At 36.1% G+C, this 72089-nt stretch overlaps 7 protein-coding genes and 1 long non-coding RNA gene across 9 annotated transcripts; 3 read left to right on the top strand and 5 right to left on the bottom strand.

The window, feature by feature from the left end:
• The first annotated feature begins 672 nt into the window (after positions 1-672).
• On the top strand, positions 673-1416 carry LOC133789718 (uncharacterized). The gene has a single exon (XM_062227483.1). The coding sequence runs from the start codon at positions 673-675 to the stop codon at positions 1414-1416; it is 744 nt and encodes a 247-aa protein (XP_062083467.1).
• Positions 1417-22087: 20671 nt separating this feature from the next.
• On the top strand, positions 22088-22713 carry LOC133790381 (histone H3.2). The gene has a single exon (XM_062227992.1). The coding sequence runs from the start codon at positions 22174-22176 to the stop codon at positions 22582-22584; it is 411 nt and encodes a 136-aa protein (XP_062083976.1). The 5' UTR covers positions 22088-22173; the 3' UTR covers positions 22585-22713.
• Positions 22714-23212: 499 nt separating this feature from the next.
• LOC133790378 (uncharacterized) lies at positions 23213-28251 on the top strand. Its single transcript, XM_062227990.1, has 19 exons — positions 23213-23286; positions 23357-23453; positions 23537-23593; positions 23685-23737; positions 23824-23857; positions 23952-24042; positions 24263-24354; positions 24798-24872; positions 24953-25041; positions 25424-25553; positions 25741-25830; positions 26150-26215; positions 26342-26433; positions 26623-26688; positions 26789-26852; positions 27109-27197; positions 27461-27578; positions 27669-27759; positions 27848-28251. Exons 1-18 carry the CDS (start codon positions 23228-23230, stop codon positions 27711-27713), a joined length of 1407 nt encoding a protein of 468 aa, XP_062083974.1. The 5' UTR covers positions 23213-23227; the 3' UTR covers positions 27714-27759; positions 27848-28251.
• A 55-nt stretch (positions 28252-28306) lies between these two features.
• Positions 28307-30903, bottom strand: LOC133790377 (putative disease resistance protein At1g50180). Its single transcript, XM_062227989.1, has 2 exons — positions 29682-30903; positions 28307-29542 (listed from the first exon to the last, which is right to left on the bottom strand). The coding sequence occupies exons 1-2, from the start codon at positions 30745-30747 to the stop codon at positions 28428-28430; spliced, it is 2181 nt and encodes a 726-aa protein (XP_062083973.1). The 5' UTR covers positions 30748-30903; the 3' UTR covers positions 28307-28427.
• A 993-nt stretch (positions 30904-31896) lies between these two features.
• On the bottom strand, positions 31897-34581 carry LOC133789366 (probable disease resistance RPP8-like protein 2). The gene is made up of 2 exons (XM_062227218.1): positions 32799-34581; positions 31897-32268 (listed from the first exon to the last, which is right to left on the bottom strand). Exons 1-2 carry the CDS (start codon positions 34552-34554, stop codon positions 32261-32263), a joined length of 1764 nt encoding a protein of 587 aa, XP_062083202.1. The 5' UTR covers positions 34555-34581; the 3' UTR covers positions 31897-32260.
• A 1678-nt stretch (positions 34582-36259) lies between these two features.
• On the bottom strand, positions 36260-37748 carry LOC133789715 (putative disease resistance protein At1g50180). Its single transcript, XM_062227482.1, has 2 exons — positions 37472-37748; positions 36260-36981 (listed from the first exon to the last, which is right to left on the bottom strand). Exons 1-2 carry the CDS (start codon positions 37746-37748, stop codon positions 36260-36262), a joined length of 999 nt encoding a protein of 332 aa, XP_062083466.1.
• Positions 37749-41004: 3256 nt separating this feature from the next.
• On the bottom strand, positions 41005-42989 carry LOC133790376 (uncharacterized). Of its 2 annotated transcripts, none has more exons than XR_009874003.1 (3): positions 42763-42989; positions 41401-41556; positions 41005-41321 (listed from the first exon to the last, which is right to left on the bottom strand). It is a non-coding gene; the product is annotated as an uncharacterized LOC133790376 (long non-coding RNA). The 2 variants fall into 2 exon arrangements; XR_009874004.1 differs by having other exon boundaries at positions 41005-41318.
• A 16889-nt stretch (positions 42990-59878) lies between these two features.
• LOC133790375 (histone H3.2) lies at positions 59879-60610 on the bottom strand. The gene has a single exon (XM_062227988.1). The coding sequence runs from the start codon at positions 60503-60505 to the stop codon at positions 60095-60097; it is 411 nt and encodes a 136-aa protein (XP_062083972.1). The 5' UTR covers positions 60506-60610; the 3' UTR covers positions 59879-60094.
• Positions 60611-72089: the final 11479 nt, after the last annotated feature.

Genomic DNA, 72089 nt, shown 5'->3' with positions numbered 1-72089 from the left:
CAGCAGAGGCTGAAGACTCGTTTAGAAGATGCTGGACTGTTGAAGGAGTTTGAATGGCTGAAAGGAAATGAATTCAAAAGAGTTTGAATCCATGCTGAAGGAGGCGATATATCGCCCCCTGTAGGCGATATATCGCCTGGGCCAGTATGCCCGAGGCGACCGTGCATCGTTTCGTGTTTTCCGTATCTACGTGCTGCGACATATCGCCCCCTATAGCTGCGATATATCGGCACACGCTGAATATTTAAACACGAAATTACACATTTTTAGCTTAGTTTAAATGGAGTAAACAGCCTTGACTAAGCCCTCAACGTACTCAAAGCTGCTGACTGACCCTATAACATTCAAACTTTACTACTTATTATATTTAATCCTCAAAAATCTTTAATCCTTAATCACCATTCATAACATGTGCTTAAAATCCTATTGGTTGATGTCTAAACCTTATAATACAGTAAATATAATCATTAATATCAGTCACATAATCAAACCTTAGGTTATACTTAATATTCTTAAACTATAGGTTAAACTTAGAAAATCTATAAGTACTACTATGAGTGTCCAAATAATTCCCGGTCTGAACCAAAAATCCATAGTAACAAAGATAACACTAAAAATACTATAATACTACTAAACAATTAGTTAAGTAAAGTTCTTGGAATCTACAGCAAGATGGCAGAGATGGAGGCACTAATCCACCGTATCCCAGGAGTACCGGCCCCTATCAAGAAAAGTTTTCCCAACAACTTTTCCGATTCTCCCTTTGTGGATGTAATAGCGCTGGTGGAGATGCCCCGAAAGTTCAACTTCCCAACCATGAAGCAATACGATGGAACAACCGATCCCGACGACCACACCGCACAATACAAACAAAGAATGTTCACAACAGCAATTCCTCGTGATTTACGCGAGACTTGCATGTGTAAAGGGTTTGGGTCTAGCCTAGTTGGCCCAGCCCTACAGTGGTATATTAATTTACGTAACAATTCTATTTCATCATTTGTGCAACTAACCGATGTGTTTGTTGAACAATTTTCCAGCATTAGGAAACTTGAAAAGCTTTCATACGACCTCTACTGTATCAAACAAAAACGGGACGAATTGCTTCGAGACTACGTGGGAAGGTTCAATAGAGAAAATGTGTTCATTCCTTATTGCAACGTAGACACTGCTATTACAGCCTTCCGCAAAGGACTTCAGATAAAGTCAGACCTTTATAAAGAACTCACAAAATACCCGTGTCGAACTATGGAGGATGTCTTAGCCAAAGCGTGGGCACAAATCAAATGGGAGGAGGATGAGGCTAATCAACCTGCCCAAGTATTCACGTCTGACCGCCGAGACCCAAGAAGTAAGAGAGTTGAAAGGAGACACTATGATTATAAGCCAGAGCCATACCCCGTAGGGCGGAGATGACCTAATAGATGGAAATATTTCAGTTCTCATGAGCATACAAATAGGCAAGCCATTCCAGACTACAACCTTAACATTGAACTTGTTGAGGTTGTATCCATAATGAAAAACATGGGGAACACCGTACGATGGCTAGAAAATATCAAAGTCCCACTGGGCAAGCGTGACACAACAAAGTGGTGTGAATTCCATTGAGACTACGGTCACACAACAACAGAATGCATTGCCCTAAAGTTTGAAGTACAAGGCTTGCTCAAAAGAGGCCATTTGAAATAATTCTTGACAGATAAAGGAAAAAGCAACCATAGCATCTGGAAACGAAAGAGAAATTGAGAGCAGGCCTCTCACACCACTAGAACCACCTGTTCACAAAAATACTATCAACGTGATCTCAGGAGGATCAAAAATAAGTGGAGTCACATATTCAGCAGCCAAAAGGCCCACCCGTGAGGCAGTCAATCCACAATTAACTAAACCAGCCAGTCACTTGACGAGGCAGACCGTTAGCTTCGTTGACAATGAAGCCTCAGATTTGATCAACCCTCACTGTAACGCCCTGGTTACCCCAGAACAGTTACGGTGAACCAGAAATTTGACCCGCTACCTGAGTCATTTGGTTAAAAACATGTTCTAAGTGTGATTAACGGGCTAAGGTGGAAAACCAATCAAAAGGAAATGATATATTTCATTAAGTATATAAACTGCTCATGAGCTAATCAAAACATTTACAAGTTGTTTATAGTACAAAATGGTCATTACTATTTCAAATTTACAACCCCACCGACCTAAGTGGCAAAAATAGGGTAAACCCCCTAGTTCCTTTGAGAACACCTTGGCCGTGGTGGTCAAGCGGCCGCATATGTACACATCACAACCTAAGCTCTTCACTCAAGGCTGGGTGAGCTTTTCTTTCCCTTTACCTGCACCACATAGCACCCATGAGCCAAGACCCAACAAGAAAACACAATATAGCATGATATAATATCTATAATGATCATAATAATCATTCAGGACTTTCAGTCCAAAACAGATAGGTGACAGTCGCAAAAGTCACTAAAGTGGGTACAGCTCCCTTTAGCCATGTGACGATAGGGTCACCAGGGCTTAACAGATAAGTGAACCTTTCACTAACTTAAACAGGATAGGTGCATGATGATTAGTCACCAACAAAACCTTCCTCATGACTCTAGAGTCATAACTATGGAACTCCGTTCCCTAGCCATGTGACAAGCAGTCACCTAGGCCTTTGGCCCTGGCTCTGAGTAACTAGTCTTAGACTAGCCAAGCGCTTATAAGTTCATTGACCTTAGGGTCGGTCCAATATTAATGCCTTAGAGCCATTCAATGCTGATATCGATTAGATCTAATCTTCATTCGGCCCTGCGTTTAGGACACTTATGTCGTTTCTGACTCTTCGGTTAGTATCCCTGACTAGTCAGTACCATATACAAGTAAACAATATTTGCTAGCATTCAATATGCAATCAATGTCCACATTTATCAACCAACATGCCTCAACAACAATCATGCATGTCACATACACAGGGTGCAGTTTTCTTACCTCAGATTCGAGCTAGAATGATTAAAAGAACGACCCTTGAGAACGATCAACCTTTAGTCCTTTAGCGGTCACCTAGTCATTACCAAATACGGGACAGCATCAATAAAAATGATCAACATAGGCTTCCAAACCAATATCTAGCCTCCGGGACATCAATCTAAACTAATCCGAGTAGTAGGAACGATCCCAAGGCCTAAAACCATGTTCCCGGGGTCAAAACACACAAACGGGCTCAAAACTGCCCAAGAGCCGCGGCCCTGACACCTTGGGCCGCGGCCCCCAGTCACTCCAGGAGCAAGGGCCGCGGCGCCAAGCAAAGGCAAAATCCTCCCACCTGCTTCATCGCGCTAGGGTCGCGGCCCCCAACCCAAAGCCATTCCCAAACACGATTTCCAACATCCCAAAGCCTCCAAAATCATGCCTAAACACTTCCAAATCATCAAATCAAAGTTCCCAAGCTTCCCAATGGTCCAAAACCATCAAATCCCAAGGCTCAAACGAACAAAAAACTCAACGATTCACAAAATCCAATTCAAAGCTTAGAAACTCTAAAAGCTCAAAACTTAAACTTAGATTACCTTCGATTGGGTTGTTTCTCGTCAAATCTTTCGGTCAAGAAGCTTCTAATCTTTCCTAGGATCGTTATGCCTCGATCCTCGCTTGATTCTGACTCCTAGAACTCGAGATTTCCTTGAAAATGCTTCGGACGGTAAAAATGAACTACGGGAAGAGAACGAGAGGTTTTCTAACGTACGTTCTATCTCACAAGCTACTTCAAGCTTAAGTAATCTCAAATAAAACCTAGTGCTCGGGGTCCCGAAAACACCCCCGAGGACATTATAGTCAAAACTTCTAGAATTCCATCTTGATCTCAATAACTCCCAATTTATCATCAAATAACATTCTCATTACTCAATATCCCAATAAAAGACCTTCGTTATGAAAAAACCGCTAATCCATAATATAAGACCGTCTCATGTCGAATAGCTCGAATATATATCCATAATAATGTGATCTCATTCACAAATCACAATATGCACCCAAATACACAAATATACCCTTAACGGGCCAAATTATCAAAACACCATAATATTCAAATGTGGACCCACATGGATGCATATAATATCATATTATAATATAATTCACACATACATGTATATTATCAATTAATGACATAATTAAGCAAGTATGGCCCTCTCGGCCTACTAATCCCGCCATTAAACCACATTGGAGAATTCGGGCATTACACTCACCATGATGCACTTGTTATTTCATTATATATTGCAAATTGGATGACAAAAAGAGTTCTCATTGACAATGGGAGCTCGGCTAACGTATTGTTTCTTGATGCCCTTAGGGAAATGGAACTGGACGAAAATACAATAATGAGGAAGCCTACAGTTCTCATCGGCTTCAGTGGGGAGCATAAATATACAGTTGGAGAAATCGTGCTACCCGTGTATGCAGAAGGCATGAACGAACAAACCAAATTCTTAGTGGTCGACAGCCCCTTGGCTTACAATGTCATCCTTGGTCGTTCGTGGATCCACGCCATGCATGCCGTTCCATCCACATTTCATCAAGTCATCAGGTTCTCGACAAAATGGGGTGTCAAAGAGATTTGGGGAGCTCAAAAGATCGCAAGAGACTGTTACCAGAACACACTAAAGGAGAAGTCAGCGACAATGTAGCAATTACTGTAACGCCCTACTACCTTAGAGCCATTACTAAGTGAGTTTAAAATGTGCATTTAACTTGCTAACCAAGAATTTAGCTTAAAAGTGTAACTAAACTGTATTAAAATCACATAATTGAAAATATAAACATTCATTGGAAATTATAAGTGTTTTACATTAGGGATCCCAAAAATACCATTTATAAATATTTACAACTCAAAATATGTTTTAGGTCGACTAAACGACAAAATAGGGTTCATGACAAAGCTTCTCCCAAAAATACCCCTGGTCGTGGCAGCCAGGTAGACCAGACATGTACGCGTCGCCTCATGCTCTCCGTACTCATGGTTGGCCGATCTTCCCCTTGCCTTTACTTGCACCACAGAGCACCCGTGGGCCGAAGCCCAGCAAGAAAACTCCACACAAATAGATAACATATGCATATCAATCACTCAGGGGTGGTGCCGCCCCTCATGAGAATTGGGAGTCATTCTCAAGAAAAGTCTATGAATGGAATGTGCACATGGACATTAACGGTGCAAAAGCGAGACATTGAGGTCTCAAGTGAACACAGCAAATGTGTGTGTGTTATCACCAGTTTGTTATCAAGGGATAGTGGTTCAATGCTTCGGCAACCAAAATTTCAACAAACTTTGTGATAATTATACTAAGGTAAAATTAAAGTCGAAAGACATTTTACTTTATGCACCAATGCAAATGTTTCTATAGAGAGTGATTATTTAATCAAGTGGGGGAATATTATATTTTAATATAATGTTTGATTGATTAAATAAGTGTTACAAAAAGTGATTATTTGATCTAGTGGGGGAATGTTATATTATTTCATATAATATAATATTAGATTAAATAATGTGACAAAATGTGATTTGTCACACCTTGTAACATATTATTGAGAGTCACAAAATTGGACACATGTGTGTGCCCAAATGTGACATATTTTGGAGTTACAAAATCAGTTACAAATTTGTAACTCCCAAATATTACCCAATAATGTGTATATTATATGTTACACATTTAAGATTGGATTTCACAAAGTTATGATGATATATGACTGTTGGAGACATGTTTTTAACTCCCAATAGGTGTTTGGAGGTTACAAAATCATGTGGGAAATGATTTGGGACGTTTTGGAAAAATCACATTTTTGGCTGAAAAAATGTTGTGGCCGCGGCCACTATCTTTCCCTGGCCGCGGCCTGGGGGACAGAGGCCAGTGGCCGCGGCCAGTGAGGCTAACAGCCTATGTGAATTTTCAGTTTTTTCCAAATTGAACGGTTCTACACATCTCAAATAACTCTCAAATCTCCATTTTAATTCCATAACCATCCAATTAAACATTGGTAACAGCCATGGGGGTTGGTGGAATTTGAAATTCAAATGGGTATCTCAAACTCTATAAATAGGAGCCTAATGCTCACTTGTATGACACACCATTTTTCCATCCACAAAGCACTTGGCTGGAAAATATACCTTGAGGCTTGATTATTCCAGAAAACATTTCCAAAATCTGTGAGAGATCCCTTAGTGCTTGAGTTAGGGGGAAATAAGCTTTTGGACAAAGCTTTTAAACCTTGTTCAAGTTGGTGATCCCCAACCCTATTCACTTAGGTTGTGTAAGTGAGAGTTTACTATTGTTTTGTTCTTGTATTTTTTTCTCTATTTGCTTTTCTTCTTATTTTCATTTTTCTATTTACTTGTAACTTTTGTTTAGAGTTGTAATCTTCTTTTCTTTTGTTTCAAACACATTTCCTTTACTTGTAATCTTTTGTTTAGAGTTGTATCTTTCACCATTCTCTTATTCTCTTTCTTCCTCTTCCTTTCTTTGTTTGTTTGTATTTTCAGTTTTAGAGTTGTAACACTCATTTTAATCAATCATTATTTATTTGTAATATATTGCATAGAGTTGTAACACTCTTTTTAATCAATCATTATTTATTTGTAATATATTGCACATTGTTGTATTATCTTACCTTTTCCATTGAGGCAATATATTTTTCCTAACAATAAACACTATGACAACTCAGAAACAACAACAAGAAGCTCAAATTCCCTATCAAACCCATAAATCAACTCGTGGTTTAAAACTTTATAAAACTTAAACCATAAACCAGAAACTTAAACCACAGCAGCACATACACACCAGAGATGCACGAAACCCTTACCTCAAGTAGAAATTCGTCCCTGAGTGTAACGCCCTGGATAGCCAAGACTGTTACACTGTGTGTTTATAAAGTGCCAGACTTGTTAACCAAGTCATTTAAATAAAATCGTGTTATTGAAGCTATTAAGGAACTAGGGTTAAAAGCGTTTTGGTCTCAAAAGCCACATTTTCATAAAAAAAAACATTGTTCATTTACACGGGATCCCAAAAATATCAGTTTAAAGGCCGTTTACAAAAGTTACAAGGTTCAAATACATTAACCAGCCATACTAAGGCAAAATGAGCAGTTAGGTAGATCCTTGTCCTGACTCACTCCTCGACCATGGTGATCGAACAGCTGGCTATGTACATTTCACCTCGGAGCTCTCCACCTCAGGCTTGGTCCAGCTTGCCCTTGCCTTTACCTGCACCACGTAGCACCCGTGAGCCAAGGCCCAGCAAGAAAACACAATAACAACAGAGCATGAACAATTAACAGACAAGTCAACATCTCACATTGCATCACATATACTCAGATATATCATAAGTCAGTATAATCAAGTATTCCACATACTAAGCATTTCAGTTCATAATATTCACAATTCACAAACGATAACCAGGGCTAGCGCCCTCAGGCCGCTCCCTCCGTTATCTCGTTGTTCTTGGCTTCCAGTGGCTAATTCGCGCCCTGTGCGCTAAAATCATGTACGGCACTCTTAGACCGCTTTTACATGTCCCATGGCGTAATACCAACGTTGACACGATATATCTTTCGGGAGCACTTAGTCCCATCACAATCATACAACCGGGTGCAGTTTTCTTACCTTTCAATTCACTAGTTCCCGATGCCTCGAAGCCGCGAGCACGGTCCTCTACCCCGAGCCTCTCCAAAGACCTAATCACAACACAAATGACACTTCCTTTGTCACTAATCAATCCAAAACTATTTCCCGGAACCAATCCCACACTCTCGGAACCCCCAAATCCCTAAAACAATGCACCGAAGGCATCCCCCGAACCCCCGGAGCAAAGGCTCAAAATTGCAAATTCCCATGTCCTGAAATTGGCCTAGCGCCGCGGCGCTGCCCTATAGGGCCGCGGCGCCCAGCAAGTCAGAGAGCTTGCTCTGCCCAGAAACAGCCTCGCGCCGCGGCGCCCAAGAACAGGGCCGCGGCGCTCCTTCACGAACCCAGGTTTCTGGGTTTTTCCTTACGTTTTTCCCGAACCCAAATCATTCCAAACCATCCCAAATTCATACCTAAGCCCCAAAACCAACTCAAAACCCCAACTAGACCACACAGCAACCTAGAAACGTCATCCCCTAGCTCAATTACACAATCATTCCCAAAATTCACTCTTGAGTTCCATGCCTTAGTAACTCAAACCAGAAAGTTGAAAGCTTAAACCTAAACCCAAACCACACTTCAAATTCCCTAATTCATAACAGAAATAAGCTTTACAATTACATAGAATCCTTATCTTGAATGGAGAGTCCAACCTCTAGCTTCAAACCACCTTCTCTTTTGATTATTCCAACTCTGAATTTATGCAAAACCAGCCACCAACTTGTTTCAATTCATGCTTATCCTCTAAAAACCAGACTTGAAACTTAAACAAATCATAGATAAGTCCTTACCTCTGAGTATTCTTGGCCTAGGCTTGATTGATAACTTCAAACCCCCTTGATTCTCCTTCCAAGAGCCAAAATCAGCATCCCTCTTCTATCTTTCTTTTGCTTTATTTCTAGGTCTCCAAAATTCAGCATAAACCAATTTCCCAAAGTGTTATACGTATTGTATTTTCCTTCAGCTGAAATTCACCTATTCACTGCCAAAAGACCACTCTATCCCTCCATAAATACTCCTTTCTAACTAAACCTCAAGGGCACACTTGTCTTTTACTTACTTTACAGTTCTACCACTTTTCCAACAAAACCTGTTACTCACTATGGTTACTAACAGTTACACAAGTTACCAAATCACTAGTTACCATTATCTAGCTTCCTAGGACCGTCTCGGCACGTGCACCACATTGATATCACCACACCCACGTGGTACAAATCACATAGCATAATTATCACATAACATAATACACATAGTCATATAACATGCTTTAAATCATAATCATGCATCTTAATCATTAAAATCACACATAATTCCCATTATGCCCTACAGGCACACTAATCAAGGCCCTTAAGCCCAATTAGTGAATTTGGGTCGTTACACTGAGCTTCCTCCAAATCCACTCCAGCTAATCCCCTTTGGTTCCCAAGCTGAATCTAGCCAAACTTCATCCCAAGAATCCACCAAGCAAAACACATATCAGCTCCCATCCTTAACATTTCTCAGCAGAATTCAATCAAGAAATTTATTAAAACTTACCTTTGAGCCTAGGTAAATCTCCCAATTCCTAGCCTTGAATCCCTTGATCTCTAGCCTTAAATCCTTCAAAATCAGTCACCTTAGAGAGGGAGAGGGAGAGCATCGAATGGGAGAGAAAGAGAGAATTGTTTCCCTTTTTTTTTTCCTCTTTTGTTTTTTTTCTTTGGTTAAGTGTTTCTAGAGTCCCAGCCCCAAAGTTGAGCATATCCATTTTCCCAAAATGACCTAATTACCCCTTAAGTTAGCCTAAGTCCTCATATTTCTCCAAGGGCGATTTAGTCTTTATCACATTATGCTAAGTCCTCGAGTACGCCTAAAAATCCCCATTAAATCCTGACGCGTCTAAACCATTACTAAATTACTAACCGCCACTCTATAATTCTCGATCACTTTATAATATTCCCAAAATACCCCTAAGCTCCTCCCGAGCCATGTATTTTGCCCTGTTGTGACTTTTAGCAAAATAGCTCCCTAGGACCGTCTTGGAACGTGCATCGCTAATATATCACCATTATATCACAAATATCACATACATCACATTTATGCCCTCAATGGGCTAAAATTACAAACATGCCCCTAATAACCAAACAGGCCTGCATGCATATTTAATTCACCTAAACATGCATCATTAATCACATATTCACACAAATTTACATATTATAACAATATATCACTTATTGCCCTCTAGGCATGCTAATCAAGGCCCTAAGCCTTATTAGCAAATTTGGGTCATTACAATTACTGCAAGAAGTTTTGCACCCTACACCAGACGAGCCTCAAATGGAAGATCTCGATGAAGTCCAGATCAGTCTAGACAACTCAGAACACAAAGTACAAATTGGCACAAAACTAACTCTAGAATTTAGGGCTCGACTCATCCAATTTCTAACAAAGCACCATGATTGCTTCGCATGGTCACATGAAGACATGACAGGAATCGACCCTAAAGTCACAGTTCATCGACTCCAAGTCGACCCAGACTTTCCTCCCATTCGACAAAAGAGGAGAAAGTTCGCTCCTGAGTGAAATAGAGTCATCAATGAAGAAATTCAAAAGTTGATTGACATAGGTTCAGTTAGAGAAGTAGACTACCCAGAGTGGTTGGCAAACGTGATTGTGGTAAAATAGAAAAATGGGAAATGGCGTATGTGCATCGACTTTACAGATCTTAACAAGCGTGCCCCAAAGACTCGTCCCTCTGCCACACATTGACATGATGGTTGACGCCACCGCAGGTTACGAACTCCTCAGCTTCATGGATGCTTTTTCAGGCTACAACCAAATAATCATGCATCCAAGCGACCAGGAGAAGACCGCCTTTATAATCGAACGTGGGACCTTCTGCTACAAAGTCATGCCATTCGTACTTACGAATGCTGGAGCAACATACCAAAGACTTGTCAATAAGATGTTCGCAGAGATGTTGAGACGTACAATGGAAGTCTACATTGATGATATGCTTGTCAAATCTCTTGTCGCTGATCAACATCTTAACCACCTAAGACGAGCATTCGAGGTACTTAGAAAATATAACATGAAATTAAACCCCACTAAATGTTCTTTTGGTGTGTCTTCAGGAAAATTCTTAGGGTATTTAGTGACCAAAAGAGGGATCAAGGCCAACCCGGACCAAATCAAATCAGTCCAGAATATTCAGTCCCCTACTTGCATCAAAGATGTTCAACGACTGACAGGAAGACTTGCAGCACTCAGCCACTTCTTCTCTTGGTCATCAGATAAATGTCATCTATTCTTTTCTACTATAAGAAAAGCCAAAGACTTTGTATGGAATGAGGAATGCGAAAGTGCGTTACAACAACTTAAAGACTACTAGAATCTGACCTTTAAGTCATTCCAAATCTCAGTTGCACTTTCATCATACAAAATACTTGCAGAGATATCTTTAGATACCAATTTCAAAATCCAAGAAATAACCATATTGTTATTTAGGCATTGTATAATATTGAATCAGAAGAAAAAGGTTTAGAAATGGACCCGTCTAGAAAGCCAAGTTTGTTCTTGATTGAAATCAACAACTTCATGGCCCTACTTTAGGCGGTATAATTGTCCTGACCTGTGAGGAGCTTAGAAACGAGCACATTTCCTGGGTTATCGACATGGTGAAGGTAGTACGGGTCGAAAGGATCTTCAATGGAGTACTTTGTCATGAATGAATTCTGGATGGCAGAAGGGTCATCATCTCTAGTTACACCAGTTCGAATCATAGTCGACGGAGATGAATCGTGGCCACCGGTCTTGGAAGAATCAGACATCGCAAGAAAAGAAAACGAAATAAGATGAAGCAAGAAAAATCAAAGGAAAAGTGGAAGAACAAGCTCGTAGACAATCACCGTAGCCGATAGGATGAACGTTGCTACGTCAGAGGAGGGGGAAGCTCAAAGAGCAGGATCGGACTAAGCCAGGGAACACCAAGGTTCCCGCTCTGATACCATAATACGAAGGATTGAAAGTAAGAGAAATGAAAAACAAAGTTCTAATATTTTAACTTTGTATTGTACAAAGGAACAAGCCAAGGTATATATAGAAAAGAGGAAGCAAGAAACAGAACTGACAAAACATAACGGACTGAACAACAACTAAAACAATAAGTAAAACAAAATAACATACACAACAGAATGAGAAACAAAGTCGATGCAAGCCTAAAGAAAATAAATCCTAAGTAAATAAGTTGTAATATTTTTGGTTGTTTTTCATGCTTTCTTGTGCAATTTTGTTAATAAACATTTTAATTAAATATTTGTTTTGTTTCTAACAGCTTATCTTTGTAGCAACTTTTGTGTATTTATCTTCAATAAAAATATGATATAGACGTATTATATATATTTATATACTTGGTAGTAGCACTTGTTCCGTACATGCATAATATTAAAAGAAATTTACATGATACGGGTGATTTTGCCAATTTTTTTTACAGAATAATAAAGTTTTTTCTTTCAATTTTACATTTTTAGGGAAATTGTTGTATTTTTACGATTTTGCTGTCTTTTTTCTTTTCTTATTATGTGTTGATTTTTAATTGTTTAGGTTTATGTATAGTTGTTAATTGTTGTGTTGATGTTTACTTGATGTTTGATTGTTCTAAGATATATTTTGATTTTTTTTTAACTTATTAATATGCAGTAGGTTGATGTTTAGTTGTTGTCCAATCATTGTTTTCTTGACACCATCTTGGCAAGATTTAGCTCAAAAGTTCCTGGCCAAGTTCTTTCCCCCATCCAAGGCTACGAAGTTGAGGGATGAAATTAATCATTTTTATTAGCTAGATGGGGAATCTCTTTATGATGTGTGGGAAATATTCAAGGAGCTGTAAAGGAAATGTCCCTACCATGGGATTGAGAAGTGGATGTTAGTCTATAATTTTTACAATGGGTTATGTGGTACTACGTGTACGATTATTGATGCTGCATTTGGTGGGGCATTTATGAGCGAGAATGATACTAAATCACATGAGTTGTTTGATGATATGGCGATGAATAATCACCAATGGTCTGATGAGAAAGCCACCAATAACAGAAAATGGGCTGGGGTTCATGAACTTCATGTTATCACTGCTTTGATTACTCAGGTGGCTTCATTAACTAAGCAATTGCAGCAAACCACTGTCTTAGCCAATGCTATTCAGATGCACTCAGAACCAGTAGTTGAAATTTGTGGGGGTTCGTATCCTTTTGATCAGTGCGCAATAGTTGACCCTCAAAATAATGTTCCTATGAACCAAGCTCAGGTTCAAGCAGTAGGGAACTTTCAGAGGCAGTATAATAATCCTTTCTCAAACTCTATTAAGCCTGGGTGGAGTAATCATCCTAGCTTCTCTTGGAGAAATAATCAGGGGCAACAACCACAGTTACAGGGTCAATATTTACAGAATATGCCTCAGAACATCCAACAACAACAATTTATGCTTCAAGCATCATCTTCTCAACAGTTCAAACTACCAGCGCCTCAAGAGAAGCCAAATGAATTGCAAGCTGCATTGTTGTCTTTTACAAATACCCAAACTCAGTTTATGACAGAGACTAGATCCTCTATTCGAAATCTAGAAATGCAAGTGGATCAATTGGAAAATTTGTTACAAAGCATATCTCAAGGATAATACTGAGGTGAATCCTAAGGAGCAGTGCAATGCGATCTCCTTGAGGGGCGGTAAGGAGTTGGAAGAGTCAGTTGTGAAGTCTGTTAGTCTTCCACCGAAAATGGATTCTGAGAAAGAGGGTAAGGTACTGAGAACCTTGAGAAGAATAAGTCACCAATGAGTTTTGAGCACCATATAAAAATTCCATTTCCACAGAGGCTCTGGAAAAACAATCTTGACAAGTAGTTTGCTAAATTTTTAGAAGTTTTTCGGAAGCTTCACATAAATATTCCATTTTCCGAGGCGCTTGAGCAGATGCCAACTTACCTTAAATTCTTGAAGGAATTTTTACCAAAGAAAAGGAAGTTGGAGGAATACGAGACAGTTGCGCTTACTGAGGAGTACAATGCAATATTGCAAAATAAATTACCCCCAAAGCTTAAAGATCCTGGTAGTTTCACTATTCCATGCTCTATAGGGGTTCCAGTGGTGACAAATGCTTTATGTGATTTAGGGGATAGTGTGAATCTAATGCCTTTATCGATCTTCCGCAAGTTGAAATTGGGAGAAGCTTGCCTTACTACCATGTCCTGACAAATGGTGGATCGTTTACTTAAACATCATCGGGGAGTGATTGAGGATGTATTGGTGATTCCAAATGAACATGGCATATTGCTCTCGTAGAGACGTTACATTATGGACATATTAGCTCGAACTCATATGATTGAGGCCAAACCAGTGCTTACTCCTCTTCCAACAAGCCAATCACTCAGCTTACATTCAAGCACTCACTTGACTAATCCTACAAAGTATTGAGCCATTGTTGGAAGTCTTTAGTATCTCCTAGTAACAAGACATGATCTTGCTTATTATGTTAATAAGCTCTCTCAATATATGCATAAACCAACAACCGACCATTGGACCTTTGTTAAGCGCTTATTGAGATATATTTGTGGCACCATCAATGAAGGCCTTCAAATATATTGCCAATCTCTCATGAGCTTACATGCATTTTCTGATGTAGATTGGGTGGGAAATAAAGATGATTTTCCTACAAGTGCTTATATCATCTATCTCCGGCGCAATCTAGTCTCATGGAGCTCCACAAAGCAAAATATTGTTGCAAGATCATCGACAGAGGTTGAGTATTGATTAGTGGTACATACATCAGCAGAACTCAACTGGTTGAGCTATCTTGTAACGCCCTGGTTACCCCATAACAGTTACGGTGATCAGTGAACCAGAAATTTGACTCGCTACCCGAGTCCTTTGGTTAAAAACGTGCATCTAAGTGTTATTAACAGGCTAAGATGGAAAACCAATAAAAAGGAAAGAATATATTTTATTAAATACATAAAACTGTTCATGGGCCCATCAAAACATTTACAAGTTATTTACAACTCAAAATGGTCACTACTATTTCAAATTTACAAACCCGCCGACCTAAGCAGCAAAAATAGGGTAAACCCCCTAGTTCCTCTGAGAACTCCTTGGTCGTGGTGGTCAAGCGGCCGCATATGTACACATCACCACCTAAGCTCTCCACTCAAGGCAGGGTGAGCTTTTCTTTCCCTTTACTTGCACCACATAGCACCCATGAGCCAAGGCCCAGCAAGAAGACACAATAATGCATATAGATATTAACAACTGATTATTATTATAATCACACAGAGCTTGTAGCTCTTAAACAGATGAGTGAATATCACTTAAGGTTCTGGTAAACCATAATGAGTGACTGACAAGCAAGTCACTAGCTTAAACAGATGAGTGATTGCTAGGTAAGTCACTAGCTTAAACAGATGAGAGACTGATGGGTAAGTCTCTAATTTAACAGATGAGTGACTGGTGGGTAAGTCACACAAGCGCTTTTAGTTTTCATCGAACTTGAGGTCGGTCCGACATTAATGCTATTATGAGTCATTTAATGCAGATGTCGATTAGATCTAATCTTTATTGGCTTGCGTTGAATACGCCAAGGCCGTCCTGACTCATAAGTCAACACTGTGTGACCAGTGCCCAGTACCACTGCCGAACTTGACTAATAAGTCCCAGCTTCACAGTTAATACTAACACATTTGCCAAATCTCACTAATTAGTCAGTATCATGCACAAGTGAGCAAGATTTTCTAAGCATTCAATAATCAATCCATGTCCACATTTACACAATCAACATGCCTCAAGAATAACCATGCATGTCACATATGGGGTGCAGTTTTCTTACCTCTGATTCGAGCGAGAATGAATAAAAGAACGACCCTTAAAAACGATATGACTTTTAGTTCTTTAGCGGTCACCTAGACATAACCAAATATGGGACACCATCAATAAAATGATTAACAAAGGTTCCCAAACCAAGATCTAGCCTCCGGGACATCAATCCCCACTAATTCGGGTAGTAGGAACGATCGCGAGGCCTAAAACCAAGTTCCCGGGGCCAAAACACTCAAACGGGCTCAAACCTATCCAAGGGCTGCGGCCTTAACACCTTGGGCCATGACCCCTAGCCACTCCAAGAGAAAGGGCTGCGGCACCCTACACCTAGGGTCGCGGCGCCCAGCAAGGCAAAACTTGCGCCACCTGCTTCTTCGAGCTAGGGCCGCGGTGCCCAAGAACAGGGCCGCGGCCCCCAACCCAGAACCATCCCCAAACTCGTTCTCCTTCATTCCAAACCCTCCAAAAACATACCTAAACACTTTCAAATCATCAAATCAAAGTTCCCAAGCTTCCCAATGATCCAAAACCATCAGATCCCGAGGCTCAAACGAACCAAAAACTCAACGATTCACAAAAGCCAATTCTAAGCTTAGAAACTCTAAAAAATCAAAACTTAAAACTTAGATTACCTTCGATTGGGTTGTTTCTCGTCAAATCCTTCGGTCAAGAAGCTTATAATCTTTCCTAGGATCGCTATGCCTCGATCCACGCTTGATTCCGACTCCTAGAACTCGAGATTTCTTCGAAAATGCTCCGAATGGTAAAATGAACTAACGGGAAAGAACGAGAGGTTTTCTAACGTATGGTTCTATCTGACAAGCTACTTCAAGCTTAAGTAACCTCAAATAAAACCTAGTGCTCAGGGTCCCAAAAACACCCCTGGGGACATTATAGTCAAAACTCCCAAAATTTCCTCCTGATCTCAATAACTCCCAATTTATCATCAAATAACATTCTCATAACTCAATATCCCAATAACATTCTCATGTCTCATGCCGAATAGCTCGAATATATCTCCATAATAATGGGATATCATTGACAAATCACAATATGCACCCAAATACACAAATATGCCCTCAACGGGCCAAATTATCAAAATACCTTAATAATCAAATGTGGACCCACATGCATGCATATAACATCATATTATAATATAATTCACATAAACACGCATATATTCATTTAATGTCATAAATAAACAGTTATGGCCCTCCCAGCTGTAATGACCCAACTACTCTAGACCTTGGACCATTAACGAAAACTATACAGACACTAATCTTTAACAAAACTTACAAGGGAAAAGATCATAACTTTATTAAAACTTGTAAAAACAAATGTTAGACTTACATAAACTCTCAAGTAGGATATGGGATCCCATTGTTTAAAAAAAAAACATAACTTAATTGTAATGAAAAGAGATTACATAAATAGGTGCGGAAAAATACACATAAACCATAAATAAAGACTTCATCCTCGAAACCGAAACTCTCGACTCCTTGAATCCATTCCGCCTCAATACACATTCCCCAAGCCTCCACGAATCTTTCCCGCCACTATAGCTATTTTCCTGCACATATAAACATAAAAGGAATGAGCCTAATGCCCAACAAGGAAAAATCTAACATATAGCCATATACATAAAAATTCATAATGCAACATAAAAACATACCATAACACTTATGTCACATACATACTATAATGGCCATTATTACTTGGGGTCCCATAAACTAAGCAAGTCATATGCCCATTAGATTAGTGGGGTCTTGCTAGCTGAGCAAGTCATATGCCCATAATCTATTTGGGGCTTGTTAGTCATATAGGTCATATGCCCAAGTCTACAATCATACTTAACATAATATATTACATAACATAAAATCATAAGATAACATATAAAAGCATATAACACATAAATCTTATCCTATTTTCCTTACCAAAATAACCGGGATATGAGAACTGATTTGGGACCTTGGAACACTCCTAAAAACCATTTATAATATGGTGAGTATATTGAAGAAAAGGGATGAGAGTAAAAAAGGGACTATGCTATCAAAATATACTTACCAAAAACCTTGTGCTTAAGAACTTGGATTTCCTAACCAAGAATAAGAATAAGGTTAGAATGAGTAGAAGACTATGAGAATTTTTAAAGAACATAGTACAGAAATGGACTAGAGTTTGGAAATATCTTGAAGACTTATATGACCAATCTAAACCTTGAACCAAAATGTCAATAAACCTTACTTCCCCAAGTGTTTGATAAGCTTATAATTCCCAACCCAAGTGTTTACACTCTCACACTCACCTAGCAACTTGCAGCCTCTGAACTTAGAGAAATAGATGAATAAATGGCTGGGTACTAGGTCTTATTTATAGAGTTTAGGAATGAAAAGATCTTCATTTAACTTGAATAAAAATAATGGCTTTTTAAGTAAAAAACATTTGAATTATCGTTCAGCAGAGGCTGAAGACTCATTCAAAAAGATGCTGGACTTATCAAGAGGTTGAAGGTTTGAATGGAAAACGTTTTTGAAAACTTTCAAAATATGCTGAGAGGGGCGATATATCGCCTGGGCCAGTATGCCCGAGGCAATCGTGCATCATTTCGTGTTTTTCGTATCTTCGTGCTGCAATATATCGCCCCATATAGCTGCGATATATCGGCATACGCTGATTATTTAAACACGAAATTACACATTTCTAGCTTAATTTAAATTGAGTAAACAGCCTTGACTAAGCCCTCTAACATTTTCAAAGATGCTGACTGACCTTAGAGTATTAAAATTTTAACCTTAATAAATTAAATCCTCAAAATACTTAATCATTAATAAACCCATACATGACATGTGCTATTATCCTATTGGTTCTTATCTAAACCTTATAGTATAATAAATATTATCCTCAATATCAGTCATATTAATCAAACCTTAGGTTAAAATTAATATTCTTAAACTATAGGTTAAACTTAGAAAATCTACAAGTACTACTATGAGTGTCCAAATAAATCCCGGTCTGAACCAAAATAAATCCCGGTCTGAACCAAAACTCCACAGTCATAAAGATAATACTATTATTACTATTATACTACTATCTAACTTAGCTAAGTAAAGTTCTTGGACTCTACACCAGCCTACTAATGCAGCCATTAAACCGCATTAGGGATTTCCGGGGCATTACGTATCTTCTCACTGATCTTGGTGTACAATTATCTTGTTCTCCTATTATTTACTGTGATAATGTTGGTGCAACACAACTATGTTCTAATAATGTGATCCACTCACTCACGAAACATGTTGCTATTGACTTTCACTTCATACGTGCCCAAGTTCAACATGGCTTCCTGCGTGTAGCTCATGTGTCGTCCCAAGATCAACTTGCAGATGCTCTTACTAAACCACTTTCGCGTGCTCGTTTTCTTTATCTCAAAAAACAAGATTGAGCTCCTCTCTCGAGCTTCATCTTAAAGGGGCATAATAGAGGTTACGTGTGCACTGACTTAGTCTTGATTATTATTTCAAACTTAATTATTGTTTATCGAGTTTTTTGAAAACTATAATTATCAAAGACAAGAGAGCAAAAAGGAAGGATTTAAAGAGAATCACACAAGGGTTTTTACGTGGTTGGGGCGTTAAAGAGCCTTAGTCCACGAGTCTATTGTATTAGAGTTTAGAGAGCGTTAGCAATGGAGTTTTCTGTAATTTTGAGCAGAGTATAAGCTTACAAAAGAAAATTCGGATCCCCTCTACAATGCACAACTGGTCCTATTTATAGGCAGTTGGATGCGTTGGACTTGGGCCGAACTAATCCGGGCCCAATGCGGGTATAATTATGATTTGCTCACTAACGAAGGCTTAATACAAATGACTCTAGCAAACAAAATACACTAATCAGGGCCCATTGGGCTGGCTTGAGCATTACCACGCTATACAATTGACAATATCACGCAGCTTCAGTCTGGTTCGCGTGGGCTTCTAAGGAGATCCTGGGATCAGGATCCGTCAAAGTAGTGGCAATATTGTTCTGAATAACGGCGTACATTCCGTATATAACCTCTTCTGCAGGTTAGTTGAGAAGACAAAACTCCGTGTTTCTTGGGGTGATTTCAGTGTCGGGGACAGTCTATCATGCCCAACCTGGACGCCTGGTCCGGGTTCATTTACCAATATCCCGGTCCATTTACCAGGACCCTGGTTCGTTTACCAGAGCTTGGGTTCATCCGCTATCGTCCCGGTCCATTCTTAGACTTGAGCCCATCACCTTTAATCACATCCTGGATGACGCATTAGGATGGGTCCTGGAGGACAAATCAGGCCCACGTCATGGTCCTGGTTCCCTCGTGTGGGGGCGCCCAGTGAACAATGCTAGGCTTGCTGGTAATTGGGCCATCTAGACTTACTTTGTCCCCATCCATTCGACTTAGCCTGGGCCTTGGATCTCTTTAAAATAGCCCATGGACCAAGTGTGCCATGCCACGTGTCCTGGGGGAAAACAGGGATATCAATTCTCATTTAAAATTGTAAATCCAAAATCTTAGGAATTAGTTCTTATCTTCATCCAGCTATATTGGTGGAACATCAACAAATATTTGTTTATGAAGTTTGTAATTATAAGTGATTATCATAAATGAAAGAGATACATTTTTTGCATTATTCTATCAAGAAGAAGGAAAAGAAAAAAATTATTTAATAATTTAGATTTAATATTTTTTTATTTAATTATGTTTTGAATTTTGATTTTAAATTTAATTAAAATTGGTATTTTGTTTTTTTATTACATTTATTTATTTTTAAATAATAAATAAAAATGATTGATTTAGACGGATTACAAGCTGCCTGTAGGTTCTTACATGACAAATAAAAGTGAGGTAATTACAATTTTCAATAAATGTTGGCAGAATATATTTATGTATTAAAAAAAGAGACTTAGATATTAAACTATTAATTTTGAAAAACTTAAGAATTTTCAGAGCCAATTTTTTTTGTTGCTATAATAAATTTATTCTTTATTTTGTTAGCAAATAAAGACACAAAGAAATACTTGGTTAAACCTACTAAAAATATACAAATAATGACTTTAAGTAGTCAATTTATTAGTGGTACTTGTTATTTCCAAAATTTCAGTTCGATAACGTGACAATCAGAAGTGACAAGTGGCAATGCATGGTCGGTAAATGACAAATTAATAGTCAATAAATGTATTGGCCAAGGAGGGAAATGTTTGAGATTAATCTTCGGAGTTGTGATATTACTGGTCATGAAAATTATTTATCTGGTTTGGAAGTGATTTGACTGACCAAGTAGAATTTTTGTCCGACCGGTAAAGATTTTTGACTGACCAGTAAAATGTTATGGCCGACCAGTAGAGTATTTTGGCCGACCAGTCATTTGTTATGCTAGACCAGTAAAGTGTTTTGCTAGACTAGAAATGTGTCATGCTAGACCAGAATGTGTCATGCTAGACCAAAGATGTGTCATGTTAGACCAGAGGTGCGCTAGAATAGTGTTTTGCCTATGCCGACCGGTGAGTTGTCTTGGTCGACCAGTCACTTCGGGGATGGATTTGGTCGGTCCACGGATCAGAATCTCAGAAGTTACCGTCTAGTAACTCTTCAGTAAAAGCTTCAGTAATGGCTTCAACCCGAATCATTTGCAACTGCCGCGGGAATCTTTCAGATATCCCAAAATAATAGCTATATTATTATAATTTGAATTTATTTATATTTAGTTAGTTAAAGTCTGTTGGAAGAACCAATGACCTGGTCAAAGGGATATATCTGATGTACGATCCATGAGCCTATAAATAAATGGCTCATGGCATCATTTAGGGGGATATGGTATTTTGAAAGAAAAAAGAGCTCTCTGGTTTGGAGAACTTGGAACTGTTACTTGGGGCATTCTTGGGCATTTTCTGAGAGATTTTAGAGAGCAAAAGCTTGTATTTTCTAGAGAGAGAAACTCTGTATTTTTCTACTTACACTTAAGAAACTCAGTTAACTCAAGTTCATCTGATCTTAAGTGTATGATATATATATATCACAACTCCAAGTGGATTAGGCTATTACCAATAAATTAGGGCTGAACCACTATAAAATTATTGGTGTCGTATTTTCTATTCAATACTTATTGTCATTTTGACGTCTACTCGTCGTTGGCCAAAATCATAGTTAACAGTACTATTAGTGTTTAAATGCTTATTTTCTTGTTTTTTTTTTTAATATTTATAATTATTCCATAAGTTAAGATGTAAAATTAAAAGTGAAGCCATTTATGATTGATCTTTGTAGATAGTAGTTTGGGATAAAATAAAACTTAAGCAAGAATATGGAGCCAAACATCGGCAAAGGCACCCTTTAGTGTATAGACCCAAACACCCAAAGCGAAACTCCCTTTAGAAAAAATCAAGAAATCTGATTGGTTGTGGAAGCATCACACGGATCGCTATCCGCCTCACTCAATCATATCTGACCGTTCATACAATCTTCATCAACGGCTAAATATCATTCCTTTCAAACTCTCGGAATTAGAACAAAATTTCAAGTTTTGGCGGTTCCGCCATCTGTCTCACACTCCTCTATAAATACTCTCTCAAATCCCCATTTCATTATCACATTCTCTCATTTTCTCAAGAAACAAACAAAGCAAAGCAATTTTCTCCACTTTCATTTCTTTCATCTTTCGAAATGGCTCGTACCAAGCAAACTGCTCGCAAGTCGACCGGAGGCAAGGCTCCAAGGAAGCAACTGGCAACCAAGGCCGCAAGGAAGTCTGCGCCGGCCACCGGTGGTGTGAAGAAGCCCCATCGCTTCAGGCCCGGAACTGTGGCTCTGAGGGAGATCAGGAAGTATCAGAAGAGCACTGAGCTTCTGATCAGGAAGTTGCCTTTCCAGAGGCTTGTGAGGGAGATCGCTCAGGACTTCAAGACTGATCTTCGCTTCCAGAGCAGCGCCGTCTCGGCTCTTCAGGAGGCGGCCGAGGCCTACTTGGTTGGACTCTTCGAGGACACCAACCTCTGCGCCATTCATGCCAAGAGGGTTACCATCATGCCCAAAGATATTCAGCTTGCTCGAAGAATCAGGGGCGAGAGAGCTTAAGATAATCCAGAAATGCAAACCCTTTTGTTAGCGTTCTTTTAAGAATAGTCTGTATTTCTTTTGTAACCCTTTTGGGCAATAGTTGTTCATATCTTCTAAGAATCTAATGGCTATTTCTTCTTTTCAAAATTTGTGCTTTTTATCATTTTCTCGCACTTTTTTTTATACGTTGTCGAATTACGAGTATAAGATTACCTGATCCAAATTCAAGTCATTCTATTGAATGAACAATTCTGATTGCTTTATATAATTCTATTTGGTTGATGTCTTATATAAAGAATTTATTTTTTTATTATGTATTTTTTGCAATTATGTTATTTTTCAGCATTATGTTTCTTTTATATTAACTAAAGATGTAAATTTTGCGGAAAATTTCGTCTCGTTCATATGATTTTCGGTGGAAAAAATAGTTGACTTCGCTTAATGAATTCTTAGAAATTTGAATCGTAAAAATACAATAACTTTTATGGTAAAATTAAAACTAGGATAACCAAACTGTGATATGTGGTATGGATCACAGTAATGCTGTCCGGCCCAGTAAAGGCCCAATGGGCTCTGGTCCGGTTGTGTATAATTGGCGGGAATATTAACGAGGCAAAGAAATTGATAAAAAAGTGAAAATTAGCTCTTGGGGTCGACTGAAATGGAGAAATTTCTAGTTCCAGTGGAACCCTCGAATGAAGTCCCCAAACCAGTGAGGAGGTAATTTTAATTTATTTATTAATTGTTAATATTTATGTGGAGATCTTGTTATCTGAAATGGTTTCTTCAGGCAACAATGGAGTCGGAATCTCGTCGAATTGAACGGTAGGTTCGATCCAAAATACCGACATTCAGTGTCCGATTTACTCATTCAATCTTACTCAGAGGTGTTGTTCTTAACCCTAGTTTAACTACTATTGTTCTTGATCTTTTATTTGCAACTCTAATTCGGGTTCAGAAATGGAAATAGGTTGGGGCTTTTCCTCATTTGTATCACCACCTCGATGGTGTTCCTTGTCTCACTCATGTACGCCCCATCGCCATTGTTATTTTTTCTTCTGATTAATTACTATAATGATTTAGTACTTATGTGGTGATGAAGATATTTCTCGTTTTAGATAAACCGAGTAGCTAATGCTGGGTATATTCACGGTCAAGCGCTCATTAAAAAGTCAGTTTTTTTTTCAATTAAATACTATTTAATTTTTTTTTAATAAGTGGTAGCTAAATATATTTTTTCCTTTTAAATTTGTTTAGGGAGGGAATTTCAGCTTTGGATTTTGACAACAAGGTGAAGTCTGGTTTGTTATGGTTTCTGAATTTTATATTCTGTTTTGTTTGCTTGGGAACTTAGTGTTTGTTCTCTCCTTTGTATATTTTTGCAGGGAATATATTTGGTATCTGTAACAAAATCAGGGTGCTTAGCAGTGCATGATTTTGAGACTCTTTATAGCCAAAGTAAGCAATCCTCGGAATGTAAGTCCTCGAAAATAATTTATTTTACTCTGGCGATTACATTTTTGTTTAACACCATGTGTTTAGTTTTGTGTATTTTTAATTTCTTCTGACTCCAATGGGGCATTCTGCCATTTTGTGCTAAGTGAATTGAAAGTCGAAGCTATTTTCTTTTATCAAAATTTTATTGCATATTACTTATTAAAACAACTGTTTCTGCTCTTACCAACTTTGCTGTTAGGTGTGGAGGACGAAGCGAAACTCGTGCTGCACCTTAATAGACAACAACAGCAACTTGACTTTGTCCGGTGGAACCTTGCCAACCAAGATGAGGTTCGGATTAAGTTTGGCTTTTTAAATTTTTGTTTGGTACGGGGTTATGCGTCAATCTATTAACCATGGAAGCACATTTGTTCTGTATTTCCCCATAATTAGATGTTTATTGCACTTTGTTTTTCTATGGCATTATTTCAGTTTGATGTTATCATTTAGTAATTTACCTGTTTTACTTCCAAATAGGAATTTTGGTTGAGTGGTTTGGACCTACAACTTCTTATTCTATTGATCAGATTTGGTGTTAGAAATAGAATTATTGCCTAACCTATCTTTAGATTAATCAGACATTGAAGGATTGATTCTATTGTATTTGGATTTCAGTGTAAAAAAAATGCATATTAGGTTGTTTGATGAACTGCTATCTGAGAGATTTTTATTTGTTGGTTAAAAGTCATTGTTTGTTTATTTGATGTATTATGTACTTTGTATATGTGGTTTAGGTGGTTTGCAGTTCCATGAAAAGTAACGAGTTGCTCGTATTTGATGTTGGTTATATCTCTTCTGAACCAGCCCAAGTACGTATCTATTTTCACATTTACAATATTTTGGGTGGATTTGTATGTGTACAATAGTAGTGCTTTCATGGATGATGCAGGTATTAAAACTAAGACCTACTCTTTCTCTCCACAATTTAAATCTTCATAAAGGTCTTTCGGATATTGCTTCTAATGCTGGGGATTCCAGGTTAGCAAATTGATAGTGATCTAGTTTGATTTTAATGTTGGGAAGCTTTTATTAACGATTGTTAGAATGTTTTATATTCTAGATAGGTAGACGTTGGAGCCAATTTAGTGATCGTATAAGTTAGTTATATCATCTTTTCTCTCATTTATTCTTTTTATTTTTCTTAACAAGATTGAGTGTTATGGTACATGGTTCAAATATCTTAAGTTTGTTCTAGGTTGTTGTAGTCTTTTGTTATGTCATATACTGCCACATTTTCAAACTTTCAGTCTTTCAATGATTTCAGGTTCTGAGGCGAATAATATATTGCATTTATCTAATTCAGAAAGTGGGTGAACTAGTTAAATAATAGAATCCTTCTTTTTGTGCTGAGATTTTATAGGTTGTTTGCATCAGATACACATGGTGTAGTCAACGTATGGGACCGAAGGCTTGGTTTATTTCCATGTCTTGAACTTACTACTAATTCTCGCAGTGCCATTAATAGTATTCAATTAAATCTGGAAAACCAGGTAAATTATTGATTTACATCTTTGTTCATTATTGTTTGCTTGTGTGTGTGTGTGTTATTTTAATGTGGTTTGTAAAAGTGTGACAATATATTGATTGTGTAGCTCTGTGTTTGCATGCTCATGTTTAAAATATATACCCTTCAAGAGATTTTTGGAGGTAAATCGACTTATTCTACTTTTTTAACAGATTATCTATGGAGCCAATAAGGATGGGGTTATTTACATGTGGGATCTTCGTGGAGGAAGACCAGCATCTGCTTTCCGTAGTCATAAAGAAGTAATGTGCATATTTCCTTACCGTGCATCGTTGTGTAATGTTTGAATAAAATTAGCAGCGTAGGTTGAGAAAGATAAAATTTATCCCCTCATGCCATGAATGATGAATGTGTGAACCTTGTTCTTTCTTTAGTAAATTAAATTCATGTTTATTATTTGGAATGAAAAGTAGAGTAAAAAGAGTAGTATATAATTGGTCTATATATACGTTGGAACTCAAAAATGCAACTTCAATATACTATGTTCTTGCTTTATTGATATACTGATGCTTTTAAATTTTTAGTGGTTGATCATGACAGACTCAATTTTTGATCATCCAGATTTGTCATTCTCCCTTCACATCATTAAAGTTATCATCAGTCATAATGAAAATTGGACTTCTGAAGGTATCATTTAATTTCGGAAGGCAATCAAATGATCTTATTTTTACTGCTTGTATGCCCATTAAATAGAGATAAATCTATTATACAACGCCTAATGCTAGATAATATGTTAAATGTTGCTTTCTGCAGGCCCAGTCTGATATAGTTGCAAAAGAGATACACTCTATTAATATCGATCCATCTTGCCCACACCAACTAGCATTTCACCTTGATGATGGTTGGTGAGTAAGGAAAATAATTTTCTTTTTATATTCCAATACTGACCAAGTACTTTAGTTTTAGACAATCATCTCAACCATGCCTCTTGAAGTTGTGTGTATATGCTTTATTTGCTTTTAAGTGAAATCTGCTTATTAAAGTAGAGTTTCTAGAGTGATACCATATGACAGTAACATTTTGGCTAAATGTAGGTCTGGTGTTTTGGACACCTTTAATTTTGATGTTACACATATTCATTGCCCTCCTCCAGCTTGGTTGTAAGTTGAACTCCATCTAAGTGTATTCTATTGATATTGTTAAACATCAGCTGCTAATGTCTTACATGAACTAATAATTATTTCAATTTGGAGGAAGCAGAAATGAATCAAATTTGGCTGATCCATCTTGTTTGCGAAAACCATCATGGCTACCTACAAATTCTGTAAGGACTATCAGTTATCTTCTTTCTTTTTTTTTTTTGCTTTATTTGCAATCGTCTTTTTAACCAGTATGCAGATCTTTTTTATCAATTTCAATTCCCAGGGTTTAGTACTGTGTAAACCTTTTTTGTTTACTATGTTTAAAATTATGAATTTGGATATTGAAGAACCTTCTTTTCTTGGGATGAGATTCACTTGTACTTTCATTTGTGTGAGGTTACGTCAGAAATATCATTTATTTCAATATTTCTGGTGCAGATCTACGTAGTTGGATCATCCTCTGACAATGGCATTTATTTACTAGATTTCTACCCAGACCACAGTTCTCCCAGTCATGTGGACTTTAAGTAAGAAAATTCTTCCAATTGAATGTGTTTTATATGGTCAAATAGTACTTCTCTAGAATGAATATGCAGCATTGATCTCTATGTAAACCGATGAAGATTTATTCATTATGTAAATTTGTCCTTTTTTTTACTTAGCGCGAACACTGTGCTTAACACCTTTTCCTAGTTATTATTGCGACTAGCTGTTAGCTGTTTCAAGAGAGTGAATGACTTTTCTCAACTTTCTTGTGGTCTGTTGTAATTGTTACTGTATCATCTTGTAGGGAGGATGAGGAGAAAGCATCTGGAATCTTCAAACAAAACCGGTTTGTTCCATTGTCGGAACCTGTCACTTCATGCGCTGTTCATCCTCTTAATGGCTCCATCATAGCGGGAACAAAGGTTTGTCGGTTAGAGAACTGCTACTAATGCTATGTTACTATAGAAGCAGATTCATTGATAATTGTCCTAATGATGATGAATTGATTTCAGTATTCGTCTCTGCTCATGGTTTCCCAAAAACAACAGCCATGTTGAGCTGAAGATTATTACTAATGAAGTCACCATCATCGTTTGCAGCTAGGTGCAAGTCCATTTTCTTTCACCTTATTGTTTTTATGACAACTGATTCATCACACTAACTAATGAATCAAACTTGTTATGGATTGTAGGGTTTGATATTCAACAACTCATCAATCTTGTTGAGATTTGATATTCAACTGCGAAGAACCTCAGCAGCATTAGAATCACGCTTAAGCTCTTCCATCTGAGGCCTCTGTTTGAAAGATATGTAGAAAGTGAATTTTCATCAGTGCTAGAACAAGTGTAAAAGATGAATGGAGTATTATGTAGACAACTTGTCGAACCTAAGAGGGGTTGATATCACAAATTTCCCCCCATGTGTCCCTACTCCCTAGGAAATTTATTTGCTATATGGTCTTTTGTTAAGTGTAATCAAGTAGTTGTGAAATATCACGTGATGAAACACACAAGACTACCATTTGAAATTTGGGATTGGACTTGACACTTATCATTAAGTTTCAATTGATATGGTATAAAAAACTTCATTCACTGACATCATATTTGAAAGCACGAAGGGAGACCTTGTGAAGTATAAAGCATATGATAAATGGAGAGGATAATAACTCTTGCTTTTGGTATTTGGTATTAAAATTGGAGTTAGAAGAGGGAGAAAATTAATTGTTACAGTCACCCTATTAACTTTTTTAAACATATTTTCTTGTCTTTCTTTCATCTTCTATTTCTCTTGCCAATATTCATCTCTCTCCACCACTGTCCATCCTTGTATTTCTCCCATATGTCATTTAGGTACTTCATTTGAACATCTCTCAATGTTTGCAAATTTCTAAGATTAGGTAACCTCAATCTTTTACTAAAGGCTGAGATACTATAATAATAGGGTAAGGATAAGTGCCTCAATTGTTCCAACTTCCACATTACATTTGGTACTTTGATTTTGTATGATTTTACCCGTAAAGTCTGTAGACATCTCAAATTACCAATGGAGGATGGGATATTTTCCACAAAGGTAGTGCTAAACAACCTTAGGTGAATAAGCTTTCCAATTTCTTTAGGCAACTTCAGTATACCTGCAGAACTTACATTTAAAACTCTAAGCATGAGAAAGCTATTGATCACAGGTCTCAATACTTTATTGGGCTCTTCCAATCTTATGATAAAACACCTAAGAGCCTGATTTATATTATCAACAAAAGAAAGAAAATCATCAACACCATCATTATCAAAATAAATGGCAACTCTTCTAACGTCTGTAGATACAGATTTTAGTGGCTCCTTCCCTCTATTCCTTAAATCATTAAATTGTAGAAAGTTTTCATCTCGAGCTTTAGACAAGCACATATCTCGCATGAGATCATGAATACGAAATGATTTCATTTTTCTTGTCAAACCCCACTCTTCTACCTGAATCATGCTTCTTTCCACCAACTCACTTAAGCAATCATATGCCACATCCTCGATGGAATCAGTTGAAGCTCCTCTTGAAGGTATAAAACCTTCTGCTACGAGCATAAGACATAATTCTTTTACTTGTATGGTGGCATCCTCGGGGTAACGAGCCAGATAAAGAAAACAAGACTTCAAGTAAAATGGCAATTCATCGTAGCTCAAACCTAACACCGATGAAACACCAGAGTATTTCGAGTCATCATGTTCTCTACCTTTAGTTATGTATCTCATTACATTTCTTTTAATCTCCTCCCACTCGTTAACTGTGTGTTTTGTAGATAGAAGCCCACTGAGTACGATGATGGCCAATGGCAAACCAGAACAATGACTGAGCATCTCTCGCCCCAGTACGCCCATTCTTTCATTATCTTTTGAGTCTGATTCCATACACCAAAAATGCACAAAAGCAATTAAACTGTCATTACATTAATTTGGAACATGTATAAATTCGATATGTCACTAATTTTTTTCAAGTATAATGATAAAATGGGATAGTAAGATTAAAGAATATATTACTTGTTGGATCCTTTCCAAAACATGAAGTTTTTTTCTGAAACAGCTCCCAGCTCTCCTTCTCGTTTAGACACCGAGGTTCATGGATGAAACCATTCTGATCAACATGAAAAGCTACGTTCTTTATTCGAGTTGTGAGTAAAATCTTGCTATCGGTTTCGTCTTGAGGGAATGCAGCTTTCAGACCATCCCAGGTGGAAGTGGTCCAAATGTCATCGAGGAGTAACAAACATTTTCTTTGTTTTTGAAGGTTGTAAAGCTTTTTTGCTATCTCACCATTCCCCATGCTTTTAATTTCATTCCTTTCTGCTTGTGTTGGAGAAGTCAAACCAAATAAAATTCCTTCCCATACTTCTCGCACTACACATTGTTGAGATATTGATGCCCAAGCAAAACAATCAAAGTGAGCTCTGACTTGGGGATGATGATAGACTTCTCTTGCGAGGGTAGTCTTTCCCAAACCACCCATCCCACATATAGAGATCACTCTATGGCTACGAGGATTCTCTTTCCCAATCAAACGAGCTACCAATTCTTCGATGTCTTTGTCGAATCCAACAACAACATTCTCCACAACATGAGAATAAGCTCTCCTCAAGTCTCTTTGCGGTTGGATGTTGTTTGATGAAGTTTCACCAAATTCCTTGACCCTTAATTCTCTTATGCCATATGTTTGTAGAGATGAAGTCAAAGTAGAAATGCTTGATGAGATCTTCTCAATCTCTGCTCCAATTTTATGGACATCAATTCCTTTCCTGAAGATGCAAGCAGACCTTTTCAGTACACTAATGACACCTCTCCCGTTCCTCTTGGAAACCACTTTCAAGACATAAGTTTCAATAACATCCTCCAAGTCATAAGAAGTATCTCTGACTTGGACAACCCAAAGACGCACTCTCTCATCGCCATCTCTTAGATGAGCATCTGCATCCTTTAAGAAAGCGCGCATCCATAGCAGCTTGGTGTGTGCATCCTTGACTTGGACTTTGACTCCAGACAAGAACTTAGCTTCATTCAGTAGCAAGTCTCCAAGTCTTTCAATCACAGGGGAAACAACAGCCTCTGCCATCTCTTCTTCTTCTTCTTTAGTGAATAAATTCTTTCTCTCTTTCTTGTTCGGTGGTGCTTTAGGAAGAGTAGCTAAAATTATTGGTGGGCAAGACAACAAGAAATTTCAAGGAAGGAACGAGCTTATTATTATACTCATTGGTGAGCTGTATGGGGACCATGAGTAACTTGGAGGATTCCTTCATTTCAAAAGCAACTATACTATACGTACTTTTGAAAGTGGACTTTGAATTTTTTTTAAGCAAGTTGTCTTTTAAGCAACTTCCAAGAAGGAGCTGATCCAATAATTTTTCAATATCTTTGGTTCAATATAGTGGAATACTTTTTTTTTTTTTTGAGAAAAGAGTAAGAGGTCGAAGTGACCTCTTCTCAATAATATTGAAAACCCTTACTTATGGCGGAGGAAAACCGTGGTAACATATGGAAAAAAGAAAACTAAAATTATGACCACAACTGCACCCACTCCCTACAAAGATCCAAAAAGGACACATCCTCAAATTCTTTCGTTTTATACACCCAAGTAGCAACCCAGAATCTGATTTTATCCCAAAGATTGTGCACTGAAGAAGAGGTCTCATCAATATAGTGGAATACTTATCTTCTTATCAACTTATTAGCCATGATGCATTCACAGTTGTGATCATAAAGCAATCAAGTTGTCATTTCACTGGTTGACCTATTCAAATTACGACTTTTCTCTGGGAAGACTCCTTGAATTATTCACCGGTGGTCTATATCATTATTCCAGGAAGGCTCCTTGGATTTTTAACTTTGTCATGTAAAAAAATTACTCTGTTAAGATGCATAAGGGGTCAAGTTTTCCATACTAAATCATTATTTTAAAATGTAGAAAAAAAAATTAAGGATTATTTTTTGAGCACAAGTATATAAATAAATTTTAATGATTTTATAAGAATTTGTTTTTCTTTCTAAATAAATTATTTTTAATTATATATATTCAAAGCCACACACAAAAAATGAATTATATAAACAGTATTAGGTTTTTTTTATTTTTTTTATTTCATTGGTGTACTTATTGGGTTTTCTTGAAATGATTTACTTGATTTTTATTTGTTACCATAAAAACAAAGTTTACATTGGAGTGAGTTAGTGGATATGTGTCCTATTATTATTTGATGGACAGAAAATAAGATACACAAACTGGACAGATGATCAGTCTCCCCAAATATATGCATTTACTTATAAAAAGTAAAATTACATATTAAAAAAAAACTAATTAAAATCATCACATGCTTCAAGTTTGCAGTTGTGACTTCAATCCAAAGTAGAAGCAAACATTAAAACTGAAAAAAGCCACGCAGAATTAAAACACACAAACACACAATCCAAACATTATTCAACAATTAGTTTTGCCACGAGAAAATCGACACATAATAATTAAAACACACACACGCACAATTTCATCATTGTTTAAGTGAAGTAGAGATCCTCTTCGAGCTACTGGCAAACTCATGATCCAAATGCTGAGCTTATGGTATAGCTCAAAACTCTTCTCACCAAGCTGCATTAATAGGAATACCAGAGAAAATGGGTAGAGTAATTAATTAATGCACATGTATATACATATAAACAAAATTAGTATAAAAAAATATGTATATATATGAGACAATTCCTAGGGAATTCACTTTAAGCTCTATCGGTGGAGCTTTTAATGTTCTCGACCCATGAACAGTTTTCAGCGCGATTTTTTTTTTATGACCGTGCATATGTAACTATTTAGAGCATTCTGTCAATTTTCAGAAAATACTGAATAGTTTATAGTACCGAAAACTAAGTTCAAACACGTTGATTTTCACGAGCATAAAAAAAATTAGTCATGCGTGTAACAACATGTTTGAACTTAGTTTTTTGTACTGTAAACTATTCGAATTTTTTTGAAAATTTACAGGATACTCTAAATAACTACAATATACATAGTCATAAAAAAAATCGCGCTAAAAAATATTCACAGGTCGAGAACAATGAGAGCCCTACCGGTAAGGCTTAAAGTGAAGCCCCTATAGGAGAATTTCCTTATATATACGTACGTACCTGCATAATTGCAGTTGAAAAATATTCGAGATGGGACGTGTTGGACTTTGTAGAAATCATCTCCGCCTTTCTCCAACCTTTTTTTGAATTCTCTAGGCATAGTTTGAATCTTCATTTCCTTAAGCGTAGTAATGTATTTTAATCCATCCGAAACTCCACTCAATCTTCTGCAATAATCAATCACCAAAAAGCGAAGACTAGACAAGGCCCCTTTTTCCACCTTCCACTCTTTCAGGCCAACATTTCCACTATGAAGAGATTCAAAATGAAGAGATTCTAGTCGAGGAAAACCTCCTTTTGAGCAAACCATCTTATCCCCAGTAAAGCTACCATAATAAAAGTAAAGGACTCTCAAATTCGGTAGCTTTTCCAGTGTTGGCATTGGATCATCCTCAAGAAAAGTCTCTTTCAAAGCTAGCTTCATAAGGTTTGGAGAAAATTGGCTGACTTCTGGTAATTTTACTAACCGCACATGCATTATTTTGAGCTTGTAAATTCGAGGGTAGCTTAATATAATAGGAACAATTTCTATTATGAAGCGCTCGTTACTAACCACTTGTAAACTCTCAAGACAAGTGAAATTGTTATTTTCGGGATCGTGGTAAATTCTTCCCAAATCTTTATCCACATAAATCTTTAATTTCTTGAGATTTATCAACATCAGAAAATCATCCATAGCGAGGTACTTGGTTTGAACACCTTCCAATGTTTGTAAATTTCGAGGATTAGGTAACCTCAACCATTTACTAGACCTCGACCATTTACTAGATGCTAGGCCATAAGGATTGGGCAAGCATAAATGCCTCAGTTGTTCCCACTTCCACAATACCTTTGGAATTTTCCACTCCACTCTCCAAATACTCACAACTTCAGCATCTAACTTGAAAGTCTGTAGCCGTCTCAAATTGCCAATAGAAGATGGGATCGTCATAAAAAAGCCACACCTAATTTTAAACCATCTTAGGTGAATAAGTTGCCCAATTTCTTTAGGCAATTCACGGTCGTTGGGACCCATATATAAACTTAAATTTAAAACTCTGAGCATGAGAAAACTGGACACTCGTTCAAGCATTGGTTCAATGATTCTCTCCTTTCTCATATCTACAACAAGACACCTGAGAGACTTATTTGCTTTATGAAAAAAATTGATAGAATGAAAATCATCATATGTAGTATAAACGGCAACTCTCCTTATGATGTCAGATACAGATTTTAGTGCCTCTTCCGCCTTATTCCTCAAATCAACAAACTGTATAAATAAATCATCTCGACCTTTGGACAAGCAAAATTCTCGCATGAGATCATGAATGCGAAATGTTTTTATTCTTCCAGTCGAACCCCAATTTTCTACCTGAATCATGCTCCTCTTCACAAACTCATTTAAGCAATCATATGCCACATCCTCAATAGCTTTTGTTGAATTCATTTCACTTGGTGCTATAAAGCCTTCTGCAACCAGCATGCGACATACTTCTTTTACTCGTATGGTGGCGTCTTCAGGATAATGAGCCAAGTATAGAAAACAAGGTTTTATGTAAAATGGAAGCTCGTCGTAACTCAAACCTAACACCCATAAACCATTTTTTAGCGAGTCATCATCTTTTCTATTGCTTTCAGCTATATATTTCATCACATTTCCTTTCATGTCCTCCCACTCTTTAACTGTTTGTTTTTCAGATAGAAGCCCACTGAGCATGATGATGGCTAATGGCAAACCAGAGCAGTGCCCAACCATCTCTCTCCCTAGCACTTCCATTCTTTCCTTATTTGTTGAGTCTGACAATATGCATTAAAAAAATATACAAAAACATTTAAATTGAAATAGTAATCATTTGGAACATGTATAAAGGTAGGGATGTTAATTTAACCGTATCCACCCCTCGCCAACGGGGCACGAGGGGGACATGTTCCCATCCCAAACCTATCCCGTTTATAGTAAAATTTTATTTGAATTTATTTTTTTAATATAAATATTATTAAAAATATAAGACACTTCTACGGTGCACCTCTTTCATGTTTTTGGTTGGTGAATCGTTTTCAAAGCAATTTGTTTTTGTGACTGTGTATATTATAATTATTTTATAGCATCTTGCAAATTTGTCAGAAAATTCTGATTGATTTACAGTGCTGAAAATAAGGTTCAAACAAATTGTTTTCCACGCGCACATAAAATAAATAGTCACGCACGAACCAACTTCTTTGAACCTTGTTTTTAGCATGACTTTTTATTAAAAAAAAATTCAAAAATTTGCAGGATACTCTAAATAATTGCAATGTGTACCGTCATAATAAAAATTGTGCTAAAAACTATTCACGGACTGAAAAACACGAGAGGGTGATCCGGTGCGCCTCATTTCGAGAGGTGCACCAAAAAAATTTCCTACAAATATATTTCCTAATTGTATAATTTTACTTTTTGTTATTATTATTGTTGGGTTTTTTGGTTTCTCCAAATCTTGGAACGACTTATGCTCGCTAATAAATCTAGAAACCCAAGTGTCATAACAAAGGTTTCTGATGAGTCGGCAACTTCATCAAGGCAAATTGCCTATAAATACTGAACTTTCTTCTATTTTACAAAACAACATGAATTTTACATACTTTAGAGAGGGATTGTCTATGAGAGAAAAGTGAGAGTACTTCGAGAAAGTTGGGGGGTTTATTGGGAATTTGCACAGAGCTGCTCAACTGTGTATTTGTACTCATCTTTGGTGGCAATAAGAAGGATCAAGATAGTGTTTCTAAACTGGATGTAGGCCAAGAAAACTTGGCTGAACCAGTATAATTACTTGTGTTCTTTCTCCTTTGCATTCTAGTTTTATGTTCATGATTTATTTGATTAATTGCTTTGATTAAGCTGATATAATTTCTCGTCTAGTTTTCTATTCTATGGCACTGCAGGGACTCAGAACTAAGTTACAAGAGTTCATCCTACAATTATATTTACAAGTATAATTTATTTTTTCAATTTTTAGAAAATAAAAAATATTTTTTCATTAAATGGGACCTTGACCTCGACCTCGAGACCGGGTGGGGGAGTCATTCCTGGCTCCGCCTTATCCCATTTACATCTATATACAGTAAAACCTCTGTATAAAAATAACATCTACTTTATTATATACAAAAATTGGTCCAATTTGGGCTAATTATAAATAAAAATAATATCTAAAATTTAATTAGTTATATGTTTTTTTAAGTCCCACCTTAAGAAATTATACATTATATATATAAATAAGAAATAAATACAGATATAATTATAGTAATAGTTATTGGGGAGTTTTATTATTATTATTGTTAAAGTTGATACTTTTGGATATTTATAATCTGTCAACTATTGTGATTAAAGACTATCTTACTATATTGTAATAAATAATATATCCATAATTTGAATTAATCCAAATATCGCATATGATAAACTCATCAAATTTGAAATATTATTTAAAAAAGATTAATATAATAAATTAAGAGTAAAATTTATCACCTGTTGGATACGCTCTAACTTTGTTCTGAAATAGCTTCCAGCTTTCATTCTCATTGAGATAGTGAAGTTCATGGATGAAACAACGTGGATCCACATGCAGAGCTACTCCCGTTTTCCGAGTTGTGAGTAAAATCTTGCTTTTAGTTTCTTCTTCAGGGAAGGCATCTTTCAGAGAATCCCAGGTTGAAGTGGTCCAAATGTCATCAAGAAGCACCAAACATTTCTTCTCTTTCTGAAGTTCGTAAAGCTCCTTGGACATTTCACTATCACTCATGCTTCTGATTTCTTCTCTTTTCTCCTTGGTATTAGGAGAAATCAAACCAAACAAAATTCCTTCCCATATTTCACGTACCACACATTGTTGGGTTATCGAGGCCCAGGCAAAACAATCGAAGTAGTCCCTGACTTGAGGATGGTGATAAACCTTTCTGGCAAGGGTGGTCTTCCCCAGACCACCCATCCCACATACAGAGATCACCCCATGCTTATCCTCTTTTTCTGTCAAAACAGCTACCAATTCTTTGATGTCTCTGTCGAATCCAACTACATCGTTGTCCACCACATGAGAATGAGTTCGCCTCAACTCTCTTTGCTCCTCGGCGCGTTTTGAACTAGTTTCAGCTGCCTGGTCTAGTGATCTTTGTAGAACTCCACAGCTTTGTAACTCTGAAGTCCAATCATGAATGTTGGATACGATCTCCTCTATCCTTTTTCCAATTGTGACAAGAATCATGAGGCTACATCTAAAAACCAATTGGTGATTAGTGGAGTTACACATGTTCTTATTAATAGTTCAATATTCTTACACATATTCCATGTGGGACACCATAGTCTAATATCCCCCCTCAAGATGGTGGCGATTTTTCGCTCACCAATCTTGAATCACCTTATCACAAGTGGCCCATTTTGTCAGCTCGCTTATTTTTTTGGATCTCAAGTGTCTTTTCGCACTATGCGGATCTCGTGCGGCTTGACTCACTCTTTTGGATCGGTGTGGATCGAATGCCCGCTAGGGAATTGGCTCTTGATAGCATGACAAGAATCATGAGGCTCCATCTAAAAACCAATTGGTGATTAGTGGAGTTACACATGTTCTTATTAATAGTTCAATATTCTTACACATATTCCATGTGGGACACCATAGTCTAATAAATTGTATGGAGATGATATCCTTTCAGCACAACTTTGATACCTCCACCGCTCGCATTATTAGAAACCACTTTCAAGACATAAGTTTCAATAACGTCCTCCAAGTCATAAGATTCTTCTCTGAGTTTGGAAACCCAAATGCGAACTGTCTTGTTCCCACTTCTTACATGAGCATCTGCATCTTCCAAGGAAGCACTCATAATCTCCAGCTTCAACTTTGCTTTGTTGACTTGGTCTTCGACTCCAGACAAGAATTGAAATTCAGATTGTATAAGCTTCCCAACACTTTTAGCCAGAGAAAAAAGTTCAGCCTCTGCCATATCTTCTTCTTTTTCAGTAAGTGTATTTATTTCAACTCTATCTGTTTCAAATTTTAAGGCCTGATCATGGTTTTAAAGCAATTTGTCATTTGCTTTTTTGATTATTATTTTAAAAATGGCACTGAGTTGAGTACCTAAACCACCCTACATTGCTTTTACTAAACAAAATAAAAGTCTATAATTATTTTAAGTGTATTTGAGCTTTCATCTTCTTCTTTCCCTAATACCACTGATCTGTAAAGTTTTTCCACTAAATGACTTTAAATTATTTTAAAGCAAATTAATTAAACTGGAATTGAAGTGATCATTTGTTTTGGTTTGTTCAAATTAATGACTGGTGGTCCTTAATTTGGTGGAGAAGTATAGGATGTAATTCTCCTTTGCTTTTCAAAAGTAGCTTTGTGTTTTCTTAATGTTTAATGTTTTTAAATTGATTCACCCTGACTTGGAAATGTTGGTTATTAAAAATATATGTTTGATAAAAAATTACTCTTTCATTGGAGATATATAGCTTGTGATCAAGTTTATGTGCAGAGGAAATGATAAACTTGTTGTTGAGATAGTGTAGTGAAGTCTGGTAGTACGTGTGCCAATTTTTGATGAACTTTGCATGCATGTAAAACTTGGTTGTGTTGTATTAATTGATATTTGTTGTGTTGATTTGGTTTTGTGTGTTGCTGTTCTATTTGATATGTAAATCAACATTATTATTATTATTATTATATTAGAGTAATGATATTTGCACCTAAAAAATATACATCAAAATATTACTAAATGGTGTGACAGTTGTGTGTAATGTTTGAGTGTATATTTGAAATGCACGTATCATTATTCTTATTATTCTTATTGAAAAGTACTCCATATAACTCACAAATTTGATTTAGATGATGGAATCTTTTCCACACACCTATTTGTTGTTACCAATCCAATACTAAACAATCGTACATATAGGGCTTTCCAACTTCTTTACGTAGGCAACTTAGTAAATTAGAGCTGTAAATGTGGCCAGTCCGGCTCGGCCTACATTTTCGTACCTCCAAATAATTAGGTTCGGTCCATATCGTGTCGTGTCGTGTCGGGCCGGCCCACTTTTCTTATTTGGGCTCACTTTTAAACTCATTTTATTATTGCCAAAAAATGTAAGGATGAGGAATTAAACCCTCTACTTCCTCTTTGAGGATCAATAGACTCACCACCAATCCAAATACATTTTTTTTGTTTAAATTATAGTTTTAGATATTTTTATGTACTTTCCAACAACATTTTATACAAAATTATTAGAATTTGAATACCTACTAATAAATGCTAAAAAAATTAACTCACAAATTTTAAAATAAATTAATATAATTATAAAAATATAAACAATGAGAAAAATAATAGAATTTTATTATCATTTTAATTTATAGATAATTGACAAATAAAAAATTATTATCATTATTAATGTCAAAATATGGGGCTTTTTATCGTGTCGTACTTTCGGATTAGTTTGTTCGTGCTTTCGTGTCGTGCCTTCGGGCTTGTCGTGTCGTGACGTGCTCAGGCCCATGTCGTGTCGTGCCGTGTTGGACCAAATTTTCAATTCGTGCTGTGCCTGACCCAAGCCCATATTTTTTCGTGCTGTGTCGTGCTCATGCCTCCCAGGTTCGTGCCATACTAGTAAGTTCGGCTTATATTTACAGCTCTACTAGGAATGACAAGAAGATTTGATTAAGAAGTACTAAGACCATCTTTAATGGGAAGTATAAGTATTGTCACAATTGTAAAAATTGATGCAAATATGATTTTTTAATATTTTTTGAAAATATAAAAAAGTAATAATTTTTAATTTTATTTTATTATCTAAAATTCTAATTATATAAAAAATATTCTTTTACATTTAATGTCATACTAAAAGTAATTTTATAAAATATTAAAATTGACATAAAAATAAATATAAAAGTAATTAATTAATAATGTTTCAAATATAAATCATGTTATATTTTTCGACAAATTTGGCACAACATCACCAATTTTTGACGTTCCATATCTATAAACATGTGAAAGTAATGATAACAAATAAATAAATAATTAGGCATATTTAATTTAAATGCTGGTGCACATGGCTTTAAAATTTTATGAAGCAATTAATTTATGATTTGCTTTTTTAAATTATTATTTTAAATTGTTCGTGGTTAGTGGGAGTAGCTAATTAATCATTCCATTCCACATGGTCGGGGGCGACCAAATGTATGTGAAAAGATTTAAGGAGAAACATAAATATATAAATTTTTTCTTTAAATAAATAAATAAATGATTTTTTTACTAAATTGTAGAAAAATTGTTAACGGTTACTAATAGTAACTAATGGTTACTAACAGAGTTTTGGATGGAAAAGCAAAAGAAAATGGAATATTCCTTTGGGGAGAAGAAAATTAGTTAGATAGCCATAATATATGTAAGTAATATATATGATCTATATTTGAGCCTTTTGGCAAAGTTTCTCTAGCTAATAACTACTATCTTTTTTCTTTCTCAACAATGCTAGCTACTATATAACTAATTAGGCTACATCACCATGCATCGTCCACTTAGTCCAAAGTGTTCCATAAAAAGCTTCAAATAAGCTCAGAACATAGAAATTTATTTATAAACCTCTACATATATATATGTATGCCATAGTTCCACCCTCCTTCGTAGCTCTTTTTAAATAAACGAAGTCCAAAAATGTATGGCATTATTTATTAAAAAGTGTTATAAAAAAGTTCTCTTTCATTGGATGTATAGCTTGCAAACAAGTTTAATTGAAGAGGGTATTTTGTAAACTAGTTGTGTTGTTTATGTTTTATCTATTTGTGTTGATTTTGTTTTGCGCGTCGCTATTCTAATTTAATTTTATATAAATATATGTCTTGGTGGTTTCATAACAATAATAATGATCGACAACAGAAGAGAACAAGTGGTATCTGCATAGAATCTTCGAACACTAAGGAAACAGTACCTAATGTTATCATTTGTTTTAGAAGTAGAGATCAGAAGTGATCCTCCTCAGTCTATATGTATATGATCTTTTCTCACTCTGTGTTAAGAGTTGGTTTTGTACATGATCGTTTCTCACTCTGTGTTAAGAGTTGGTTTCGTCTGTCTAGTAGATAGGAATGCTGAGACTACTATCAAGATGATGATTTGTGGCACGAGGGGGATGCCCTTCTAAACTTTTTCACCACTGTTTCTTTCTTCTCTAGCTAGCTACCTTTCGGTGGTTCCTTCAAATTGCCAATAAAGCATATAATAGTTTAAAATATGTAAATTAGAAAAAGAAGCAATAATATGAGTCTCAAAGGCAGGCATGCAATGCATAGTTCAGATCATTACCATGCTATTCAGATTTCGCAGTTGAATATACAACACTCAAAAGGCTAGTCAGATTCCTATGGCATCAAGGCGTTGGAAGTGTTGAGATAGAATGGCAACAATGGCTCCACTAGCAGTAACTGCAGGGGCTCAAATCTTTCATGTGTCAATGGGGATCCAACCAACTTCACCTCACACTTTTCCCTGCTGAACCTGGGACCATTTACACTTTCCACTGTTCTCCTGAGACAAGCATTGGTACTACTTTGTTAGCTACCAAAAACTCAATCTTCAATGAAAGACTAATAGTGAATTTATGTACCTATGATCTTTGGAACTTCAGATTTTTTATTCGGCGCTTAGACGGTCTAGTCCATTTCAGAGTTCATAAGTTTCAGTCTCTAGTAGATAAGCGTGTAATGAGTTATGCTGAAAACAACACCGAATTGTATTATATTCCATCATTTTATTTCACTGCCTGTTGTTATCCCCAAAAATGGAGATTGATGACGTGGCAATAGATGTGACAAATGGCAATACATGGTCCGTAAAAGACACATTAAATAGTCAATAAATACATTGATTCCTCAGAGTTGTCATAAAGTGACCCGGTAGACTGATGAAGAGTTTTGACTGCTTGAGAGGTGTCATGTCCAAGCCAAGTGCACAAGTGCACCCGAGGAGAGTACTTGGGATAGGGTGTGCCCGGTCGAATTTTGGTCCGAAGAAAGCCCAAGGTGTGGTCGGACCTTGGTCCGAGGAGAGCCAAGGTGTGGTCGGACCTTGGTCCGAGGAGCACCCAAAGGGTGTGATCGGACCTCGGTCCGAGGAGGAGCCCCAAGAGGTGTAGTCGGACCTTGGTCCGAGGAGACCCCAAGGGTGTGGTCCGAGGAGACCCCAAGAATTTGGTCCGAGGAGAGTCCAAAAGGTCTGGTCCTTATGCATATGTCCAGCAAGTGCATGGTTGTCCAAAGAGAGAAATGGCATGCTAGAGGAGAGTGCCATGTTAGACGAGAGACATGTCATGCTAGAGGAGAGTGCCATGTTAGAGAAGAGGAGTGCATGTCCTATCAGCATGCATGTGTCCGACCAGCACTTGCATGAGTGGTCAGTAGGAGATATGGGTCGACCAGATAGAGGAGGACTAAGTCAAGATTCTCAGAAACAGCTTCAACAAGAACCAGTCTCGGCACGCGCGGGAATCTCTCATTCTTCCCACAAATTGGGGGTTTTGTTACATTTTGAATGTTTTTTGTAATTTAAATGTAATAAATATAATATGAGTAATAAAATATCCCGATCCTAAGGGGATATCAGTTTCTGGTCCCAAGCCTATAAATAGAGGGTTAATGGAATCAGAAAAAGGACTTTTGGCAATTTGAGATTTGGTCTGAGTTCTAGAGAGAGAAAGTGCGTTTTCCTTGAGAGAGAACCCCTTTTTTGTATTCCTGAAAATTTACACTGAAGAAACTCAGTTGACACTGGCTTATCTGATCTTGAGTGTAGATAAAGTAATAAAATCTCTAAGTGGATTAGGCTATTATCGACTGAACGGGGCTGAACCACTATAAAATCTTGTGTGTTATTTACTTTTCTGGATTAAACTGTCTGTGTCGTTTAAATTCTCTTGAAGGTTTGTCGTTATTGACATTCTCACGTCGTTGGCTACAAACATAGTCAACACCTGTTATATCACATTCCACCTCTACCTCAAAGCTCAAATGGAGATGAATGAATGATTTGCACTGTGGAGCTGTGTTGACACGACTACATATGACTATGGAACAACATCACTTGGTAATAGTTTCACAGTATCCCACATAGATGCATTACTAACAACTTTTTTGGCACGAATAAACTGCAGCATAACATGTTAATTTAATCCAAATGTTAGAATGAGTTGTTGGTTTCAATCCGTCAGTCTCCTCCGTTAGGCAGACACGTGTCACGTTTTTATTGGTCCAAATCATAATTATTTTTAAACATTGGGTACTTATGCGGCGTACAAAACCCAAACATTGGGTACTTATGCCGCAAATATCCCTAATATATTATTGAGTTGGACCAATCACGAAGTGACACGTGTTGGTCCAGTCATCACGAAACGGAACCTAACGGAGGAGGCTGACGGAATTACAGTTTTACTGACTTTGGGAACTTTTGCCACTAAAAATAAACATTGGGTCTATGTCGCGTACAAAACCCAAACATTGGGCACTTATGCCACAAATATCCCTATAATATACATGGTCATAAAAAAAAAATCGCGCCGAAAACTATTCACAAGTCGAGAACACTGAAAGCCCTACCAGTAGGGCTTAAAGTGAAGCCCTATAAGAGAATTCCCCTATATATGTACGTACCTACATAATTGCAGTTGAAAAATATTCGAGATGGCACGTGTTGGACTTTGTAGAAATCATCTCCGCCTTTCTCCAACCTTTTTTTGAATTCCCTAGGCATAGTTTGAATCTTCATTTCCTTAAGCGTTGTAATGTATCTTAATCCATCCGAAACTCCACTCAATCTTCTACAATAATCAATCACTAAAAAGCGAAGACTAGACAAGACCTCTTTTTCCACCTTCCACTCTTTCAAGCCAGCATTTCCACTATGAAGAGATTCAAAATGAAGAGATTCTAGTCGAGGGAAACCTCCTTTTGAGCAAACCATCTCATCCCCAACAAAGCTACCATAATAAAAGCAAAGGACTCTCAAATTCGGTAGTTTTTCTAGTGTTGGCATTGGATCATCCTTGAGAAAAGTCTCTTTCAAAGCTAGCTTCATAAGGTTTTGAGAGAATTGGCTGACTTCTGGTAATTTTACTAGGGTAACTACACTAATTGACTCTAATCAGCCCTATATTTATAACTCTAACCCTTAGTTAAAGTTTTTCACATTTTTGACTCTTTAAGACAAAATTACCCCTTTGTTAAATCAATATGTAGAAACAACTCTATTTCTTACTCTTCTCATCCCCTTCCCGTTGAAAACCCTCCCTCCCAAACCCAACTATCTTCCCGTCGAAGCTGCGGTGGTGTTGTCGTCTCCGGCCAGCACCCACCTCGTCCCACACCGATGCATGTCCTCCCAGTTGCGTCGTCATCTCCACAGCCACCTTTTTTTCTTACCCATTTCGTTTTCAGCACCTTTTACACTCTTCCTTCTCTCTCTCTCTCAAATCTACCACAACCCCCATCCCCTCCGCTTGCTCCCGAACCCACGAACCCACATTGCTGCCTCACCGTGATTCACAGCCATATCATCAGCCCACGTCGCCGGAGCCCAAGGTTTACAACACCTAAGACCCCACACTCCCCTTGCAAGCCCGATACCCTAGCCGAAGGTATTGTTGTGTAATGACCCACTAATCTAGACTAATTGGACCATTATCGAAACTATACATAAAAACTTACATTTTACGAAAATACCATAATTTATTGAGTAACTTGAAAATAAGAGTTATTTACAAAAAAAACGAATACTAAGAAGGATTTTGGGATCCCATTGTCTTTAAAACAAAATAAGATTTAAAATAAAAGACATTACATAATAATGCGGAAAATACATGTAAAACCATAAAAAAACATAAAAGGAGACTACATCCTCGAATCGATAACGCTCGGCCCCTTGACTCCATTCATCATCGATACACATCCTCCCAAGCATCACGAATCTTACCGCCTCTAAGCTTATTTTCCTGCACATAAACAGAAAGGAGTGAGCCTAATGCCCAGCAAGGAAAAACCTAACACATAGTCATATACACAATTTCATAAGAAAACATAAAGACTTAACATAATACATATAACATACACTTATTATAATGGCCATTATTACTTGGGGTCCCATAGACTAAACAAGCATATGCCCATGGGGTTAATGGGGTCCTACTAGCTAAGTAGGTCATATGCCCATAACCCATTTGGGGTCTTGTTAGTCATATGGGTCATATGCCCAAGCCTACATACACATATACATATCATAACACTTTTAATAACATAAACATATAGATAACATAAGCACATAACATATTAATTCTAGCCTTTTTTCCTTACCAAAGTTACCGGGATAAAATGGACTGAGTTAGGACTTTTGGAACACTCCTAAAACCACAATGAACAAGGGTGAGTCTAAAGAAAGGAGATGAAATGAAAGAGAATAGGAAGACTAAACCATAGAAAACATACTTACCAACTTATATGCTTAAAAGCTTGGATTCCCTAACCAAAATAAGAATAAGGTTAGGGGACTGAGTAGAAGGTTTTGAGAAAGGAAATAACATAAAAATACAGAAAAGAACTATAGTTTTGGGTTTACCTCAAAGATTGCAAGATCAATCTAACATCCACCGAAATACTATAGCACTCACTTACTTCCCAAGTGTTTGATAAGCTTATGATGTTTAAGCTTATAGTTTTTCCCCAAACCAAGTGTTTACACTCTCTCACTCACTTAACACTAGCAGCCTCTGAACTTAGAGCAAATGGTGAATAATGGCTGGGTACTAGGTCCTATTTATAGAGTTTGGGAATGAAAATATCTTGATTTTACTTGAATAAAAATAATGGCTTTTTAGGTGAAAATCATTTGAATAATCGTTCAGCAGAGGCTGAAGACTCGTTCAGAAGATGCTGGACTGTTGAAGGAGTTTGAATGGCTGAAGGGAAAAGAATTCAAATGTATTTGAATTCATGCTGGTGGAGGCGATATATCGCCCCCTATAGGCGATATATCGCCTGGACCTTTGTTCCCGAGGCGACCGTGCATCGATTCGTGTTTTCCGTATCTACGTGCTGCGACATATCGCCCCCTATAGCTGCGATATATCGGCATACGCAGAATATTTAAACACGAATTTACACATTTTTAGCTAAGTTTGAATGGATTAAACAGCCTTGACTAAGCCCTCAACGTGCTCAAAGCTGCTGACTGACCCTATACATTCAAACTTTTACCCTTATTTAATTTAATCCTCAAAAATACTTAATCCTTAATTACCATTCAAAACATGTGCTTAAAATCCTATTGGTTGATGTCTAAACCTTATAATATAATAATATAATCCTTAATATCAGACACATTAATCAAACCTTAGGTTATACTTAATATTCTTAAACTATAGGTTAAACTTAGAAAATCTATAAGTACTACTATGAGTGTCCAAATAACTCCCGGTCTGAACCAAAAATCCAAAGTAACAATGATAACACTAAACATACTATAATACTACTAAACAATTAGCTAAGTAAAGTTCTTGGACTCTACATGTTGTTGGGATCCCTTGTTGTTATATTATTTATGACTCCTTTGTTTATTTTGAATTTGTCATATTGATGCTTTGAGATTTGATGGTTGTGGTTGGAAACATGTTAGAAGAATGTAAGGTTTGGACTTTGGTTAAATTGCTAACTACTTGAGGCATGTTTTAATTGGGAAATAATGAGTGAATTTAGTGTGAATCATGTGTGAAGTGAAGTTTGATGGACCCAAAACGGGTATGTTTTAAATATTTATAACTCGCAAGCGTACGAATCGTATATGGAATATAGTGTTCGTGTAAGCACGAGATCGAACCCAAAGGAGTTGTCTAAAATCGAAAATAAAACTATTTTAAACCAAAATTAATAAATTCTAACCTAGTTCCAAAGATTGATGGGATTTTTGTATAATAAAAATAAAATAAAAGATAATAATAAAGAAATTAAAGACAATATATATAACTAAATTAATAGAAGAAATCAAGATGGTAAAATAAGATTATTAATGATTAGAATCCACAAAATATAAGTTCAATAATATTTATAAGTATATTGATTCCCAAGTTTTAGTGATAGTTAAAATAAATCAAACTATCATTTTCTAAATAGATTTATAATTTTAAGCACAAATTACTTCTAAAAAGATAGGATTTTTCTTCACTTTTCAAAATTATAATTTCAAAGCATTTAGTGTAAATTAATCTAATGAAATAACAAATAAATCAATGAACATTATTTATAAGGCAAAATATAATATTTTTGTTCTAAGCATGGATGTGTACAATTTAATGACACATCTTACACAAAGAATATTATGTTTTTGCACTAACGAAGAACAAAGTGTAAATATGTGCTAACAATCCAAAATACATGATATTTAAGATGAAAGAAGATATTTGAAGAAGAAAACTCCATAAACTTTGTTGCACAAAATGAGAAATCAACATACAAAATAAACACTATCTAGTTACAAATTGTTTCATCATCACCTTAATAATCTTAAAAAGATTAGAAACTCATAACTAGAATAACAAATACAAACTAAAAATTACAAACATAAATAGGAAAATTTGGAGGAAACACCCCCAAATTTTCCTCTAAAAATACATAGAAAATAACCAAAAATAAGAAAAAGATGAAGAGAATTGAGAGGTTTTGAATGTGTAGAAATTATGGTATAGTAACCTCCCCCTCAAAATGGACACCAAACTCCCTTATCTATAGCCAAAAAATGGGAATTAAAATAATCAATTTAAAATAATTAAATTGATTAAATTAATATAATTAATTATAAAATGGCAAATAGGGATAAATTATAGGGTGTAATAATGATGTTTTGGGGTAAAATATGTAGAAAGTGTGGTAAAAATGTGGTATTTTTAGACAAAGGGACAAAGGTACAAAAGTAGGCCTTTGTTGGGCTCAAAAAATGGGAAAATGGCAGCTGCTTTGTAGCAGGCATGCTTTTGTGCTTGGTTGGGCCTGGCTGGGCCGAAGGTGGCTGGCGCTGGGAAGGAAGCAGGAGAGGAAGGCAGGCGTGAGGCTTTAGCAGGAGGCTATGTGGTGTTGGAGACAGGTGGCGGCAGGAGAGCACTTGCTGGAGGTGGCATGATGCATATTGAAGAGGAAGAATTTGGCTTGCACTGGGAAGGAGGCAAAGCAAGGTAACGCCTGGGAGGAGATGGGCCCATTTTGGGCCTGGGCAGGTGGGCTTTGGGCCTGCTGAATTTTATTTCAAAAATATCACTTTTCTTCATTCTTTTCCTTACTTTTCAAAGCCAAAATTGCAATAACTTCCCTACAAAATATACATAAACTAAATTATAATAAAATATTTTCAACTATAAAATAAATCAATTTAAATTTTTTGAAAATATTAATTATAACTTAACTTATATTTAACATTTAATTTCAACAATGCAATACATCTTTACCTCAAATTAAACAACAATAATTCAAATAATTAACTACAACATTTTACAACAAAATAACTATAAAAACACACAAAATTATATAAAATCAAAATAAGACTAATAAATTCAAAATTACTTAAAAACTTAATAAATCAATTAAACACTCAAGAATTAAGCAACAATTAGTACATAAAATGTGGTAAAATAACTCTATTTTGTAGAGTTATCAAAGTTGTTGTGAACCATGTGTAATTTCAGTGTGAACAATGTGTGAAATTGGTGTGAACCATGTGTGATTGTGGTGTGAATTTAGTGTGAACCATGTATAAAGTGAAGTTGGTGTGAACCGTGTGTGATTTTAGTGTGAATAGTGTGTGAACGATGTTCTGAATTTATGGTGAATGATGTATGAACGATGTGTGATTTCAGTGTGAATTTGGTGTGAATAGTGTGTGAACGATGTGCGAACCATGTTTCGAAATTATGGTGAACAATGTGAGAATGATGTGTGAACCATGTGTGAATTTGGTGTGAATGGTGTGTGAACCATGTTCTGAACTTATGGTGAATAATGTGTGAATTATAAAAGGAAAACTACACTAACTAACCCTATTATAAAATTGCACGGCCTCAATTTCTAGTGCGTATATATCTCTTTTTGTTTATTGGAATAAATTTATTAGCATATTATATATGATATATAAGTGAAAATCAATTGTGGAAGGAACTTGTAACTCAAATGCACTAGTTTGTTATCAAATATATGAATGAGTATTATCAAATGCCATACATGCTCAAAGTAGCTAAGGGATAGGTACCATATTTATCTCCATTGTTTTTAATTGAATCCTTATGGAGTGTGTACTTCACAACAATTTATGATCTTTTAATGTTTATATGTGAATTTAATTGAAAAACTAGTATCTTTTAATGATATAGAAAAACTCATTTGAAATATCATTTCATTTCTGCAGAATGTAAGTAATATTTTTTTAGGTTTTGGGTTTTTGATTGAGAAATATCTTAGCTCAAGCAAGACCAACAGTGGGATGGTTTATGGATTATTATGTGTATATATTTGTTAAATACTAACTTTGTTAGAATTTTGTGTGAACAGAGGTGAATTTAGTGTGAACTATGTCTGAATTTGGTGTGAATTATGTGTGAGGTTGGTGTGAATTTGGGTGAGCTATGTGTGAACCATGTGTGAATAATGTGTGAACCATACAAAGTGTGTATAATGTGTGAACCATACGTGAATCATATGTGAATAAGTGAACAATATGTGTGAATTTGGGGTGAACTATGTCTGAACAAGGTGTAGATATGGTGTGAACCATGTGTGATTTTAGTGTGAACCGTATGTGAAGAAAGTGTGATATATCTGAGTTATTTATTAAGCGCTTATTTAATTTACCTTTTCAGATGTCACTCCTCATGCTTCCTACTGAAAGGCATTATCCAGCAAAGGCTGCGTATAGGGGAGGGAGTATTATGAGTACAATAATAACGAAGTTTGCGACATTTGACTTATTGGAACGAGCGAAACAGTCACCATTCAAGCAATTCTTCTTAGCTCCGCCTCTACAATATTCTGGAGTTATTATTCACCAGTTACTGCTTAGGAGAGTTGTTGGTAGAGGAAAGAACGAATACTGCTTGGATTTTAATATTTGTGATCAGAATACAAGGTTTGGAATTAGTGAATTTGGTTTGATCACTGGATTGAATTATGGAATTTCTCCGGATCAAGAAAAGTATAAAGAAATGACCAAGAGTAAAAGACTTCTCCAGACATACTTGAACAATAAAGAATGTTTGTCTTCTGAAGAGTTGGAAGATGGATTCAAAAGGTGCGATGTGAAAGAAGATGTATGGAAATTAGGTCTATGTTTTTTGGTAGACTCTCTTTTCTTACCTAGTGAACCAAAGAAGAAATGCTTTATTGATGTCCTTTCCATGGTGGAAAATGAAGATGACTTCTTCAACTATCCTTGGGGGAGATTATCGTACGAGAAGACATTATTCGGCTTGACAAAAGATATGGAAAGGCTAAGGAATAAATACTTGAAGAATGTTGAGCAAAAGAGAAAAAGACCAGAACCTCTGTACACAATTTATGGTTATGCCATTGCTCTGCAATATTGGGCCTATGAAATTTTCACAAAGTTCGCTGCATTTGCTGATCAACAACCCCTTGCCTTTCCAAGAATGCTTAGCTGGTCAGCGCATAAAATGCTGAAAGAGAAAGATATTGAAGGTGTATTTAAGAAAAAAAGTGTAAGTCGTTAAGATTTTATTTGAGTTTGTGATTTATAAGTAATGTTTATACCTTATTAATTTATTATTTTGTTGCAGAATCTTGTGAAGGCCACGCTCAATCCAAGACCCGAAGAGAAAGAATTTCATGACTCTATTATTCAAGGACCAGATGAACTACTCATGGGTCGTGTTATTAGCTTTGTAGACAATGATGTGGAATTGGAGTTTGAAAAGGAAGAACGTGAGGAACCTCCCACAAAGCCCGATGTAGCAGATGGGCATCGTCACGAGCAAGACCAGAAAGAGATACCAACTCCAATTAACACCCACCATGAAAAGTTGTTAGCTGATATTGACACTTTGAAAAGTAACCAACAAAGAATGGAGGAGAAGTTGGATTATCTAATTGAATTGGTGCTCTCGCAACGTAAAGGTAGTGATTCTGAGGATTCAGTATCAGATGAGCATCTTGCTTCACAACACCGTACATTTATTATGGAGCACGTTGTTGGAGAAGATAGCCCTAACTGTAAGGTGGTATCTCCTGAAGATATGGCTGGGGTGGAATTCAAGAGAATGAGGGTTCCAACGAAAAGGATTTTTGGTGCCAAGTTTACTGATCCAACTAGGAAGAAAAAGAAAGCAAAGACAATTGTAACTGATCCTTGTGAAATTAATCCCTTACAGCCATATGATGAAAATCAAATGAGACATTTTAAGAAATGGGTAATTGGTTTAAAAAAGAATGATAAGCCTATTTCTCTCTTGGCTGATTTGTGCACAGTGAAATGGTTTATTCAGCTACTTACACCACGTACATGGCTGGACGGACTGGCAAGACTACTGAAATAATTTTTTTTTTAAATATATATAATTTGAATGTGATGTATATATACTTATAATATTTGGCATGCAGCACATTGATGCAGCTTTAGGGTTGATGAAAGAACGAGCGTACATTTACAAGAAGACTTACTCCGAAAGATTCACCATCGTGGATTCTATGTTCCAGCAGTTCTTCGAACCACATTGGGAACAATTCAATAAGAGGAAAATCAAATCAAGCTACATTTGGCCAAAAGAAGTGCTTGATTACTTGGTAGGTGATGATAGCAATTTCAAAAGGAGTTGGAAAGACATTGATGATGTGTTTACCCCGATTAATTTTTTTGGGACACATTGGGTGTTGTTAGAGATATCATTGACAAGCTATCTTATAAAAGCTTATGACTCTGATATCACTGTGGTCTCCAACAAGGAGTTTGAGAATAAAATGAGCAGATGGGGAAAAATGCTACCATTTCTAATTCAATCTAGTGGGCTGTTGTAATGCCCCGGATTCCCTAATATGGTTTAATGGCTGGATTAGTAGGCCGGGAGGGCCATAACTGTTTAATTATGTCATTCAATGAATTTATGCATGTTCATGAGAATTATATTATAATATGATGTTAAATGCATGCATGTGAGTCCACATTTGTTTACAGGGGTGTGTTGGTAATTTGGCCCGTTGAGGGTATAATTGTATATTTGTTTGCATGTCAATGATATATTGTGAGGCCACATTATGATGTGGATTGGTTCGAGTATTTCGACATGAGACGATCTTTAAATATGATTTATCGGTTCGGTCATGACAGGTTTAAGCTCGGGGTGAGTCTCGGGGTGTTTTTAATGATTAGAGCGTTACCGGGAATAATAGGGTAACGGGGTATGAATTATTGGAGTTTGAGATTATTGGGATTAGCGGGAATTGGGAAGCATTAATTATGATTAACGGGATAAGTGGAAAGTACCAATTTTACCCTTGGAATGATTTTAGAAGCCTTAAGTGACCTAGGGGAATTTAGGTCATTTGGATGGATTTATATAACCCTTTAGTTGGCTATAGAAGCATATAGAATAAAACAGAGTAAAACAGGGTTATCTTTCTCCTTCCCGTACATCATTCTCCTCCATCCTTCCTTTGGAGTTTTTGAGCTCAAAGTGGGGTTTCAAGCTAGGAAATCAAGGGGCTGGGTTTGTGGTCTTGGTTCAGCCATTGAAGGAGGTTCAATCACGAATTTAAGGTGAGTTCAGCCATGAGTTTCTGGTTTATACTTTGTTTTCCTTTAGTTTTTTCAGCCTATGATTTCTTGATGATAGTTTGGATTTGTGGAGGTTTTGATTGATGTGTAGTTTGGGTTTTGATGAGGGTGAGTTATGGGTGATGTTTAGAGGTTAAATTGAGTTTTGGAGCTGGTTTGAAGGCTTGGTACCAAGGGAAAATGCAGGGGAAAGTTTGCTGGTGTGTGCTGTCCTTTTTGGCTGGTTTGGGTTAAGCGTCGTGGCATGGTTGTGGTGCGCCGCGGCTCTTGGCATCTGGCAGAGAGGGCTGCCTCTGTTAGAGGGGTGCGCCGTGGCGCAGCTGGGGAGGGCCGCGACCCTTAGGGAAATTTTGGCCAGAATGGAGTTTTTAGCTTGGGGATTCAAGCCTTAGACCTCGGGGTCGAACCTAGTACCCGGTTGAGTAGTGTTTGATGTCTCGAGGCTAGGTTTTGGTTTGGGAACCCTCTGTTATCATTTTTATTGATGAATCCTATATTTTGGTTATGACCAGGTGACCGTCAAGGAATTAAAAGATTGATCGTTCTCAGGGGTCGTTCTTATAATAACATTCACTCGAACCAGAGGTAAGAAAACAGTGTATGGATACAGTTGCACCCTGTATATGTATATGACATGCATGGTTTTTTATTGAAGCATGTTGGTTGATATATGTGGACATGGATTGCATATTAAATGCTAGTGAATGTTGATTACTTGTTAATGACACTGATTAGTCAGGGGCCGACCCTAAAGTCGATGAACATGCATTGAATGGCCCTATGGCAATAATGCAGGACCGACCCTAAAGTCGATGAACATGCATTGAATGGCTCTATGGCGTTAATGCTGGACCGACCCTAAAATCGAAGAACTTATAAGCGCTTGCCTGGTCTAAGACCAGATGTTCATAGCCAGGGCATATGGCCCCGGTGACTGTTTGTCACATGGCTAGGGGACGCTGTCCATAGTTACGACTCTAGAGTCGGGAGGAAGGTTATGTTGGTGACCAATCACCATGCACCTATCCTGATCAAACTTATGAAAGAATCACTTATCAGTTAAGCCCTGGTGACCCTATCGTCACATGGCTAAAGGGAGTTGTACCCACTTTTGTGACTTTTGCTACTGTCACTTATCTGTTATGGACTGATAGTCCTAAATGATTATTATTAGAAGAAGGGAGAAAATTAATTGTTACAGTCACCCTATTAACTTTTTTAAACATATTTTCTTGTCTTTCTTTCATCTTCTATTTCTCTTGCCAATATTCATCTCTCTCCACAACTGTCCATCCTTATATTTCTCCCATATGTCATTTAGTGACTAGCTTACTGGTTGTGAGTTAAGTTAGTTATTCCCTTCATTTAAAATAGTAACCTTTGTAATTCACTTTAGAGAGCGAGAGAGAGAAACAGAACAAGCTAGAGAGGTCGTGTATTCAAGGGAGTAGCTTGTAGAGTTTGTAACTTTGAAACAAAGGAATAAAGAAATGTGTTGCTCCCCGAGGAAGTAAGTCATTGCACAAGGACTGAACCTCGTTAAATCTTGTCATGGTTATTATTATTGTTCAAATGTTTTTTATCTGAGTTTTGGTCCTGTGTTGTATTGGCTTTGCACAACACTACCAATACAATAGTGTAAAGAATTGTTTGCCGTTCTCAAATTCCTTGTTTTGATCTATCAAGTAGTAAAAATGGAAGTTAAAATAATGGCATAACGCAAAAACAACATCGTCCCAAAACTTGTAACAGACTACTAATCTTTGCTTAGTTATGTAGCCAAGGTGGTGATTTGTTGATTAGTTGGTCCACATAACTAAAGCCTCTAATTCCTAAGCTTTTCTATTTTAAGCTGGTAGTTAAAACACTTGTAAAACACTACTGAAAATGGTGTGTTGTCCATTTCTAAAAACCAGTATAATAGCTCAGCTACTCTATAGCTTAGGCATCGATTTTTATTTTTTTTCAATTCTCTCTCCAGAAAAACTCTTTCTAATCTGAAACTCATCTTGAGAAAGAAAGTGAGTTGTAACCGAGATTGGATTGTGATCAATAAAGTCACTTTCATATTCATTTTTCTCATGATTGTTCTTTACTTGATTGATTAAATTTCTAATTGCATTCTTAAGGTTTATTGCTTGAATTCAATTTAGAGTTTCTTTTGTATCAATTCTGTAATACTTTGCACAACAAAGTCCAAACTCACTTCACCAAATCTCAATGAAATACCAAACCATAAAATTCAGACAAAACTCCAAACAAGACCTAAAGTTCTAAACCATAAAAATTAACAATCTCAACTTTCTGCACTCTTGCCATTAAAATGATGCACTTAAGCAGCAAAGAAAATATCAACAGTCTCATTCCAACGTCCACTTTAGAAATCTAGAGCAATTTTTTTTCAATGACATACCAAGTAAAGAAAAATAAACGAGATTGTACTCTTAAATGTACAAACGCCAACTACATTGCATTACAAGTTAGCTTTAGTAATGTATCAAAGGTCGTTGCTCGGGTAACATGTAATTTTCAAAAGCAAGATGCAGAAATGGAAAAATGGTATTTACTCAATTTATAATAAAACTTAACCACTACCATAAGTTGCTCCCATAGTGATCAATTTTGACATATCTACCTAGAGTGGGTGTGTGTGTCTTCAAGTTAATATTCCAAGCTACCAATAAAGGCGTGTCATTTCTTTTATCAGCATGCTTACATTAAAAATTTACAAATATTTAGATGACTTAATCCGAGTACAAAGTCCAAGTAAAAGCACAAACCTGAATCTTTAATACATAGAAATATGTGGTCAACAACAATAGATACGAGACAACGACCAGAGCATTCTATGGATGTTGGTCCCAAAAGAGGGTGTTTTAATATTTAAACTCGCAAGTGCACGAATCGTTTCGGAATATAATGTTCATGTAAGTACGAAGTCAAACCCATGGGAGTTGACTAACATCAAAATAAACTATTTCAAACAAAGCAAGAATATTCTAACCTAGTTCCAAATATTTGATGAGATTTTGTTTTAGAAAAATAAAAGACAAGTAATAAAAAGATTTAAGATTAAATAGAAAAATGGTGTTCAAATGAGATATATAAAATAAGATTATTAAGATTTTAGAATCCACAAAATGCAAGTTCAATAGTATTTATAAGTATATTGATTCCCAAGTTTTGATATAGTTGAAATAAATCACACTATATATTTTTTTTAAAATATATTTTCTATTCAAGCACAAGTTACTCTTTCAAAAAGGTAGGATTTTTCTTCACTTATATAAGATATAATTTCTAAGCATTAGTTGTGTTACAACCTAATGAAACTACAAAAAATCAAAGAGATTATGTTTAGGCAAAATATGATACTTATGCTCTAAGAATTAGATGTGAACAATTTAATGAAAAACATTTAATCAAATAATATCATATTTTTGCATAATGAAGAACTAAGTGTAATATGCTTTAACAATCAATAATAGATGAAAAATGCATATCTTTGATAGAAAAATCCATAAACAATGTTGTACAAATGGGAAATCAACATACAACAAAAAATACTATCTAGTTACATTTTGCTTCATCATCATCTTAATAACCTTTGAAAAAGATTAGAAGCTCATAACTAGATAAAAATTACAAAATAACATACTTGACATGCTCTTCAAAAGATGAAAATGGTAGAGAGAAAATAGTGAAAAGAAGAGAGAAAAATATGTGTAGAAGATGTTGAAAAGATGAAGAAGAAGAGCTCCCCAAATGGTCTTACAAGACTCTATTTATAAGCAAAATATGGATATTAAATTAATCAAATTAAAATAAATAAATTGATTAATTTAATTGTGTTGGGAAGTGGTAGGATAAATAGAGTAAGTATAAATAGAGTAAGTGTAAGAGTATTGGAAAAATGAAATGTTTGGTTGGGTAAAAGATTGGTGAAAAACTAGGGTAAAAAAATAAATTAGGAATGTTTATTTAGATAAGAAAAATAGGGAAAAGTGAATTGATATTTGAGTGAAAAATATTGGGAATGAAAAACATGATTTTTGGCATTTTTGTGGCTATTTGGCAGCTGGTTTAGGCATGGGATGGTGTTGGGCCTGATTGGGCTGAGAGGCAAATTGGGCTTGCTGTGGTGCCTTTGTGAAGCTGGCGTTGGAGAGAATTGAGGCTTTGGTGAAGACATGCTAAGGCCCGTGTGCTGGAAAGGTGGCATTGGAGATGCATCATTCGGCTAGGAGATTGGGCCTGGGCCCAAATTGCTGAAGTGATTTGCTTGGAGGCAAAAGGGTAGGCGTGATGCTATGTGAAGTGTATGGAGATACACGGCTGTTGATGGCTTTGATGGAGCTGATGCTGAGGAAACACGTGAAGGCTGATGGTGTGACAGCTGGCGTTGGGAAGCATGGCCTTTGGAGTAGCTGCTGGCTGATGAAGGATTCGGTTGAGGTGCATGAAGGCTGAGAGTATAAGCTTGCTTGTCCGTACGGCTGATGAAGAGGATGGGCGGATTGGGCCTGGCATATGGGCCTGGGCATATGTTGACAAATACCACTTTTCATGTTATTTTCTTTCAAATTTGCCACTCTTTCTTTCCCTTCTTCTCTTTTCAAAGCTAAAAAATACAACTTACTCCCTACAAAATAAGTAAATAATAAATTAGAATCAAATATTTTCAATTATAAAATAACTCAAATTAAGTCCAAGAAAATACTAATTGAAATTTAATTTACTTTGGGAATTAAGTTCAATAAAATCACATTTTTTTAACTTAAAATCTATCAACACAAATTTCAAATAATTAAACTACAACATATTATAATGAAATATCTATAAAACATATAAAAATCTAGAAAACAACAATAAGACTAATAAATTAAAAATTACATAAAAACTTAATGAGTTAATTAAAAACTCAAGAACTAAGCAACAATTAGCATATAAAAAGTGGTAAAATAACTCTACTTTGTAGAGCTATCAATGGACCTCTGTAACAGATTCAAACAACATAGTTCACAGTTCAAATAATAACTTGGGAAACATAAATATATTTTTTCTAATTGAATAAAGGGAACAAAAGCATGTTGACCAATTCGATTAACATCTCCTCGATCTAAACAACGTATAATACAGTCATAAATCAGAGAAGTGCACATAATCCTGCCACATTCTTATACATCAGCATCATGGTACAAGTTTCATACATTTAGTTCAACAAAGTTACATAACAAACTCAATAAAACATAATTTTAAAAAAAAATCAACATTATCACAAATTTCACTCACATTAGTTTCTCCAGCTATTCCTTCGATAAAGGGCTCAACACAAAAAAAACATCGCTGTGCACCATCATCATCTTTCTGGTTTCTTCTCTCTTCTGACCTTGCACCAAATTTAATTGAAAACCCACAACATAAAAGCCAAGCACAGCATAAAATACTTTGCCTAACTGTAACTCAAGCCCAAAATAGTGTGCATTTCACGGTAAACATAACGAAGCACAACTAATAACTAGTTCACTCAAGTTTACATTGATATTTTTTCATACTTCTTTTAAAAGTCCGAGCTTCAATCCTATTACAAATAATCCCTATATTATAAGTTCACATGCAACCCTATTGTACTCATCTCTTGTTTTTTATCGGAACCATCTTACCATTGTCAAATTGGGCAAATCAATCTTCAACTTCAAACATAAAGTCCAAATTTTTTATTTAAAAAAGTGATAATTGTGGCATAAGTACCCAATGTTTGGGTTTTGTACGCGGCATAAACCTAATGTTTATTTTTAGTGGCAAAAATACCCAAAGTCAGTAAAACTGTAATTCCGTCAGCCTCCTCCGTTAGGTTCCGTTTCGTGATGCGGCATAAGTACCCAATGTTTGGGTTTTGTACGCGGCATAAGTACCCAATGTTTAAAAATAATTATAATTTGGACCAATAAAAATGTGACACGTGTCTGCCTAACGGAGTCTAACGGAGGAGACTGACGGGATTACAGTTTTACTAACTTTGGATACTTTTGCCACTAAAAATAAACATTGGGTCTATGCCACGTACAAAACCCAAACATTGGGTACTTATGCCACAATTATCCCTTTAAAAAAAAAAAATTCTTCCCTAAAGTCCAATAACAAAGATCCCAACTTGGAAATTTTGTGTATTGTCATACAAATTACTTACTTAAACAAAAAAATTTCAGAATGCATAATCAAGAAATCGGTTAAAGGAAACTCACCATGAATGGAACAACTACACGAACCCGAGTGCCATTCCTAATAAAGTGTTGACCTACCTAATAAAGTGTCATTCCTTCAACCAAAAACCGCGAATCTACTCCACTTATTCAGAAAACGTCAATGATAACTCAGGGGAGGGAATGAGTGACACGAAACAGAACATTAAAAAAAAACACCCCACCAACTTATCGACCAAGCCAACGAACACCCCGAGCTTCAATTCAAACCAAGAACCCAATACAAATATTCCTCATTGGGGGTTTTCCTCTTCAAATAATGTCTCTTATCAGAGTTGGAGAGGAGAATAACCTTGTTCGTTTAATCAGGGGAGGGAAACTGATTCAATTTTCACAAGTTTTTTTGAAAGAAAAAAATGCAATTAACACAGATAAATGGTAGCTGGTTAAAGGGTACACATGTGTTATTTCAGTATTTTTGCACACCCAAAGTCTTCAGATTAAATCCAACTGTTGAACACAAAAAAGAACTTTAGAAATGCCAATATCAAACTATTTATTTCATTTAAAATAGTAACCTTTGTAATTCACTTTAGAGAGCAAGAGAGAACCAAAACAAGCTAGATATGTCTTGTATTCAAGAGAGTAGCTTGTAGTGTTTGTAACTTTGAAAATAAGGAATAAAGAAATGTGTTGCTCCTCAAGGAAGTAAGTCAGTGCACAAGGATTGAACCTGGTTATTATTATTGTTAAAATGTTTTTGATCTGAGTTTAGATCCTGTGTTTTATCTGTCTTGAACAAGATCTTTTAATCTGTTTTGAACAAGATCTTTTAAGTAGTGTCTTGGCTTTGCAAAAGTACAATAGTGTAAAAAATTGTTTGCCGATCTCAAATTCCTTGTTTTGATCTATCAAGTAGTAAAATAGAATTTTTGTTACACAATCAATTTACAAAGTTGTATGTTATTTAATGCATTAACTGACAAGCTCTAATTCGCTGCAAACAAAATTAGGCAAACACTCGAAGATTACTTGTAAATATTCCTACTTTAGAATTGTGAAATACGAAAAACATTAATAAGTAACTAATAATTGATTTATAAATCTAATAAGCCATTAGATTTTTCTGATAAATTTTACAATCCCAAACACCAACAAATTTAAGCTAAAACAATTAACAAAAGACAAAGCTTCGTTCCAATCTTCTAGATCTACCATACCATACTATCCTGAACACAACATCATATTGACTCCAAATTCACTCCACTCAGTGCCATTACAAACAAGTCTCTAAGCTCTCTCGCCTCTGATTCTGCGAGCGAGTTGGATATCCTTAGGCATAATGGTGACCCTCTTGGCGTGGATGGCGCAGAGGTTGGTGTCCTCAAACAGACCCACCAAGTAAGCCTCGGCAGCTTCCTGAAGTGCAGACACGGCGCTGCTCTGGAAACGAAGATCGGTCTTGAAGTCCTGAGCGATCTCTCTCACCAGCCTCTGGAATGGAAGCTTTCGGATCAAAAGCTCAGTGCTCTTCTGGTACTTCCTGATCTCCCTCAAAGCCACGGTTCCGGGCCTGAAACGGTGAGGCTTCTTCACTCCTCCGGTGGCTGGGGCAGACTTCCTGGCCGCCTTGGTGGCCAGTTGCTTCCTTGGGGCCTTTCCTCCGGTGGATTTCCTTGCGGTCTGCTTGGTACGTGCCATTGCGAAGAGAAAAGGAGATGGCTTGAGAGGTTTTTGGGTGTTTGGATGGTGAGAAAATGAAAAAGATTTGAACTTTCAGAATGTTGTGGTGTGTTGGGTAAGGTTTAGAAGACTATATATATTGGAACCGATTAAGCGCGAAACGACAACAAAACTTCGGCTTCTTTCAAAAGTTTTTAGTGGGTGGTTTTGGAGCGTTGATTTGTTAAAGTTTTAACGGTGGAGATTGCTTTGTAGGATATTGCGCGGATCGCGATCCGTGTGGCGTGCGCTTGGCTAATAGAATGGGTTCTTTTTTGCGGCATTTAAATGCTTTTGCTTTTTACTTTTGGCGGGTCCAAGTTTTTCTTTGGTTCTATTTATTATTTTTATATATGCAAAATTTTAGGATTAATGTTTACATCCTTCTACCCAATTTTCTATTTTATTATTTAAAATACTTGATTAAAATTCTTATTTTATTTTTTAATTTTACCTCAATATTTTATATTACACTTTTATCATTCTCTATATTATTTACATATTATTTAAAGGCTAGTTCTTTAGTCCCTCACGGGACTTAGTCCAACAAGTGGGACCCAAAAGAATTGCCAAGTGTTAAGCTATTAAATAATTTGGTGTTTTTATTATTAAATTTTTTTACTTGATGAGCCGGTGATGTAAACCGGTTGTGAAAAAATATGTTATCATGGTCTGAAAAGTATGGGCAAAACAGTAATTTGCAGGTAAAAAAAGTCTACAGTGAAGGGCAATAAGGTAAAATTAGTATTGTGTTCAAACATATTTACGATATTGGGAAAGTAATGTTTAGAGGTTACTTAGGTATTGTTTGGTAACACTTAAAAAAATAGTTTTTTATTTAATTAATTAAAAATTTGAAAATTAAACATAAAATGTGTTTGGTAACTCTATTTTTATTTATTATTTTTTTCAATTTTAACTAAAATTTATTAAATTTTGAAAATATAATTTTTTCACTTTCAAAATTTTTTTAAACAGTTTTCAATTTTTCCTTTCTTTTTTTCTTCTCTTCTTCAAACCAACACTTTATATTGTTAAACAAAAAATAAAAATAAAAATTATCAAACGCGTTTATTATTTTTTGTTTTTAAAAACAAAAAACAAAAATAGATACCAAACATATTTTTATTTTTTAAAAATAAAGAAACAAAAATAAAATTATATTTCTATTTTTGTGTTTAAAAAATTCAAAAACAAAAATTTTACCTAACGGGCCCTTAGTAATTTTAAAAGGAGTAGTAAGGAATAACGTTATATGTAAAAGTAATGAATTTCCCAGTAACTTATTTGCAAATAAGTAAAGTTTTGATGTAGGTAAGTAATATTCAATAGAGTGGTTAGTAATAACATAATAGCTGAAAGTAAAAAAACCGAAAGTAATTATTGTTTGTTTTTTTGCGAGTAACAAATGAATTGTCTTAGTGAATTTCTCAGTTTTGTTTGACTTGTTTAATGGTTAGAAGAATGAATTACCATTGATTATGTAGCTTTAGGTTGTATAGTTAACTTAGAATGAATTTTGGGCATTATATGGTATTTAATATTTGGTATTTGGTATGTAAGACTTTCCATTTGCATAAGTTATTTTATAATCCCCTGATGTATAACACAATTAGAGTATAATAATAATACCACTAAACGTACCATATTTAAGTTATAATATTTACATGGTTGCTCGATTAGGAGTCAGTACTTCGTTAAAAAAAGTGTGACTGAAATATTTCTATCATAAATGGAGAATAAAAATTTAATCTCATACAATATAAAAAGATGAATAATTGATGAATCATTCATACTATACTTTTGTAAGTTCATTTGACATGTACGGTGAAGTACATAGGTTTAAATTGCAAACCACATTGGCGGCTTAGTTGACGAGGAAATTAATAATTTGTTATTGATTGCATGGAAGATGGGGTCAAGTAATTGGGATGTGTCGATTGTACGAATATGTGTTATAGTAGAACATCCCCAATCACAATTGTGCAATCTAAGCTTTGAACTTACAAAATTATAGTATGACCCAATTAATTTTCCAATTGTCAAGTTTTGAACAATTTTGGTGTTTTTCTTTTTTAAACTCTATACTTGATGAACCAGTTATGTAAACTGGATCAAAGAAGTTGTGCTGGCATGACTATGAAAATTAAGGACAATAAAGTAATTTGCAGTCCAAAAATTGTACAATTGAGGGCAATAAGTTAAAATATGTATTGTGTTTGAACTTATTTATGATATTGGGTAAGTAATTTTTTGATGCGGCTAAGTAATGTTTAATGAAATGGTCAGTAATAACGTTGTATCAAAAAGTAAAAAACCTTGAAGTAATTTTGTTTTTTTTTTTTTTTGCGTATAAGTAACATTTTTATGCTAGTAAGTAATATTTAATTGAGTGGTGAGTAATAATGTTGTAGCTGAAAGTAAAAAAAATAAAAAAATCCAACAATGACTGGAATTCAATGAGCACACCTCATGAGCCTTAGTTGTATCATGATCATCATAGAGAGCTTTATTGACTGCATTACTCATGTTGACAACATTGCACTAGTAATACATTTTTAGACCAAATGAGAATTAGATAAATAGTACTCATGTTAACAACATAAGAAATTTACTTGGTTCAAACAAGTATGACCTAAATGAAGTGGATGGGACTAACACTTTTTAGTAAGTACAAATCTAGATCAATACAAAGTTATATAATTTGAACCCCAGCCACAGTGGTGATACGTACATCTCGGGCTAATCTGGGCTGTAGCCCCTGCAAAAATCTCTCTCTCCTGGTCCCATCAGTGGGCACCAGCTCCATGGAAAACTTTGCCAAACGATCAAACTTTAAGGCATACTCAGTGACTGATAAGTTTCCTTGAAGTAGCCTAATGAACTCCTCCGCCTTCGCCGCCCTAATAGCATCATTATAATATTTCTCATTGAATAGAGTTTGAAACTCTTCCCAAGTCAGAGCATTCACATTCTTGGTATGGGTAATCACTTCCCACCAAATACGGGCATCCTCCTTAAACATATAAGTGGCACAGGCCACCCTCTTATTACCAGTTACCCTCATAAAGTCAAGGATAGTGGTAATCATGCTCATCCATTGTTCAGCCTTGGCAGGATCTGCACTGCCCTCAAATACTGGAGGTTGCTACTTCCTGAACCTTTCATAGAGAGGCTCCCATTTATTTCCAACCTCAGGCAGCTGCCCAGCTGCTAGCACCGACACAGGAGGTGCCTCTGATCCACTGGCCACTGCAGACACTTGCTGTTGTTTCAGGAGACGTAGCTCTTCTCCCTGTCTTAATATTGTAGCCTGCAGATCATTGACTATCTGCTGCCAGTTTACAGGAGTTGGCTGTAGAATCTGAGACTGGTCATTTTCTTGACCCTGACTGTTATTATTATTCTGGCCCTGATCACTCTGGCCAGCTGAAGTGTCTGTCTGCCCTGGATTCATAATTCTATCACTGATACCTCGCTGAAATAATGATCAATACGGCCAGTCAGGTAGTAATAACTAAACCTCTAGCCGCCTTACGGTCCAAGAACAAGCATACAATTATTACATTCCACAGTCATACAAATATACAGGCAGATACATGTCTATAACATTTAGCACTCAGCATGTATCAGATAGTAGTTCATAAACAACCATACTAATAAGTATGTTCTAGCAATCTCAGTACTAATTAGCACACATTTGCTGAGAATATAATATTTCAGGGCACAGGTTTAACATGGTGTCTCATGCATACTGGTAAAGCATATATACTATATTTAAGTAGTTATACATATAACTACATAAATAGTTACCAAACCATGAGTCGAGCTTGACTTCAGTGATGTGTGTACATGCCCAGTCAGTCTGCAGGAACCCTAACCTTGGCACGCTCTGATACCAAGTTATAATGCTCTAGTTACCCCAGAACAGTTACGGTGAACCGGAAATTTGACCCGCTACCCGAGCCCTTTGGTTAAAAACGTGCTCTAAATGTTATTAACAGGCTAAGGAGGAAAACCAATAAAAAAATAAGAAAGGATGAGCTTAATTAAGTATATAAATTGCTCATGAGCTATTCAAAACATTTACAAGTTGTTTACAGTACAAAATGGTCACTACTGTTTCAAATTTACAACCCCGCCGACCTAAGCGGCAAAAAAAAAAGGGTAAACCCCTAGTTCCTCTGAGAACTCCTTGGCTGTGGTGGACAAGCGGCCGCATATGTACACATCACCACCTAAGCTCCCCACTTAAGGTTGGGTGAGCTTGTCTTTCCCTTTACCTGCACCACATAGCACCCATGTGCCAAGGCCCAACAAGAAAACACAATATAGCATGATATAATATCAACAATGATCATAATAATCATTCAGGTCTTTCGGTCCAAAACAGATAGGTGACAGTCGCAAAAGTCACTAAGATGGGGACATTTCCCTTTAGCCATGTGACGATAGGGTCACCAAGGCTTAACAGATAAGTGAACATTTCACTAGCTTAAACAAGGTAGGTGCATGGTGATTAGTCACCAACATAACCTTCCTCATGACCATAGATTCATAACCTTGGAACATCGTTCCCTAGCCATGTGACAAACGGTCACCTAGGCCTTTGGCCCTGGCTCTCAGTAACTAGTCTTAGAATAGCCAAGCGCTTATAAGTTCATCGACCTTAGGGTCGATCCAGCGTTGAATGGCTATGCGTTAATGCCTTAGAGCCATTCAACGCTGATATCGATTAGATCTAATCTTCATTTGGCCCTGTGTTCAGGACGCTTATGCTGGTTCTGACTCTTAGGTCAGTGCCCCTGACTAGTCAGTCCCATATACAAGTAAACAATATTCACTAGCATTTAATATGCAATCCATGTCCACATTTATCAACCAGCATGCCTCAACAACTATCATACATGTCATATACACGGGGTGCAGCTTTCTTACCTCAGGTTCGAGCGAGAAATATAATAAAAACGACTCTTGAGAATGATCAACCTTTTGGTTCCTTAGCGGTCACCTAATCACAACCAATTATAACCTCCATTAATGAAAATCCACATAAATAGGGTCTTAACCTAAGCACCACTCTCGGGACCTCGAAACATGCCCACACGGTGAGTAGATTCGATCCTGGGCCTTAAAGATTGAAACCCCAAGTCAAAAACCCTTAAAAACACTCAAAATAGGACTTTGAAGGAACAGAGTAGCGCTACAACGCTGATCCTTAGCGCCCCAGCGCTATTCTCAGAACCCCCAACACACCCAAAAGCCCCCTGAGTAGCGCTGTAGCGCCCTAAGGTGGGCGCTATAGCGCTACCTCCAGACCAGGAACCCCCCTGAAACCACCTTCTTCATCTCCTTCGATTCTAACTTGATTCCAATGCTTCCAAATCCCATTTTTTGTGCCAAATGAACCCAAAAACCATCCCAACATACCCCAAACATCACAACCATAAGAACCCTAGCCAAAACTCCCAACAAAACCAAGATCTCAACCTAGAAATCCCAGCTGCAAAACAGAACTAAAACAGGGCAAACCATGGAATTCAATGGTTAGAAACTTACCCAAAGCTCAACTTATGATGCTCTTCAATGGAGGAACACACTCCCAGACTCCCAAGGCTTACTTCCCAAGCTTGAATCCTCAAGAATGGTTCAAAAATCACAAAGAAAGATGAAGGAAAGAAGGTACGGGAGAAGCTTCAAGTATACTCTGTTTTCTCTCTTCTTTCACAGCCAAAAATGGTTATATCTATCCTAGGGGTGAAATGACCATTATACCCCTAGGTCAATTTAAGGTTTCTAAAGGCTCCCAAGGGAAAAATTGGTATTTTCCACTTATCTCGTTAATCATAATTAACGCTCTACAATTCCCGCTATTCACAATAATCTCAAACACCAATAATTCATATCCCGTTACCCTTTAATTCCCGGTAACGCTCTAATCATTAAAATCACCCCGAGACTCATCCCGAGCCCCGAACTTAAACCGTTATGACTAGACCGCTAATCAATAATCCAAGATCATCTCATGCCAAATAGCTCGAATATATCTCCATAATAATGAAATCTCATTCACAGATCACATTATGCACCAAAATACACAAATATACCCTTAAAGGGCCAAATTATCAAAATATCATAATATTCAAATGTGGACCCACATGCATGCATATAACATCATATACTAATATAATTCACATAAACATACATATTATCATTTAATGACATAATTAAACAGTTATAGCCTTCCTGGCCAACTAATCCCGCCATTAAACCATATCGGAGAATTCAGGGCATTACAGTTGTGGTCGCTACTCCATTCCATATAGCAGATGGTAGGAGTTTTTCCGTACAATACCTTCTGAAAACCTTTTTTTGAACACAGAAAGTTCCACCATGCAAGGCCATTTATCATAAAGTAAATTATTGAATGGCTAGATAAAATGTTGTTGAAAATGTGAATGACAATTAATAATTTGAATATTAAGAGGTGAGTTTAGTAACTTACCGAATTTGTAACAATATCATATACACCACATTGTCCTTCGTCAAAGACAAAAATTGCATGTCTTCAGTTAGCATTTCTAAATCTTGAGTATCTCGCAGTTGGAAATGGCAGCGGATATGGCTCTGTGTGACGCTTTGCAAGTGAGACATATCGATGTAGGTGTGTTGGGATCTTGTCCTTCTGTGGGTCATAGGCGTAATTCTCTGTTTTTATACTGTCAATTAATTGAAGTGGTTTAATGTCCTAAAAATTTGTTTCATCGTTGGACATTATTTAATCTTGTTGAGATTGGAATGTTCGTACTTACTCTAACTTGCATAAATTAGTGATGCATTAATACTGTCAGGCAAAGAAAAAAATTATTAGGACCTATAAATCGATTAAAATTATCTCATAAGGAGGGGAACAACGTATTGCAGTCTACGAAAAAAAAGTTTTGAGATTCAATTGATGAGTATGATCTACCAGACGAAATTTGTTTAGAAAATGCATTTTTTTTCTTAGCCCATGCCAGGAAGGCTACTTATTTTGCTTTTATTGTGAACATCTTTGGGATATATATGGGCTACCAAAGTAAGGCCCACTTTGAAATTAATAGTATAGTGATTAATCAAGTCATTTTCTGAAAGGTTTTTCTTTTATAATTTTTTGATGACACTAAATCAAATTTGGAGTTGGAAAAATACAAGGAAAATTGAGATTTCGCAAATGGGAAATAAAATGAAATGAAATATAAGATTTTGAAATTGGGAAATGAGGTGAGATGAAAGTGTAAAGTACTGACCAAGGTTGAATGCAGTAGATATGGGTAGTTATTTTGAAATTACCTTTTGTATTTGGAGTGGTCGCTTAGCTTCCTTCAGAAATGAGCCCAATTGATTCAATTTCAATGGATGGTTGTTGGGCCATCAACATGACCATATGCAGCTCAATCTTACCCCAATGGAGAGGATTTTGTTTTCTTATTGATTTGCTAATATTTATGGAAGAAGTATGTTCTGTGCAACTTGTTCTTTACAAATTGGGAGCTTTAAATAAGTCGGAGTAGCAAAACCTCTACTAGCACATAACAATTAATTTTTGTTGGCCCAATTTTTGTTTTAGTGGCCTGCCTCATTCATAAGTAATATAGGAAAAATCCAGCATACTAAGTTAATTTATGCCCCCATAGAAATAAGAATATATTTGTACAATTAAAAGTTGATTCTTGGCTGATATTAAAAGTTCGTATATGTATTTGGTATTAAGTTTGTCTTGCATCCTCCAAAGTTTAATCCCATGGCACGGTGGGAACCAAATATTTGCTCATGCATTCTATGTAGGAAGGTGTATGTCGTATGTCATCCTCCCTAAACTCCAGATGCATAAGTTGATAAAGTTCAATATAAATTTAATTCAAATTCATTTTCACTATCATATTTTATGAAAACAACTATTTTCTGTCTTGTTTCACAACCATGTTTGTTAGGGTGAAATTTAGGGTTGATTCAATTAAGGATATGTTCATGTTAATAATATTAATATGATTTCATTTTGTTATTAAATAAGAAAAAAAAATTGTATAAGGTGTTAATTGAAGCATGTAATCGAAATCATAAACAACACAAAATTACTTTACTTTTATAATTTGAACCGATTTAAGGAGTTTCATAGGAGGATGTTGTTCGTAATACATGTTTACATTACAACCTGATATAAGATATAAACTAAATATTTTTTTCCTTTTAAAAAACAGACATAAGGTAAAAGGATTTCACTTGATTAAACTTCACTAGACTATACACAAAAGCAATCTTCTCCGGACATGGCTTACTTAGTCTTAGAGGGGCGATGTGGTGGAGATGGAGAAAGAACTTCGGTATGAGCCTCCTTTGATTTGTCATTACAAAAATGGCAATACCCTTTGTTCTTGATTTCCTCCACATCAATATGCAGATTAAACAACATGCTGAAAGTCAGATTTTGGAAAGTGGTTCGACTCATGATCATCTCTGCATCTGAAACCTCCGAGTCGGAAGACGTTATGGTCACCGGCGACGCATTTCGTTTGGTCCTTGGAGCAGATGGTCCTTCGAATGCAACATATTCATTTCTTCTTGGTCGTCCTTCATTACACCGAAATAATTAAAACAAAAAAAGTAGTGACTAAATGAAGAGACTTAAAAGTACTAGAAGAGAGAGTAGTGACATCTGTACTCAAATAAAGTTGAAGATCAAGTTCTAATAAAAGTGACTGCCCCTGGATGTAGGTTAGAGTTGTCTTGGCTCTAATTCGAATCACGTAAAAGACTGTGTTTTGCATTGTGTTTTTCCAGCTCTGTTTTACTGATTGGTTTGTGAGTTATTGTGACTTTTAACTTGGTTGCTTAGTTGTGATTCTTGGAGGTTGGTTTTCTGTGGTGAACTTCTTTATTGATCCCTACAATCTTAGCATTATCGAACTCCGAAAATGCATCTAAAACTTCACAACTTACAAAATTTCATAAATTGAAGCAATGTCCACTGCAAATTTCACTAATTTCTACATTTCAAGAAAAAAAATTGCCCGAATAAATTCCAAACATCAGAAGTTTCATAACTACCCAAACTCAAGATTCATGCAAATATCTTAACTAGTAATTACAAAATGAGGATTTTTGCCAAAAAAAAAACCAACACCGAGAGAGATAACAACATACCAGTAACAGAACAACTCTTTTCTCCAACTCGGACACTACAAAAGGCAAAACTCACGTAGCCGAACACTTTAAACAGTAGGTAACCACGTTCCACCCACAGCCCACGAATCCACTCCAACGATATAACAATGGCAAAAATAACCAGAACGTTATTCTTAGTCAAACTCGGTTGAAGAGGAAGAAGCTCTTTTTTTTTTTTTTTTTTATCTTGTTTGCTTAAACAAATTAAAAACAAACTAAAGGGTAAATGGCAATCGGTACCCGGTTAAAGGGGGTTCCCAAGGGTATATGTGTATTTTTGTATCATTCAATCAACAAATTCAAATCCAACCATTCACCCAAAAAATTAACATATCATATGGCTCACAACACTTGTTGGACTAAGTCCTGAAAATGGCGACTGAGGGACTAAAGAACTTCCCTTATTTGAAATATATTAAAAATATAATATGTAACATTTAAAAACCCTCACAGTAGCTCCTATAATAAATGGCTCTCACTTCTGTTGATGTATGTAAATGGCTCTTTTCTCTATTTTAGAGTAGAGAAAGACTAAAAATGTAAGAAAATTGTAATATTGTGGCTGCTGTATATTTAAGAAACAAATAAATATTGCTATTGCAGAGAAGCACTATTCATCCTTTAAAAATATTCTAATAATATATAAATAATATTTTATTCTTTCATTAATATTTTAATAATATGTTATTTATATTATAAAATGTTTAGGTAAAATAAAAAAAAATTGAGATTTTTGTGATGTATTTTAAAAAATAGAAACTCGTGTGAGTGCTATGAAAAGTAATATTTTAACCCTATTTTAAGCTATTTTACCTAATTAATTAGTTTAAAGCATCTACTACTAGTGCTTTTTGTAAATAAGTTTAGATTTAATGGGTATTTATTTAGTACTAAAACTTGGCTAATTTGCTAAAAGCTCCATGATTCACCAAATTGAAATCATTTTTATATGAGTTTATACTTTTTTGGAGTGTGTTTTGCCTAATTTATTTTTTAACCCCATGTTTTACACTTAATCATTTTTACTTAAGTTGAAGTGAAAATATGAGATTTTGTAGTATGCAACTATAATTGACTTTTATGGGTTTAAAATGATATGATGTTATATCTAAGTATGTCCAAAAAGTTTGGGAGCATTTGGAAGGGTTTAAGATCACTTTTTGAGAGATTTGGCCTGAGCATGTGGCGTGCCTCCTAGGAGGCGATGCATCGCCTATAGACAGGTGACGTGTTGCCTAACGTGTATGTACAGATACGTGTTTTAAGCTTCAAATGATGTGTACAAAAGCTCTAATCCTATTAGTTAGACTTGATGATGGTGCCTACACTAGAAATGATGATTGTTAGAGTTGAAAGCCTTGTTCACACTTTACAATTCGCTCTCTAACCTCTTTCTCTCTCTATCTCTCAGAGATCATAAGTTTTTTCCAAAAAAACTCATAAAGAATTGCTTGACTTGTATGAGTTTCAAAGGCTTGTTTATTCCAAAATCTCATTCTATCTTGGTGAAGCTTCAAGCAACAATTGGAAGGCTTAGAATAAAGATTTTGGACAACGATACTCCCCGTGTATAGGCCTTTAGATGTTCCCCAAGTTTAAAGATTCAATTGCTCAATTCAAATGTTTTATCTCTCTAAAACCTAACTTTGTAATTGTGTTGTTCTATTGTGCTTTAATTGTATTCATTATTGATTGTTTGTTTTGATGATTAAATGATTCTAAATTCATGTTATAATCATTTAATATTTAATTATTAATATTTACATTCATACTTTGAATATATTTATTTGATTATCAAGATTTACATTCATACTTTGAATAATGTTTTTAATCAAGGCCTCGTTTAGGATTAGAAAGTATAAAACCTTATATTCCCAACACTAATTTCGATAGAAAAAAGTTTTCTAATCGTGCGATCTTTCTTGCTTTACAATATCATGAGAAAATGCATATATTAGAGTGAAAATGGAGTTCTTACCCCATTGTTAATAAATTTCTTATTTTTAAGGCTAATGATAATAAGTCTTTGGCTCAAAGCCGAACACTCGTAAGTATTTTGGTCTTATCTCCTTGTACACACTTCCAAATTGCATGAAATTTTATATTTAGAAACATAGCTACAATGTTTATGCTTGCCACTTTCAAAGATTACATATTTTTCATTTTCTAAAAATTGCTTGAATTCAAAATATACAAAATCAAATTGTTCTTATAGAGGTACCCCTTTGGAAATTGTGGCTTAAATGAATTTCGACATTAATTTCTCTACAGGCATTAAAATCGTTCAATCTTTATCGTCTTGAAATCTCAAGAGGAAACTCTTCTTTTACAGTAAAAATGGAGCTTTTACTCCACAATT

The sequence above is a fragment of the Humulus lupulus genome, chromosome 7 (assembly GCF_963169125.1).
Source record: "Humulus lupulus chromosome 7, drHumLupu1.1, whole genome shotgun sequence".
NCBI classification, from domain to species: domain Eukaryota; kingdom Viridiplantae; phylum Streptophyta; class Magnoliopsida; order Rosales; family Cannabaceae; genus Humulus; species Humulus lupulus.
Note: the sequence above shows the minus strand (reverse complement) of the source record. Positions and strands in the feature narration are given on the sequence as shown.

Coding starts and splice junctions, on each gene's coding strand:
- LOC133789718 (XM_062227483.1), top strand. CDS start 673: ATGGCAGAGATGGAGGCACTAATCCACCGTATCCCAGGAGTACCGGCC.
- LOC133790381 (XM_062227992.1), top strand. CDS start 22,174: ATGGCTCGTACCAAGCAAACTGCTCGCAAGTCGACCGGAGGCAAGGCT.
- LOC133790378 (XM_062227990.1), top strand. CDS start 23,228: ATGGAGAAATTTCTAGTTCCAGTGGAACCCTCGAATGAAGTCCCCAAA. Junction 24,873..24,952: donor TCTCTTCTGAACCAGCCCAA/GTACGTATCTAT, acceptor TGGATGATGCAG/GTATTAAAACTAAGACCTAC. Junction 26,689..26,788: donor TGCCCTCCTCCAGCTTGGTT/GTAAGTTGAACT, acceptor TGGAGGAAGCAG/AAATGAATCAAATTTGGCTG.
- LOC133790377 (XM_062227989.1), bottom strand. CDS start 30,747: ATGGCAGAGGCTGTTGTTTCCCCTGTGATTGAAAGACTTGGAGACTTG. Junction 29,543..29,681: donor TTTTGGAAAGGATCCAACAA/GTAATATATTCT, acceptor GTATGGAATCAG/ACTCAAAAGATAATGAAAGA.
- LOC133789366 (XM_062227218.1), bottom strand. CDS start 34,554: ATGGAAGTGCTAGGGAGAGAGATGGTTGGGCACTGCTCTGGTTTGCCA.
- LOC133789715 (XM_062227482.1), bottom strand. CDS start 37,748: ATGGCAGAGGCTGAACTTTTTTCTCTGGCTAAAAGTGTTGGGAAGCTT. Junction 36,982..37,471: donor TAATAATGCGAGCGGTGGAG/GTATCAAAGTTG, acceptor GAAAAAGGATAG/AGGAGATCGTATCCAACATT.
- LOC133790375 (XM_062227988.1), bottom strand. CDS start 60,505: ATGGCACGTACCAAGCAGACCGCAAGGAAATCCACCGGAGGAAAGGCC.